At 48.1% G+C, this 72,089-nt stretch overlaps 1 protein-coding gene and 1 pseudogene across 1 annotated transcript; both read right to left on the bottom strand.

Moving 5' to 3' along the window:
* Nucleotides 1–10,247: 10,247 nt before the first annotated feature.
* Nucleotides 10,248–17,748, bottom strand: LOC144728150 (trace amine-associated receptor 365 pseudogene; annotated as a pseudogene).
* A 22,709-nt stretch (nt 17,749–40,457) lies between these two features.
* TMEM167A (transmembrane protein 167A) lies at nt 40,458–47,904 on the bottom strand. The gene is made up of 4 exons (XM_078607481.1): nt 47,794–47,904; nt 44,115–44,224; nt 43,314–43,348; nt 40,458–42,688 (listed from the first exon to the last, which is right to left on the bottom strand). Exons 1-4 carry the CDS (start codon nt 47,794–47,796, stop codon nt 42,618–42,620), a joined length of 219 nt encoding a protein of 72 aa, XP_078463607.1. The 5' UTR covers nt 47,797–47,904; the 3' UTR covers nt 40,458–42,617.
* Between the last annotated feature and the right edge of the window lie 24,185 nt (nt 47,905–72,089).

Here is a 72,089-nt window from a genome sequence, read left to right as displayed (position 1 = left end):
TTTGTTGAATCAGCACTTTAATATTGGTTGGATATTTGCATCTTGACAAAGCAACATAAAGTTGTCCATAGGAAAAAAAACAGTTTCGTTGAGATGAAGTCCAACGTACTCAAAAGTTTGTCCTTGTCACTTATTGACCGTGATAGCAAATGCAGGAATGATTGGAAACTGTCTTCGCTTCAAAATGAATGGTAAATTCACATCAAACGGTGCCAGATAAATTCTGGGAATGAAGACAATATCTCCACGATTGGATTCTGAATTGAGTTCAGCCACAACAAATTTACGGAATATTTCACGAATCACCAGGTGTATGCCATTACATAATCCCTTTTTAGGGGTTGAAAATGCGAATAAGCATTCAAATGGTTCCTTTTTTCAAAACCAATTTATAATGGTGTTAACGTGTGCAGAAATTCTACTAGATCATTTGTGATGTCGCACTTGGCTTTATTCAAAAGCGACACTGGTATATTTTGGGATAAAATTGATTATACTTACTTATTTTGAAGCTTTTGTGACTGCAGGAATTACTCTTTGGTTCTTTCGGTAAAGTCACTTGGAAAGAAACTATATTAAATAATAGAGTACGACGTTTCGATTGCAACACAAGCAACCATCATCAGGTAGAACTAAATTTGAGAGAGAGACAAAACACAGACACGGAGACACACAGACAGACACACAAGCAGAGAGAGACAACACAGACACACAGAGAGAGACACACGACATAGACACACAGAGACCCAATACCTCTATGTCGAGGCCTTAAATAGAGAGAGAGGGGGGGTTGGGCAGAGAGAGAGGTGGGTCTGCTGGGGCAGCTGCTGGAGCAGAGAAATTGGCACGTCAATTAATCCACCCCGAAGCGACCAAGGGAAAGAAGATCGAATGGCCCTATGAAAGCCTGGTAAATTTGATTATTCTTGTAACAAACTAATAATTAGTTACAATTTTAATAAGCCTTTCATGAAAAACTAAAAACATATTTGAAATTGCATGAAAATCCACGTAGCCCACATAGCATTACACACAGTGTACAGTGTCAGGCGTTAGGCACAGATTACCAAAACGATATGTAATATACTGGAGGAATCTGATGAGCTATAAAGCTTTTTTTCACAGATGTCCAGTAGGGACGGGTAAGAATGGTACAACCACAAACAGTTCAACAACATGATACTAGTGCAAAATACAAGAAAGGTAAAAAATCACCCAAACACATACAACTAAACCATCCCAATTCTACCAGGTAAATCTTGGTAAGAGGGGGTGTGTGGCCAGCACCACGCCTGGTCGCCTTTGCCTCCCCAGTGGCTATGTTTACACACGGCACCAGCTACTCATTTGAGACCGAGTCAACCCAGGGCCGGCTCAGATAATCACCACTGGTGTTGGCAGTGAGCAGGAATCGAACCCGCGTTACCGGGTTCGTCGTGGAGCGCGCTAACCGCTAGCACTACCGCTGCTCCCCATTCACCCATAACCGTAATCCCTGAAATACACACGGCAGGGCTCACAGTGCCAACACAAGGCAAGTTACAACTCTGCATGGACTGCAGAACGATAGGAAGAGACTCTCACCCAACTTCCTCTAAGCCCTCGGATCACTCGGGACCCAGGCCTCCTTCACCTCCAAGCCGAGACTCCCGGTTCTAAGAACCCCGGACACCATCTACAGCAACGCGTCTCCTGCTCGCCGTATTTAAACTTTTCGTCCTCATTTTTTCACTTGAGCAATGACGTGGTTGACTCGCCCCCTCTCACCCCCTCTTCCCTTGAGGGGGGCTGTCCATAAATAATTGAAGCAATTAAACAGAATTTAATTGCTCAGTTGTAATCACTGGCGATTTGGGAGAGGTCACAGGTGTGTGGACCCAGGTGTATTCGGTCTTCACCCCCCAAAGCTATTAGCCGATAGCGCCTCCTCTAATTGATCACCGAAGGTGTGACCCCCCCTGAGTAATTCCGCGTGGTCAATACGGGTAGAACAAGTTAGATATTTACGGGCTCATCTCATTCCAAATATATAACAGCCCCAACGACGAAGTCGGTCCGTGTGTTCGGTGTCCTCTGGCTACAGGGGAAGTGGATTTCGGATCTATTTTTGGGAGCTCAAAAGATTTGAGTTTTTGTTTGGTGTTTATGGTCTCAGGTATTTAACCAGCTTTAACTTGCAAATTAATCGGACTTGGATCTTATGTTTGTTTAGAAGATCTCCAAAATTCTAAACAAACATAAAATCCAAGTCCGATTCAGTACAGTACATAAAATCCGTGATCTAATTCCATCTGTGAAGGCTGTCATCCCTGACTTTCAATACCCTGGAGTCTATAAACTGAGTTGCAGCTGTGGTGATTGTTATGGGGAAACGAAACGTCATGTCTCTGATCGTGTCCGCGAGCACAAGTCAGATCTGAAACACGGCAAAATTGAGTCTTCCGCCGTTGCCGATCATTGCTACAACGCCGTGGGCTCTCATGATATTGTTTTTTTCCGAGACCAAGGTGCTCTGCAAATCCTCTGGCTACCATCAAAGGTTTGTACACGAAGCCATCCAGATATACAAATACAGACATAATTTCAACCGTGATGATGGAAAGATGTTATTAACTGTCTTGCCTCACGGCAGATGTAGAGCGTACGTTCACAGGAAGTTCCTGTTTTTGTTATGCTAATTTTGGTCACGTGACCAGGAAGTCACGATGTTAGATTTACAGTGAACCACGCGGACTGACGGCACGCATCGCATCTCAGTGAGACCACAGCCGCACTTGTCCATTGTGGGAGCTTAAGAAACATTGTCTGTAAGTTGTTTATATTCCTATAATATTGGCAATGCTGTTGTAATGTTGGAATGACCGTTATAGTGATGTAAATGCCTTTATGGTGCCGTTAAGTTGTTGTAGTAAATACGAGGCCTAGTTAGTAACGAAGCCTGCGACTTTCCTTATTGTGGATGTTACTTGTGATTTAGTAGAGTAAAGATAACGAAGTATCTCATCCATAGTTTAGTGTTATGTGTAATGCTGTACTTTTGGGGTGCAGTGGGATGAATACACGATGTGCCTGTATGCAACGCACCGGCTTGTGCTTTTGTCTAGTTGTTCAGTGGTAATGTAGGGGCCTGGTCCATCCAGGATCTATTGTTATCTAAGACAATGTTCTGATGCTGTGGTGTTCATTGTGTTGGTGTTTCCGGATTATAACAGATGCTGTATCTGTGATTTCTCACCAGTTTTACCTTGTTACAATCAATAAATGACGATTGGAGTTGGACGTTCATCCTGGCTCCGAGGGTTTATTGAACGCAAGGTTATCTACTCGACTAGCGATGCAACGCAGCGCACAGCGAGGCCGAGATATTAACCATGCAAAACAGATTTAACTACACATTTTTGGACCATCTTATTTGACAGGCACTATTTTACTTTACCGAGTGTTAACATCCCTAGCGTTTAAGAGTACTCTCCTTTTTGTATTTGATTGCCAACCAACACTGGGTAAAACAACATTGGCATTTTCGTTCTCTTCTAGCATGTGCACCAACAGGTGCACCAACAGGTGTACATGCACTCTCTTTTAGCCCCCCCCCCCTCCCAATATGTTCCATTCATTGGCTACCACATTCAGATAAGCCCCCCCCCTCCTCCCCCCTTAACTTGTGTTTAAGAACTTGTATCTTGGAATCTTTGCCTCACTTGATACAGTAAATCTAGCTGTGACGGTCCCAAATTATGACGGAGACTTGTGTTGCCTCCAAAACGTCGTGATTTATTATTTTATTTCTATTATTACTTTTATTAATTTTAATTTTTACCTACGTGACTTTACCGAAAAAACCTAAGAGTATGAATCCTTGCAGTCACGAAAGCTTCAAATCTAGAATCTCAACACGATCGTCGATAATGCTGCGTGTGTGAGGCCTTAAAAACGAACATAAATATAATTGGTGACATTTCGAGCAACGTACCTTCTTCATTGCACGTAATTATATGAAGTTTCATTTCCCAAAGTGTCACGCATTGTAATCGTTTCCTTTAAAGGCCACACAGTGTTGTTAATGAATGTGTTCGAGTTGTTTTTGTGCTTTGTGCACCACTGCCAACGTAGCAGCATCACCAAAAGATGATGTGCTATATATTAAAACTGGTCGGATTGTGACATCGCAGCACCATGAGAGATGGCTTAAGTCATTCCACCAGTGATGGATCGATAATGGCTGATGACAATGATCCAAACCCATATTTTTTTTATAAATTATCTTTATTGATCCAACCACGGTGGGGAGGGGGGGGGGTATCCAACTTCCGCGACAGGTGAGTGGTGTATAGTGGGACAGGTGGCTCGGACAGACAACCAACGCGGACGTGTAGGACCGTTGCATTATGTAGTACGTACATCATATCCCTTTTCTTCTGGGAAGGAAGGGGGAAGAGGGGATAGAGGGGGGCAGTCCATCAAATTTGAACTTCAATCAAGTAAACTCAGGGTCCCTGGAGTGGAATTCACGAGGGGGGCCCAGATCGGGGTGAACTCCCCTTCCATATTCCTCAGTTTCAGACTCAGGTGTTCTAAAGCTGCTAGGGCGAATAGGGAGTTATTCCAGAGAGTGAATGAGGGGTCCCATGATTCTTCAAAGAGCTCAGGATGGTATTTCTATCCGAAATGTTAAATGCTTAGAGAAGGGTGTGTTGGTAGCTGGTGATACCTTGGGGTTTAAGGACCAGGAGGAAGGATTCAATGCTAGGTAGTATCTCAGTGCCACACATCACGTTGTACAGATCGGTTATTTATCATAGAATGTCCTGATGGTGGGACAGTCCCAGAAGGCATGAATGTACATTTGGATGGTAACCGGGGGGCACCTAGGGCAGTCTGAGGATATGGCCGAGGAGAATTTACACCTGCGTTGGTTAGTGAGATAAGTTCCATGAAGGAACTTAAGTTTAATCATCCTGAGAGGGAGGGATCTTAGACCTTGCCCAGGGGTTGTGCCTAATTATTTTCCAGGACTCTGATAGGATCAGGCGGCCCAGCGCCCCCTCCAAAAGTATTCTGGTCTTTGGTCTCACCTCGGCAGGGCCCAGAAGTAGGATTTGGTATGCCTCAAATATTTTATAGTGAGCTCTCTCCTCCATCAGCCATACCCAGCTCGTGGAGGGGATCATTCGGAGGTCAACATCTCTTGCCTTGTTAATAGAGTCCCTGATCTGGAGAAATTTGAAAAGATCGCTATTAGGGACATCATTTCGCTTTCTACTATTTTGGAGAGTATCCACCCCCACTGAGTTAGATAAAAGATCACCCACTCTCCTGATTCCTCTCTGAGACACACCTATTAGAAGTAACTGTCACAGTCAGAAGAGCATAAAGGAGTCGGCACATTACGATGAACTGGGGGGGGTGGGAGGCTAGCCTCTGCATGGTGCCAAAAGGAATCCCCCACTCTTCCAGATCAAAAGCCTTCTCGTCGAGTGCAATGCGTACGCTTTCGTGCTAGACCTGGAGGCAATATTGACCACAGTTCGGATGTTATCTGAGGAATCCCTGTCTATGACGAACCCCATCTGGGCAGGGCCAATGACCTCTGGAAGGGCATTCTCAGGCACCATGCCAGGGTTGTAGCATACAACTTATAGTCTGCATTCAAGAGAGAGAGAGATGTACCTGTAGCACTTGGTCTGGTCTATGGGGCATCCTTTGTGGTCCATGCAGCAGATCCTGCATCTCCCTGCTACTCATCGCCTCTCTGGGGTTGGTGAAGTCTAGGTGCGGCCACAGACAGTCGCGCAAGTAACTGCGCGACGGCTGCAAGAAGGAGGTCATGGCAGCTCGCCACCTCTCGCCATCCCTCCTCGGCACGTGGCTGCCGTAGACCAGCACCTCTCTCCCCCGACTCCACAGCCGCAGGTCACGTGCCTGCGGGATCTCCGACTGAGATCGTGGATCCCGGGGCTGTCCGAGGGGTCCCGTCAACGTCGTCCTCCTCATCCAAAGATGCTACCAGTGGCTTCGTTTTACGTAGACTCTTAGACATGATGTCTAATCACTTCTAACACCACATGTAATGTAGGACTCCGCAGACAATAACTGTCGAGGCACCTTCTTTTATTTATATTACTCGTACTCACACTGCACGACTCACTGAGCACATAACGTAACGCTGACTGTCAAGCTCGACGGCGCTAACCGACTAAATAGTTGGCTGACTATCCAGCAGTGGCGACGTCAGGCGATGACAAGGACGGCAGCCACAACGGAGACAACGATGACGATTTCCATGGCGAGACGACCCTGATTCCCACAGACAGCCTCGAGCATCCTCTCTCGCTCCCTTTTATGCGTCCAGCAGGGCCCAGCCCTGCCCTGGCCATGCCCCCCTTCTCGAACCTTCAAGCTGGTTCTGGGAGCTCAAAGATGGATCCCTTCCATGACTTTTGGCCCAGTTCTTATCACTTCCATGACCCTTGCCTCAGTTCTTCCCCTTGTGGACTTTCCCGTGTATACTCTCTCCCCTTGGGTGGGTACACCCACAATTGCTATTTCTGGTCGCCAGTCGGCGCTGCTACACTACGTATGTATTCAGGTGTTATCGGTCAATTAATGAGTGCTTAAATGTGGGTGGAAACCAGAGTACCCGGAGAAAACACCATGCCTGCGAGGGGGAAACGCTCTATGCCCGTGTAGTGACATGTTGTGACATCTCAGATGTCACTGTGTGGTGCCGGCCCTAGAGAGGCATGGCATACGATGTACTCACATCACAGACATCACGTATGTAGCGACATCGTGAATGTCGCCACTTCGTTGAGCTGTCATTTGTGGCCAGGTCACGTCTGAAAAATAATTTAATAGCTCAGTGGTCTTTACCTGGTAAGGTTTAGTTTTATACATATATATATTTTAAAGTAATTTGTTTAGGGGCCATCCACTTAGTACGTACGCAAAAATCTGTCAAAACTTGACCCCTCGCTGTACGCAAGCATACTTTTTACACTCCCCCCCCCCACCTGCCTACGTACGCTTGACGCACCCCGCACCCCCGAATCCTATAGAACGGCCGATATTTAATCCACGCAGAAACGATCAAGGATGAATAATAATGTGGTCCCACAGCAACGGAGAAACTCCGCCGGCACTGGTATCCCCTCGCACCCCTCCACACGAACGCACGTACACCCACTAAACACACACATGCACAAACGTAGGGTCTCGTGGGGGGGGTCACCTGGTACCATGGGTTTTTACCCGAGGGCCCCTAGCGGGGATGTCCCACGGTTTCCCAGTGCCAGGAGATTGTCCGACCCCCCCCCCCCCCCAAGGCTGAATTTCATTGCGGCCCCGTAAATTATCTTTAAATTGTATGGGGACGACGAAGCTCACCGAGCGAACCGCAATGAGAACAAGTTTAAAGTTTTATTTATTAGGTATAGCCCTGTGAGCCATGCGGCTCTTAAGTCGGGTGCAACCGCAACAAATATGAACAGAGAACATCTTAAAGCGATGACGCACAACAGAAACATCCCGGATAAACCAGCAAATCTTCAAAAATAAACGTATTACAACGCTGTGTGCAAAAATCCCAGTGTGATGCAAGTCAAACAATAACAACCATAAGACAATTTAGATTAACAATATGTTTTCGAAATCACCAAAATCAAGCTATAAAAACAATGTAACAACAGTAATCATAGGAACTGTGATTGAAATTTAACAATAAACGACAAACATAACATGTACGACCAAACTTGTAGCCATAGCTGGCAGCATGACACTCCTAGTGTATGATGTGTGAGTGAGTCAGTGGTAGTGTGAGTGAGTGTATGATGTGTGAGTGAGTCAGCGTATGATGAGTGAGTGTATGATGAGTGAATTAGTGTATGATGAGTGAATTAGTGTATGAGTGAAATGGGTCAGTGGTTGTGTGAGTGAACACTCACAGCACAGAGAGATAGGGCCCCGGGGGGCCTCGGTGGCAAACACCCAGCGAGCAGCGCATAAGAGTAGGTGGGAAGGAAATTCCTGGACCGACTGAAGCTGTGTATCCGAGGGACGACCACCCCGATCAAACCGGTTGAGTCCGGGGTAGGGAGGACGGGCGCGTAGACAATGGATCAATGCGTAATGGAAAGCAACGCTCCAGGTAGGGGCGGGACATCGGTTTAAAATTAAAAGGTAGGCGCCCGATTGGCCGCGCAGGATAACACCACGTGACCCTGGATTTTTGGATTCCGAGGGCATGAGAGGAGGGAGGAGAAAACGTTGGGCAGTGCTCCTCCAGCCGTTGAGCTGCCTGGTCGGACTCCCAGCCGCTCGGAGCGTCTGAGGGACGCTGGCGAGTACTGCTATGACTCGACCCCAGACAGAGACCTCTCGTACCCTCATTTCTCTGACTCCCACCGCGTCCGTGCAACACCATGAGTATGTCCGTGAGGTGAGAAGTAGAGTACGGATACACCCAGGGATTGAATAGGGATAGGCTAGGCGCTGCTCACTGAGAATTTTGCTCCGGGCCACGCAGGGTTTTTTTTCTTCAAGCGCGCCATTAATAAACTTTAGCACAGAGGATCCATGTGGTGTGGTTTATGTGGGTGTGGGAGAGTGTTGGCGTGGGGCGTAATTCGAGCGGGTTTGTGGGAGGCACGCGGGCAGGAATTCATTAACGGTTCCCGTGTCTGTGCAGCGGCGCCGCGCAAATAATAGGGCGAGGGAGGGGTGAGTTAAAAGTCGTTTGCGTGCGTGTTTACACAGCGCGTGTATTCACGTAGCGACGATAGCATTTAGCAGTAGAGCGGGCGTATATTGCCATCAATACGGCCGTCGTTGTGCCCGTGTGCTTGCGTGCGTGTTTGTACAGCGGATTAAGGCCGACCCACAGGAGGGGGGGAGGGGTGCGTGCACATTCATACGGCTATTTTTAGCGCAAGCCGTGGTGAGCGAAGGTGCGCCTACGCGGGCACGCGCGTGCATGCAGCCACCTCTCCATTAGTGGTTGGTGCACGTGGGGAGTGTGTTGAATAACTCCAGGCGGTGGTGAGACAGACACTTAGCCATGTTCCTCAGGGAGGACGCTAGTGCGGGGGGGGCAGTCACCCGATCGGCGGCAGCCCGGCGAGAAGTGGCCGAGGAGGAGGAGGGAGAGGAGGAGGGGGGCGTCAGCCCCCACAATAACGTGTTTAAACAAACAGATAGTCCACCGCCGGACTACCTAACCCATTTGAAGGCCAATGTTGACAAATTTTTATCGAGGCTTTACCCCCCCCCCCCCCGTTTCCTATGCGTACGTACATTGTCAGTAGACCCCCCATACGCAAGCGTACGCATTTGGGTTAAACCCCCTCTCTCCCCTCCATGCGTACGTTCTAATGGATGGCCCCTTTCAATTTCCTAGACTTTGCACTCCGATCGTGTTTTTGTATTGTGTTGTAATGTTATCTGCCCCCTACTGGACATCTGTGAGAAAGAGCTCTATCGCTCATCAGATTCCTCGAGTAAGAATAAATATTCTAATTCTATACGGGGTCCCTTGCCATGTCCCGACAATCTCCACAACCATCACCATACCACGCACCACTATCACCCCACCATCACCACACCATGCACCTCCGATTAGCACGTTTAGCTACGTACGGTGTTAAATAAATCAACATACATGCACAGGTTTCAAATCGACAACATAACCGTTTTAATATAATATGTGTAATGCGAGCATAAGCGGGGTTTCGCTGCTCGGCTCTGGGCCAATCATACGGCCCAGGGTATTGGGGGCGGGGCCCAGTATGGGGGCGTATGTGAAGGTCCGCCGTTCACCTCGGGTCCAATCGGATGCGAGGAGAGCAGGTGCGGAACCTAAGGGCGGAGCCAGCAAGGCGCTATGCGGAGGTCGGGATCTGGAAGGTTCGGTGAAGGGCGTGGTGAGAGGGAGGAGACAGGATCACGTGGTGAAGGGAATATAGGTGGGATCCAGGAAGGGCTCCAGGTCAGTTGGTGGAGTCACGAAGCTGGACCACGTTGGGTGGCCGGAGGGTACCCGCACAATCAGCCACGTGGCTGGAGGAGCTTCGAGCACACCGTCGGCCAACGGTGTGCGGGAGCGGGGAGCGGTGCGACTGACGGAAGGGCGCGTGCGGGGCGCGCGCGAAGAGCAGCCGGTCCGCTGTCGGGACCAGCGGAGTGCGAGCCTCAACGAGAATAAAGAGATACAGAGACCCAGCAGTGTGTCGGCGAAGTCCTTTATTACATTGGGGTAACCTACGTGTTCAATTGAAAATTGCATTTTGTGTGTGTCAGCTCTCGCTAATGTTACAGCACTTTCACTCATTGAGAAAAAGTACGCACTGATACATTGACTAGGCTCAAGTTTATAATGCCTAGACCTTAAAATTTAAAATGAACAAATAATGTGGCTTATCTTCTTGGTTCTTTCGGTACCAAGAAGATGAATCCCTGCAGTCACGAAAGCTTTAAATCAAATTTAATGTGGCTTAGTTAAAACACATTAAGTGATTAATTCCCGTAAATATTACTGCATTCAGTGACAACTTACTAAAGGTACTCTATGTAATTGGGCCAATGCCTCGTTCCCAAAGCATGATGATTACAGGTCTGGTATTATAATGCCTTTACAATTTCACAAAGTGTCAAGACACAGACATGGGCTTTGGCTAAATATATTATTAGTGGATTTCTCCTCGAAATAGTCTTGAGACCGAGTGAGTGATTCCTGTATAAATTACTTCATCATACGACCACGGAGCTATTGAGAGATCCATAATAGAGGTTTTTTTGGGTTAGATCGCGTAAATATATAAATGTGTCGTTAAAACCCGCCACCACCCGACACAGCAAACTAGTAAGGGTTGTCACGTAAACAGAACATGCCAATTCGTCATTCGTACAAAACACCGGTGTGTTGGAGAGCCAAGCCACAACATTTACAATCTGAGTACGACGTTTCGCCAGTAATTACAACTTGCTTCATCAGGCGACAGCCAGATTTGAAAGATGTTTGTTGTTGCATTTATAGCTCCAGCAGCAAAATACAAGGATGAGCAACACATACAAAGTTAACATCTTCCCTATTTTTGAAGTGCTGGTTTATTTTGTTAAGAGAGCATGCATGACCGGGCCTCGAGAATGGGGAAAACATTGAATGGAGAATGATTACATGTTCGATATACCTATTTGATACACCATTAAATTACAATACTTCTTAAATAACCATTGTATTACTATTTAAATAAGTTATCATCATCTTTCAACAAAGTGACGTATTAAAATATATAAATATTTCTGCCTTTAAACTTAAGAAGCCCCGGTAAAGTGACCACAGTGACTGTTCATTCGTTTCTCAATCCGCTTCTCCTGGCAAGGGTCACAGCGGCAGCATGTTGAGTCCAGACCTCCCTTTCCCTGGCGACAAATTCTTGCTCTTCCTGGGGAATTCCCAGGCGTTCCCAGGCCAGTCGAGCGACATAATCCCGCCAGCATGTCCTCGGCCGGCTGCAGGATCTTCGTCCAGTGGGACGTGCCTGGTAGAGTTCCAGGGGGTAGTCTACCAGGGGAGCATCCTTACCAGATGCCCAAATCAACTCAACAGGTACTCTTGATTCGGCGTAGGAGTGGCTCGACTGAGGCTCTCCTGGATTACCGAGCTCCTCACCCGATCACAGAGAGTGAGCCCAGCAACCATGCAGAGAAACCTCATTTCGAACCCTTGTACCCACGATCTTATCTTTTCGGTCATTACCCAAAGCTCATTACCATAAGTGAGGATGGGAACGTATATCGACTTGTAAACCGAGACCTTTGTTCGAGAACTCAGCTCCTGCTTTACTACCACTGAAGGGTGCAGTGCCAGCAACACTGTGGATGCCACACCGATTCTCTGGCCGATCTCCTGCTCCCACGTACCATGACTCGCGAAAGAAACCCGAAGGTACTTAAACTCTCCACTAAAAGCAGCTGTCCCCCTGTCACCTGGAGAGCACGATCAACCATCTCCCGGGAGTGAACCATGACCTCAGATTTGGAGGTGCTGATGCTCATCCCAGCCGCTTCACACTCAGCATCAAACCATTCAAGTGCACTCTGGAGATCACAGTGTGACACGGCAAAGAGGACGTCACCTCCATGCCCCCGTACTGGATACTCTCCATAGCTTGGATGCGCCTTGATATCCTGTCCATAAAATTCACAAACAGGAGTGGAGACAAAATGCACCCTTGGCGGAGTCCAACATCCACGGTGAACGACTTTGATTTAACACCAAGAATATGGACACAGCTCTCACTCTGGGAATAGACGGACCGGATAGCAAACAAAAGCAGCAGTGGTGCATCATACTACTGCAGCTCCTCCCACAAGACATTGCGGGGAACATTGTAATAAGCCTTCTTCAAGTCTACAAAGCAGCGGTAGACTGGAGAAGCATACTCCCATGACCCCTCAAATATTTGTGAGAGGGAAAAGAGCTGGTCCATTGTTCCACGACCATGATGGAATCTGCATTGTTCCTCCTGAATCTGAGGCTCGACCACCGGGCAGAGCCTCCTCTCCAGTACTCTGACATAGGCTTTACCTTGGATGCTGAGGAGTATAATCCCTCTGTAGTTGAAGCACACCCTCTGGTTCCCTTTCTTAAAAGTGAGAACCATGACCCCAGTTTGCCAATCCAGAGGTACTGTACCCGCCTTTTATGCAACATTGAAGAGGTGTGTTAACCACGACACTCCTACACTGTCCAGCGCTTTGAACAACTCTGGGCGAATCTCGTCCACCCCAGTAGCTTTGCTGCTACGAAAGCCCTCGTCTGCCGCAGCGACTTCAGCAGCTGTTTCTAGGGCTGCCTCCTGAGAAGACGGCATGTCCACCGGGTTAATGAGCTCCTCAAAGTGTTCCTTCCACCTTTCCACTATCTCCTTATTTGAGTTCAATGTTATGCCAACCTTACTGAGAACAGCTTGGGCCACGTCCTGTCGACCCCTCCTAAGGTTTGCCAGAACATCTTTGAGGCTGCCCGGTAGTCCCTTTCTATGGCCTCTCCAAACTCCTCTCATGCCCAGGTTTTCATTGGTACCTCTCAATCGATTCGAGAGACCTTTTTCCGAGCATAGCTTGGAAAGCCTCCTTCTTCAACTTGACAGCTTCCCTCACCCCTGATGTCCACCAGCAGGTCTTAGGGTTGCCGCCATGACAGGCACCAACTGCCTTCAGGCCACAGCTTTTTGCAGCTGCATTGACAATCAAGGTCCTGAACATCGTCCACTCGGACTCAATGTCCATGACCACCCCTGGAGTATAGGATCAATTTTCCCGGAGGTGGAAGTTGAAATCTTTCTGCACTGGGTTTTCCGCCATATATTCTCAAAAAACCTCCATTATTCGTTTGAGCCAACCACGTCTATCTGGTTAATGCCCCTGGACTGTTTAGGAGAAAAATGTCAGGTTGGAAAATTACTCAACCCATACAAATATTCAAAGAGAGTAATTTTCATTCGTTTACAGCAAATAGTTTATTCCAAGTCTTTGTAAAAACGAATGAAGTTCCTCATCAACCATACTCTTATCACACCAAATTGATATTACCGGTGGACCCAATATACAGAAGACTCTTGATTATCTGACGAGGAGGATAGCCGTAGATCTTTCAAAATCGTGGGTAATCCAAAAATATCTATTTTCTGCGGATCTCTGTCAAAACCCACAAATATAGGGATGAATTAAAAACAAACAATAACAATCGAACGCTCAATGCGCATGCTCAATGATAACACTTGCCTGCTCCCGTGCAGAAGACTCCGCCCACTAAGTGGATAACAGAGCCACGCCAATCAACATCAATCAAACTCTGTCCACTGTTGTAATGGTATGCAACTACTGTACTGTAGAACAATAATGTGGATTTCGGATTAACTGGAGCACATTTCTTCGGTTTAAGCACGTGACTTGGAATACAAATTTCCAAGAATAACAATATAAAACTGTTTTTACATTATTGGGCCTAAGGGGAAATCCATGAGTCATTAATTCACGTAAAAATCTCAGGTGCGTGGTTAATCCACAAATCGGACAAACCACACGCGGATAATCGAGAATCTACTGTATATGAATAGCGCTTACCATCAGGGATGGTCAAATGGGCTTAAAAGGCAATGCCAACGAAACTCATAAAAACAAAAAAATATGCAATTGCAAGCACTATGGAAATGCAACCAATACAGGGTCGAAGTTGTAGAGGGAGACCAAGGATGAAATTGAATGATGCGGTGGAATTACATTTGAGGGCAGTTGGATGCTCCTTAAAGAAAGAAGAGGCACATAATAGAAGAAGCTTCTTGAAAAAGAAGGCAGTAAACCATCACAGCTCAGCACTGCGGATCCCAGGCTGCAGGAGCCTGCGACTGAAAATTATGCGGATGGCATTACGGAATGTGCGGTTGAAGCCGCCGTAGAGGAACGGGTTGATGGCCGAGTTGACGTGCCCGATCCAGTTGAGCATCTCCCACACCACGGGCTTGGTCGTGTAGTTCAAGTAAGGGTCGATGACGATGGTGCTAAAGAACGGCGCCCAGCATACCATGAAAATGCCCAAGATGATGGACACGGTCTTGGTGGCATTGTGCTCTCGCTTCATGGCTGCCCACTGCTGCTTGTTGAAGCCCAGCGCGGTCTGGCCCAGCATCCCATGCTGTTGGGCACCAATGGAGCGGGCCTGCTTGCGGGCGATACGGTAGATCTTTGCATACGTAACTGTCATGATGCCCATGGGCAACATGAAGCTGAAGAAGGCCCCGCAGCTCGAGAACACCTTGTTCATAAAGAAGATGCAGTTGTCGGGACAGGTGCGCTCGGCCACCATCTCCTCGATGCCGATGACGATCCAGTCCAGCATGATGGGCACCACGTAGAGCAGTGAGCCAAGCCACGTGGCTGCGAGCGCTATGGCTGCAGTTCTTCTCGTGAAGCGCTCTTGGTAGTGGAAGGGGTCACAGATGGCCAGGTAGCGGTCGTAGCCGATGCAGCAGAGGTGCATGGTGGAGGCAGTGGGCAGGAAGGCGTGTAGAAAGTGGTGCACCTTGCAGAACGCATGGCCGTAGAACCAGCAGTTGTAGACGCACTGGTTCATGTAGAAGGGCATCACCACCACGCCCACAAGGATGTCGGCCACTGACAGTGAGAAGGTGAAGGCGTTTGGTAGCACCTGCAGCTGCTTGAAGTAGAGGATGGCCGTGATGATGAGGGTATTGCCGAAGATGTTCAAAATGATGGAAATGATCATGGCAATGAGGATGACCTCTGCGTATTCAGGGGGGACGGTAGGCTGCCGGCACACCAGGTTGAACTGTGTCAGGACACAGTGCGACTGGAACGTCCCATTCTGAACCGACGAGTTCAAGGCAAGTGCCGGGCTTGCATATTTGCCCATGTACATTTGCTTTAAAATATTTTACCTCTACAGCTGTGATGTCCAACAACTTGAGGCGTGGTCACTCCCTCTGTTGAATACAAATATGACAACGTGTAAAATGCGCAAGACTTAAATGGCTGAAAACTCAGCCCATGGATAGTAAAATGTTCCTCGTGGCACTTGAGATAGCTAAAAAAAAACAGGACAAGAACTATTCCTCTACTTTAGGTATTGCGATTAAATCCCTCTGGATCAGTCACTTCATGAAACTTATCAAACTTCTTGAAGATTACAGAGGTCTAATTGATTTTCGGAGAATAAATCTCCATGTGCATTCCCTTGACAACACGGGTGAAACATGCTATTCCAAAAAAAACAGCACGGGCAAATTGTAAATTCTAAAGGCCTCGGAAAGTGTTATTTTCAGCTTGTTATAGCTTTCTTTGTTGACTGATGATCCAGCGCTTACAATTTTAGTCAAGTAACTCACTTTCCAGCGGTCAGTCGCCTCCTCATCACTCTTCTGTGGCTACTACCATGGTTACCTTAATGGTAAGCTTACCTCATTGATTCTGTCTCGCAGACTTTTTCGTGTCATCCATAGTGTGTCCAGCCACCACATTGGCGGTCACAAGAACTCACTCACACATCCACTAACCCAACCACTCACTCACCCACCCACTCATCGCACTGCAGGTCACAACATTTCCCTGTCTCTTGCCCCGCACTGCTCAAATTTGGAATACCCTCCTCCCATCACTGTCTCCTTTGCAAAGTTCTTACAATAACCTTTTGTCAATTCAATAAACCTATTTCAGATTTAATCGTGCTGTTTGTTACTGGCTACTTGTAAATGACGACACCGTCGATGGATTATATCCATGAAATGTTTCTCAAGGTTATTCATCCAGGGTATGGACTATAACAGTTAATTTACAACCTATATTAGAGCTGATCTATCCAATTGTTTTCGTAACCGAACCTCCGATTGGCACGATTGGCTACGTACGGTGCAAAATAAGTTCAACATATTCCAGGATTGCAGACTCCAGGATTAAATTTTCTACTCATCTAAAAAGCCTAAGCACTATACTCGACCAGAATATGCCATTTGCTCACCATATAGTTAGGTCCTGCAATTTTCATACCAGGGCTCTATAACACATTCGGCCAATACGGTGGCATGTAGCATCGTATTGGTAAGGCTCGATGATTGCAACTTACTACTGTACAGGATGTCTGGAAAAACATTACCAAGTTGCAACGTGCTCAACTAAACGGATAACACAAAACCGAATGAGATGGTTCAAACAAGACAGAACGAGACAGTCAAACAAGGCAAACATCGAATAGGCAGCCCCTAACGAGACGTGGCAACTATTCCCGAACACAACTAGATGAAAGTCAATGCAAACGAGACAGTCCACATGAGAAATAATTGAATGAGACAGTCGTATCTTGTGTCTGGCTCATGCAGTGGTAGGCAATTTCACTGACAAGAATCAAATCAAGATTCCACTGACAAGCCTTGAGGCGCTTCCAATAGCTCTGTGTACCGATTATAGGATTATAGGTAGAGGTGATTTGTGAAGCCGATGAACCGCATATAATGTCTGCAAGAGACACTTACCTGAGCAGCAGAATGGGGTGCCAACCCCAACTGGTGCTCGGCTTAACCTCGCCCCACATTCGGACAAGTTCAATCAAGGGTTCGGGTTACAATTAAGGTGAGGGCTAATGTGAGGGTTCGAGTGAGAGTGAGGATTAGAGTTATATTTAAGCTTGAACTTAAGCATAAAGTTAGGACTATGGCTCGGGTTATGGTTAGGGCTATGATCTAAATTTAAAGTTATAGTCAGGTTCGAACAGGCTAGAGTTTGGGCTATAACCAGATATGGCTAGAGTCAAAGCTACAGCGCTATGTGGTCACAGTGAGGGCAAGAGTGAGGCTTAGAATTAGGGTTAGTATGAGGATAGCGTTAGAGTCAGAGTCAAGAAGGCAGAGGTCTTGAGCTAAGAGTTATAGAGGTAAGGTAGAGTCATGCCTTAACCACAGATAGTGGGTGGATTATGCTGTGGTAGCATTAGGGCTCACAGGGCTCTGTACACATTTAACGCATGTAGGCAGCAGATGGGTGAATTGTGTGATATTAAATGTGTGATTTTAAATTCATGTACATGCTGTGAATGTAGGCTTTTTTTTTATCAAAATATAGATCTACCAGCTAGGTCAAGGCTTGCAGAGATTATTTATGAATAGATTGAAATTGATTTGTCCATATATAGTATGCGAATATATGTGCATGTACATAAGTATACAAAGACAAACAATCATTTAAGACGGTTAGGGAAAGTGCATTTATCAAGCACCTTTTGGGTCGGCAACGCACACTGCAAGATGCTGCAGTCAACACCACGTCCCAACCGCATTTGTCTCTATTGGTGATGTTAAGACATATAGACCAGGTAATCCATTTAAATTCCGGTTGACCTAGAGGCGGCCGGATATTGGTTCTGAAATCACTTGCCACTGGCCGGGAATTGAACTCGGGAGGTAGGTTTCAGGTCATGGTGCGCTGACCACAGTGTCACTGCTCCACCCTTAGTAAAGTAAAAAAGTAAAAGTTGCAAACTCGTGACTCTGCTGCACAGTATTTGTAGCTTCCTTGTCATGTAAAACCACAAAAAGAGCAAGGGGATATAGCGACCAGACCCAGCGCTACCAGCAATCCCCCACACTCTGTGACCCTATTCCATTTGTGGGAATCAAAACGGACACACCTGGAAAAAACCCATGCATGCGAAGGGGGAGAGGGGGGGGCAACACTATCTCACACAAATGGAACAGCTGGGAGTCCACACATGTGCTATACTGCCATCTTCTGGCGAGCCAGGGTATTGCAACTCATTGACGCCCTCGGATAAGGAAGTATTGTAACATCCGTGTGATCCCTGAACCCTAGCTGCCTCCACAGTGCTGGGTTACAGACGTCCATAGCCACTACCTTCCAGATAATTGGGCGGTGGTGTCAACACGCCAAGCATAGACCATACAGGAATACAGAGCGATCCATGTAGAGATACCCCACTGCTTTCTAATGCCCCCCATACTTTCTTCTCGGCAGCTGATTGAATGCAAAAGCGATGGCTCGATGTCGTACAGAGGAAAGTGTTAGAATATTTCATGATTTCTTCGAAATTGGGCTGGAAACATATAGAGGCTTTGAAAAAAAAGTAGCTTTCTCTGTAATTTCTCCAGTTTTATTTTAGTGGTATATATACAGGGTGCTTAAAAAATGTTTTACACTTCTGAGAATTTGCAACAATACCACAATAAATGTGCCTCCGGGCTCTGGAGACCACCTGGAAAAGATTCCAGGCATGTGTTGACAATGATGGCGAACAAGTGGAGATTCTGACTTTTGAAAGCTATTAACATACATTTGTCATCATGTTACAGTCTATTAAAAAAAATGTTTACTGTTACAGTTAAAAACATTTGAAGCACCCTGTATATACATGGATCGGCCTGTGTATTTAATTTGTTTTGAGCTAAGATGAATGCTCGCCACATTTATTCGGATGAGATCGAAGTGAGAGATGATAGGAGAGAGATGTAAGATACATAGGAAATGCATTGGTAAAAAATGGAGATTGAAGATATATGCTGCATTCAGGAGAAAGACTGGAGAATTATAACTATGAAACAGATGTACGGTATTAAAACAAGATACCTGTATATACAAGGTGAGCCATAAGTAACTACTTGATTTGTGTTTGCCTATAACTTTGGGACAATTAAATAAAACAAACTCTAAAGGATAGAACATTCTCTAATTCATCGTGACTCGATATAATTATGCATGAAAAGTAATATATTGTAAATGACCGCCTGCGTTGCGTAGGCAAATCCGTACTCTTCCAACTGCATTTTTCTACACTCTCCGTACCAATGAAAGCACGCTAGTCCTCTGTGATGGTCATTGGGCTGAAATTCTGGCACCAGCTGAATTTTATATGGAAAAAGATGCAAGTCCTGTACCAAGATTTTCCGCAGCGACCGTCGTGCAATTCCCAATTGAGCGGAGCATCTCCTCATCAACGTTTTGGGGTTCTAATTGACGCTTCCCCTTACTTGCTCAATAGAAGTCAGAGATTGATCGGTTCGAGGTCTGCCAACACACCGGTTGCATCCACCATTGTTCCAGATTCCCGAAATCGGGAAATCAATGCACGAATATAGTGTCGAGTTGGAGCCATTCGGGTCTTAAAATATCTGCGTGTGGAAATAATTGAACAATTGTTTCTGACAACTATTCTTGCATGCTGCTGAGGTGTATACCGGTTCATCATAAACTCACATGCTTTTACTTTATTCCTGCAATTTTTTTTTTTACAAAATAATTGAACACAAAATACCGCTATTTCAAATCAGATAGATACGTATTGCCCACCCCGTAGATAGTAGAGGCACGTACTGTATTCAGGCTAGGCGATCGATAGGATATGTATTTAAAAGAGATATAATGAAGACAGAAGAGATTTGTCTTCAGATGTGAGACACATCTGTGCATGGGTAACGTCAAATGTTGAGCACAGGTATGGTACTCACGACCCCTGATCAATGCCCAGACCCTGACCCCAACAATACTCACAACCCTTGCACATCACATGACTGCACGAGCAACGTGGTAGGCGAGACAAAGTTTGCTTACATCGCCATACATTAACGTGAAATAACTTCATCTTTGTAATTTTGGTTTCAAATTGTAAAAATTTGAATCGAACGTGTGATATTAATAGTACGTTTCGAATACACAAGTTTACCGTAGGCCACATTACTTGATCTTGCAACTCGTTTTTGGCTCTAACATTCCATCATTTTGACAGCACTTCTTGACAACGTAACACACACGCACACCAAGGGCTCGCAGTACCAACATAAGGCACGAGCAGCAGAACGATAGAAAGAGAGTCTCACCCCAAATTGCTCTCAGCCCTCGGAACACTCGGGACCCAGGCCTCCTTTACCTCCAAGCCGAGACTCCTAGTTCTAAGACCCCTCACACCATCTAGCGCAAAGCCTCTCCTCCTCGCTGTATTTAAACTTCTCGTCCACCTCATTATTCCAACTTGAGCAATGACGTGGTTGACTCGCCCCCCACCCCCCGCCTGGGAAGGTCGGGAAAGGGTGGGGGATGAGGATAAAATGGGTTTCTGACCGTAAATAATAGAACCAATTAAGCAGATCCTAATTGCTTAGTTGTAATCACTCGTACCTCTAGGGTAGAGGTGTGAAGTGACGCTTCTTTGCCTTTAGACCATTAGACAAGTAGCGCCTTGTCTAATTGATCTTCGGAGAATAAATCCCCATGTGCATTCCCTTGACAACATCCGATTCCAAATAAACAGCACGGGCAAAATGTAAATTCTAAAGGCCTCAGAAAGTGTTATTTTGAGCTTGTTATAGCTTTCTTTGTTGACTGATGCAAAGTAACTCACTTTAGTCAAGTAACTCACTTCCGGTGGTCAGTCACCTCCTCATCACTCTTCTGTGGCTACTACCATGGTTACTTTAATGGTGAGATTGCCTCATTGATTCCTCTACCCATGTTGAGTACTCGGTCTTTCAGACTTTTTCGTGTCATCCATAGTGTGTCCAGCCACCACATTGCTGGTTACAAGAACTCACTCACACATCCACTCACCCAACCACTCACTCACCCACCCACTCACCGCACTGCAGGTCACAACATTTCCCTGTCTCTTCCCCCGCACTGCTCCAATTTGGAATACCCTCCTCCCATCACTGTCTCCTTTTTAAAGATGTCAATTCAATAAACCTATTTCAGCTTTAATAGTGCTGTTTGTTACTGGCTACTTGTAAATGACGACACCATCGATGAATGATTTCCATAAAATGTTTCTCAAGGTTATTCATACAGTTCGTTTACAACCTATATTAGAACTGACCTATCCAATTGTTTTCGTAACCGAACCTTCGATTGGCACGGTTGGCTACGTATGGTGCAAAATAAATTAAACATATTCCAGGATTGCAGACTCCAGGATTCAGTTTTCTATTCATCTAAAAAGCCTAAACACCATACTCGACCAGAATATGCCATTTGCTCACCATATAGTTAGGTCCTGCAATTTTCATACCAGGGCTCTATGACACATTCGGCCAATACCGTGGCATGTAGCATAGTATTGGTAAGGCTCGCTGATTGCAACTTACTACTCTACAGGATGTCTGGAAAAACATTAGCAAGTTGCAACGTACTCAACTAAACGGATAACACAGAACCGGTGGAGAGGGGGGGGAGAGTCGCGCATCTCTGTGCACGTGTACCGCTAGATGAGAGGTAATGGGTGGGGCTTTGTGACGTCATCATGCTGATCCAAGTCAAGCTGGGTGTCTTTTTAAAGGGGGCCAAAGTAATTGACCACAAATATAATCAATTAGTATGATTTTGACTGACTTAACTGACGAATAGTCTCAGCTCTAGTTTGACAGTTATCGTGTGTATAGAAAGCCTTGCGCTGCCCTCGATGTAAGCCCCTCGACACAATGCGAAGGTGCAGATGTGAGAGGTGGAAAGGGTGTTACAGACACCGCCCTCTGCTGGCAAAATATGCAGCTGAAATAAAGTACAGTAGTCCCTTGATTAACAGGGACATCGGTGAACGGTTTTTTCATCTAATCTTTCGCTTCTCATAGGACCCCATAGTTTAGACTAATGTAACACATTTTGATTGATGGTACGTTTACGTTCTGCATGCGGGGGACAATTTCGGCCAATCCAAACGCTAGTAAGTGGTGCTGAGTCATGCCCTCAGCCAATCAGTGACGCCTGTTTATGAGCGTTTAGACCTCGTTTGGCTTTGCTTACAGAACAGGGACTCCTCTACTTACCAACGAGTTAGGTTCCACAGGTCTGTTCATAAGTCCAACTTTACTCCTGTCGATTTCAAACATGTTGTACGGCATGTACACTGAACACGGGGAATGGCTTTGAAAGTTGTAAAAATCTCCTGTAGATGTAGATGCCACTGGTTATTGATGTTCTGCAGATGTAGATGCCACCACCGCCATCTATTGCGCAGCAGATGAACTTACGACTCTCGGTCCGAACAGATACCTGGACATATGAACAGGTTTGTTCGTATCTCTGAAAGTTCGTAAGTCGAATGTTCGTAAGTAGAGGAGTCCAAGTACGTCTACTATTTTGGCAGTGTAAACAGCTATCTTGCAGACTCAGTGATTTTTACTTATATTTATACTTATAAATGAATTCGAGTAGCAGTTATTTCGGTGAAACTGTGGTTTTCGTGGAATGCGTTAAAACGGTAACCAGACTACTGTACTCAACGAATTGAATAACACACCAACTTAAACAGAAGACACTTTAGTCCAATAACATTTTCCCTCTGAATTCAGAGCATCATTACAAAGATAACCTTAACTTGGATCTTTCGGTAAAGTCACGTAGAAGGAAAATAATAAATTAATGAACATAAAACATAATAAAATTCTCACGACGTTTCGGCCACAACACAAGCAGCCGTCCTCAGGTGAAGAACAGAGCTGTCGGAAAGACAGCGTCCTAAAGAACACTGCTAAGCTTGGCAGCGTATTTTCAGCTGGGTGGGAGGAACAGTGCGCCTTGACAAAGGAGTTTACATATCAACAGCGGAATTTAGCACATTGACGCTAAAGAACTGCTTCTACCTAGTACCATACAATAAACCGATGTGAAACAACTAAGTATAAACTACATCAATATAATCAATGTACTCAATATACTCTCCAATAATCTGAGCTATTAACATTAAGTAACTGGGTATACACTACACTATATAATGACTACCTTATAGTGAACCGATTAAAAAAAGAAACTAAAATATAAACTACATCAATATAATCAATATACTCAATATATTCTTCAATAAGCTGAGCTACTAACAATAAGTCATTATACATTACACTTCTATGTCGCAAAAAATATAATATGCCTCCAACTAAACTTTTTTCAACATTAAACGACTATACCCCGTACTATACACTGCCATAGACAACCCCCAACATTGAATTATACACTGCGTTACTATACACTACCCTATACATTGTAATATTACACTATGTATTATGTATTATTCTACAAACCCTACTGTATACCACACTGCTGTATATTCACTATACCATTACGATACTATATATTACCTTACACATTATATTAAACATTACACTATTATACTATTTATTATGCAATCTGCTGTACACCATACCATTGACTGTCGCGTGAAAGGTACTAAGAGGAAGCAAATAAATATGTAATGGGAGAGTGGTAGCAGGAAATTTGCAGCGAATGGACTGTGGTCTGAAAGTCACCGTAAACGTGAACACAATCAATCAAGACCCAAAATGGTTTATCACGTCCTTCCAATGATTGCTGAGCCAGAATCCATGTTCTCGGTTGAAATTGTGTCTGTGTTTGTATATGTGGATGGCCTCATGAACGAATCTCTCATGGTAGCCGGATGGCTTGCAGAGAACCTCCGTCTTGGAGAAGTCAATGTCATGCGAGCTCACTGAATTATAACAATGGTCTGCCACGGCTGAGGTGTTCGTCCTACCGTGTTTCAGGTCTGCTTTATGTTCACGGATGCGGTCCGAGACAATGTAACTGCTACCACAGAGGCAACTTAGTTTGTAGGCGCCAGGGTAATGTATGTCTGGAACCACATATTTTACAGATGGGATCAGATCACGGATTTTATGTACTGTGTTGAATCGGACCTGGATCTTGTGTTTATTCAGGATTTTGGAGATCTTTTTTGTGACCCCCGCAATGTAGGGTAAGATGATGGTTGGAGTGATGGCTTTGCGGATTGTATAGTCAGAATAACCATTAGCCTTGAGAGCTTGGTGTACGTGCTTGAGTTCACTGGCAATTTTTTGACACGACGGTCAATGGTACAGTGTATAATAACAAATAGTATAACAATTATATGCTTAATACAATGTACAAAGTAATATAAAGTATCGTAATTGTATAGTAAACATATAGCAGTGTGATACACATTAGGGTGGGTAGAATAATACATAGTGTTACATTAAAATGTATAAGGAATAGGGTGGTTTACAGCAATACAGTATATAATTTAATGTTGGGTTTGTCTATGGCAGTATATAGTACGATGTATGCTCGTGTGATGTAAGAGAATAAAGTTTAGATGGAAGCATATTATATAATTTTTACGACGTAGAATTGTAATGTATTACTTGCTGTTAGTAACTCAGCTTATTGTAGAGTATAGTACGTATACTGATGGTGCTATGCAGTTTATACTTTAGTTTTTTATGTAGTTTATACTTTAGTTTTCTACGTGGTTGTTTAGTAACTGCAGCTACATACTATTAACATTCCTTTCCTTTGTTAATGCTACTCCCTGCACCCTCTCTTGGTGCTGCTGATCCTTCATAATGCATGGGCATAATATGACTTTGAAACCCCCCCGCCCACCTCCTACGCATTTTCCATGAATATGCTAAATTCCTCTTGATATGCACATTATTTTTGTTAAGGCGCTCTTCCACCTCCAACCCAGCTTATATATAAGCTCCTAGCTTGGCAGTGTCTCATTCTTCACCTGAAGACGGCTGCTTGCGTTGTAGCCAAAACGTCGTGACATTGTCATCCTCTCAGCCGACAAAGGCAATGCCACTGTCATCATGGACAAAACAGAATACAACAACAAAATCCAAGAACTACTCAACGATGGCAGCTATACAAAAATAAAAAGAGACCCCACCAACAGCCTCGTCTCAAAAACCAAGCAAATCATTTCCGATTCAACCGCATTAATTGATCAGACCAAACAGTTCTCGTTGAAACCTTCTGCAGCCAGGCCACCAAGATTATACGGCTTGCCAAAGATACGTAAAGAAGATACACCTCTTCGTCCCATTGTCTCTACTATCAACTCCCCCACCTATAAATTGGCTCGTTTTTTGTCTGAAATCCTACGGCCTTTCACTGGAAAAACCACCTCTGCGGTACTAAACTCTACTGACCTGGTATCGACAATCAAGGGGATTTCCCTGTCCCCAGACGACCTGCTTATCAGTTTAGATGTGGTTTCCTTATTCACCAAGGTTCCTGTACCTGACACCATCGCAATCATTGAAGACTTGGTTCATCAAGGACTGCATGCTGGGGTACCCCTCCTGGTGAGACACTGCTTAACCAATACATACTTCACCTGGAATGGAACTTTCTACAAGCAAACTGAGGGCACCCGAATGGGCTCCCCCCTATCTCCGGTTGTAGCCAACATCTTCATGGAGAAATTTGAGACTGACGCCATCCAGACTGCCACTCTACGCCCGACCTTATGGAAGAGGTACGTAGACGACACTTTTGTCATCTGGCCACATGGCCGGCCTGCTCTAGACCAATTTCTCGACCACATCAATTCCATACACCCAGCCATCAGATTCACCATGGAAGTCGAAAAAGATGGCAAGCTACCCTTTTTGGATGTCCTAATTAAAAGGAGACCTGATGGTTCAATGAGCCACTCTGTCTAAAGGAAAGCCACCCATACGGATGCTTACCTAAAACCGGATTCCCACCACCATCCATCCCAGAAGAATTCCCTCATCAAGACTCTATACCATAGAGCCCAATGCATCTCCGACCAAGAACACATTGCCAGTGAACTCAAACACGTACGCCAAGCTCTTAAGGCTAATGGTTACTCCGACTACACAATCCGCAAAGCCATCACTCCAACCATCAAGAAGGATCCTGTTGAGGAGCCTTTCAAGACCATCACCTTACCCTACATTGCTGGGGTCACAAAAAAGATCTCCAAAATCCTGATTAAACACAAGATCCAGGTCCGATTCAACACAGTACATAAAATCCGTGATCTGGTCCCGTCTGTAAAAGATGTGGTTCCAGACATACAGTACCCTGGCGTCTACAAACTAAGTTGCCTCTGTGGTAGCAGTTACATTGGGGAAACCAAACGACATGTCTCGGACCGCATCCGTGAACATAAAGCAGACCTGAAACACGGTAGGACAAACACCTCAGCCGTGGCAGATCACTGTTACAACTCAGTGGGCTCACATGACATTGACTTCTCCAAGACAGAGGTTCTCTGCAAGCCATCTGGCTATCATGAGAGATTCGTTCATGAGGCGATCCACATATACAAACACAGAGACAATTTTAACCGAGAAGATGGATTCTGGCTTAGCAATCATTGGAAGGACGTAATAAACCATTTCGGATCTTAACTGATTGTGTTCACGTTTACGGTGACTTTCAGACCGCGTTCCACTCACTGGCATTGTATTATCCGCAGGGAATGGATTCTTTGCTCCGCTGCAAGTTTTCCCCCCACGACTCACCCATTGACACGACGGTCAATGGTACAGTGTATAATAACAAATAGTATACCATTAATACAATGTACAAAGTAATATAAAGTATCGTAATTGTATAGTAAACATATAGCAGTGTGATACACATTAGGGTGGGTAGAATAATACATAGTGTGATATTAAAATGTATAAGGTATAGGGTGGTTTATAGCAATACAGTATATAATTTAATGTTGGGTTTATCTATGGCAGTATATAGTACGGTGTATGCTCGTGTGATGTAAGAGAATAAAGTTTAGATGGAAGCATATTATATAATTTTTACGACGTAGAATTGTAATGTATTACTTGCTGTTAGTAACTCAGCTTATTGTAGAGTATAGTACGTATACTGATGGTGCTATGCAGTTTATACTTTAGTTTTTTATGTAGTTTATACTTTAGTTTTCTACGTGGTTGTTTAGTAACTGCAGCTACATACTATTAACATTCCTTTCCTTTGTTAATGCTACTCCCTGCACCCTCCCTAGGTGCTGCTGATCCTGCATAATGCATGGGCATAATATGACTTTGAAACCCCCCCCGCCCACCTCCTACGCATTTCCCATGAATATGCTAAATTCCTCTTGATATGCACATTATTTTTGTTAAGGCGTTCTTCCACCTCCAACCCAGCTTATATATAAGCTCCTAGCTTGGCAGTGTCTCATTCTTCACCTGAAGACGGCTGCTTGCGTTGTAGCCAAAACGTCGTGAGAATTATTTTATTTTATTATGTTTTATTTTTATTATTTTATTACTTCCCTTCTACGTGACTTTACCGAAAGAAACAAGAAGATTAATTCACTGGCAATGTGTTCCTGGTCGGAGAAGCATTGGGCTCTATGGTTTAGAGCAGGGGTCCTCAAACTATGGGCCGCGGGCCACATGCGGCCCGCCGAGGACATTTATCCGGCTCGCCGGGTGTTTTTGCCGCCGCTGCCTGTCTGTTACTTTTTTTCTACATGAGAAGGACAGTCATTGGTGGAAGAGGGAGAGGGAGAGGGGGCGGCCGCCGCCGATTGGCTGGCCGGCTGAAGCGCTGGATTATGGGAATTGTAGTCCGGCCACAATCAAGCTTCAGGCGGTGGGAGGAACCGAACAGCGCAGCCGGACTACTACTCCCACCTCCCAGGACTCAGAGGAAGCCAGGGCATGTGGGAGGGGCCGGCTGCGCGGTGACTTGTGGGCAGTGAAAGCCGGAAGCTGGTTCGTGGGAAAGAGAGCGCGGGAGACGTGACAGACTGAGCATCACAGCACAGCCACAGTCTTTTAGAGCAGAGGCAGCTTGGAGGAATTTGGCAGCATCATTACCCCCCGAACCGAAGAGGTGAGACAGATGACACCCACATCCCATGGTCACTAATTGGGCTGCGCTTGTGAGCACTAATTGGGCTGCGCTGGTGAGCACTAATTGGGCTGCGCTGGTGAGCACTCATTGGGCTGCGGTGGCGAGCACTGATTTGGCTGCGCTGGTGAGCACTGATTGAGCTGCGGCGGTGGGCACTGATTGAGCTGCGGCGGTGGGCACTCATTGGGCTGCGCTGGTGAATGGTTCAATGGGCCAATTGACTGGACTTGCCCCCCAGGCCTAAGGCTGCCAGCCCTCCCCTGGCTGCACTTGACTGGCTCTCCCTCCCTCAGCTCCCTCACTTGCCCCTCGGCTCCACTCCCAATGATATTCCTGTGTGCTGGGGATGTAGATCCCCAGCACACGCACTGCTGAGTAAATGATAGAGGGGTAATAACAGAGTGATCCCTGATCTCTGGAGGGGCTGCCTGCTGTTTTCCCGTGCTGGTCAGTGACAGACAGCCGAGGAGTAGGAAACCCAATTTAAATGACAGTGAGTGCATTTATATTCTGATTGCTATTCAGTTGTATGAGGTTATATGTTGTATGTTGTGTAAGCCCCGGTTCATACTGTTGCGATCTCTGAGCAGTGCGAGTTCAGCCATATGCTTGTATGGCTGAACGCACTGCGATCTGTGAACAAAACTGCAGGTGTAATTAACTTTTTAATGGCACCCGCACCAGTGTGAGCCTGGGGAAAAAGCGGAGTTCCCCCAATCAGACTGCATTGATGGGCAGTGCAGTCTGTATGTCTCTGTGTGGGCAAAGTTATTGCTGGTATATTGTTTTTGTAGCGCTGTATATATATTGGTATTTTACTAATAGCAATTTTGACTCCCTAGGAAACAATGATGTCAAGAAAGAGAAAATTGACTCGGAGTGTAGGATATTCAAAGAACAGTGGACTTATGATTACTTTTTCATGCAGTACAAGGAAAGAGCTGTGTGTCTGATATGCCAGAATATAGTGTCTGTGTTCAAAGAATACAATTTACGTCGACACTATGAAACTCAACTTAAAGATAAATATGATTGTTTGGTCGGAGAAGTGAGAAAAGATAAAATATTTAAACTGAAAAATACATTAACAACTCAGCAAAATACTTTTGTGAAGCAGAAGCAGCTAAATATTTCATCACTGTGAGCAAGTTTTCAAGTTGCCAAGCTAATAGCGTGCACTGGCAGACCATTCGTGGAGGGAAAATTTGTTAAAGAATGACTTCTTTCTGTTGCCAAAAAGACGTGTCCAGAGAAGGCCGATTTATTTAGTACAGTGAGTCTTTCAGGACCTACAATTACACGGAGGATTGAAGAAATGGGAGACAATTTGCATCAGCATTTGCAAAACTCCACAAAAAAACTTTCCTATTTTTCCTTGGCACTCGACGAAAGCAATGATGTTCGTGATTCTGCACAACTTCTAATTTTTATTCGTGGGACGAATGACTATTTCGAAGTCACAGAAGAGCTTGCTGCACTGAATGGTTTGGAGCTGAACTGGGCTAAACTAGCCAGTGTGACAACTGATGGTGCTCCTAGCATGGTGGGGTCTAAGAAAGGAGTAATTGCTCGCATTAACCAAGAGATGGACAAACATAACCATTCTCATCCAATAGCCATACACTGCCTCATCCACCAACAAGCACTGTGTAGTAAATCACTGAAGTGGGACTCTGTTATGAAAATTGTGGTATCTTGTGTTAACTTCATTCGAGCTCATGCACTAAACCACAGACAATTTCAGGAATTTCTGTCTAAGCTAAATGTTGACTATGAAGATGTTCTGTACCACACAGAAGTCCGTTGGCTGAGTCGAGGGAGAGTTTTGAAACGTTTCTATGACTTACTTCCACAGATTACAGCTTTTCTGCTTTCAAAAAACAAAGAAGTACCAGAGCTCAATGATGCAGAATGGAAATGGCACCTTGCCTTTCTGACAGATGTAACAGAGCTACTCAACAGTTTCAATGTGCAACTTCAAGGAAAGGGGAAGCTCATCTGTGATATGCAATCACATGTCAAAGCATTTGAAGTAAAATTAGGCTTCCTCATCAAACAAGTGAAGGAGGAAAACTTCTGCCATCTCCCCACAACCCAAAATCTGTTAGCGGAAAAACCATTGGTTGCATTCCCAAACAAAACATGTGTGGATTCACTGGAAAAATTGCAAAAGGAGTTCCAATTTAGATTTAAAGAGCTTCATCTCCATGAACAGGACATACAGCTTTTCCGTAACCCATTTTCTATTGACATTGAAAATGTGGATACAATTTACCAAATGGAACTGGCTGAACTGCAGAATTGTGACTCTCTGAAAGACGCATTCAAGTCAAGCAGCCTTCATAATTTCTATGCATCTCTCCCCTCTGAGACATATCCTCATCTCAGGAACCATGCACTCAAAATGGCAACCATCTTTGGCAGCACTTATGTCTGTGAACAGACTTTTTCCAGAATGAAACATTTGAAATCTCCAACCAGATCTAGACTAACGGATGCACACTTGCATCACTTGTTACGACTAGCAGTGACAAATATGGAACCGGACATTGACCATCTCATTAGCCAAAAGCAGGCCCATAGTTCCCATTGAAATACTGGCAAGTTTGTTGATTTAACTTTACTTGTTCTTCATTTTAAATATTGTATTTGTTCCCGTTTTGTTTCTTCACTTCAAAATAAGATATATGCAGTGTGCATAGGAATTTGTTCATAGTTTTTTTAACTATAGTCCAGCCCTCCAACGGTCTGAGGGACAGTGAACTAGCCCCCTGTTTAAAAAGTTTGAGGACCCCTGGTTTAGAGTCTTGATGAGGGAATTCTTCTGGGATGGATGGTGGTGGGAATCCGGTTTTAGGTAACCATCTGTATGAGTGGATTTCCTGTAGACAGAGTGGCTCATTGAACCATCAGGTCTCTTTTTTATTAGGACATCCAAAAAGGGTAGCTTGCCATCTTTTTCGACTTCCATGGTAAATCTGATGGCTGGGTGTATGGAATTGATGTGGTCGAGGAATTGGTCTAGAGCAGGCCGTCCATGTGGCCAGATGACAAAAGTGTCGTCTACATACCTCTTCCATAAGGTCAGGCGTAGAGTGGCAGTCTGGATGGCGTCAGTCTCAAATTTCTCCATGAAAACGTTGGCTACAACCGGAGATAGGGGGGAGCCCATTGGGGTGCACTCAGTTTGTTTGTAGAAAGTTACATTTCAGGTGAAGTATGTATTGGTTAAGCAGTGTCTCACCAGGGGGGTACCTCAATGTTCAGTCCTTGATGAACCAAGTCTTCAATTATTGCGATGGTGTCAAGTACAGGAAATTTGGTGAATAAGGAAACCACATCAAAACTGACAAGCAGGTCGTCTGGGGACAGGGAAATACCCTTGTTTGTCGATACCAGGTGAGTAGAGTTTAGCACCGCAGAGGTGGTTTTTCCCGTGAAAGGCCGCAGGATTTCAGACACAAAACGAGCCAGTTTGTAGGTGGGGGAGTTGATAGTAGAGACGATGGGACGAAGGGGTGTATCTTATTTATGTATCTTTGGTAAGCCATATAATCTTCGTGGCCTGGCAGCAGAAGATTTCAACGAGAACTGTTTGGTTTGATCAATTAATGCGGTTGAATCAGAAATTATTTTGTTGGTTTTTGTGACGAGGCTATTGGTGGGGTCTCTTTTTAAATCCTTTATATTAAGTTCGCTTGCTTGCTTGCTTGCGTGCGTGCTTGCTTGCTTGCGTGCGTGCTTGCTTGCTTGCTTACGACCGTGCAAATCTTTCGGTCGTTTTTTAACCCACTTCCCGTGATCCAATCGAGCTGACATTTTCCACACAGACTCGTTGTGCTAGACAATTAATGTTCGTGAAAAAAAATTCCCAAAATTTTACACTTTTTAGGCACAATTTTTTTATTTTGCATATATTCAAATAGAACTCATTCATGGCTTTGGCTGAACGTCACAGTATAAGAGCCCAGAGCGTAACCCCTCCACAGGCCGTGGCGGAGTAGCGCAGTTGGTAACGCCTTCGCTTCCCATGCCAAAGGTCGCGGGGTCGATCCCCGCGTCCTCCACAGGCGAATATATTTTTAAATCCTTTATATTAAGTTCGCTGCCACGCATATAAAGGATTTATAGTGAAAAACTTTGTTTTTACGGGTTATACTTATTAAATCCTTTATATTAAGTTCGCTTGCTTACTTGCTTGCGTGCTTGCGTGCTTGCGTGCTTGCTTAAGACCGTGCAAATCTTTCGGTCGTTTTTTAACCCACTTCCCGTGATCCAATCGAGCTGACATTTTCCACACAGACTCGTTGTGCTTGACAATAAATTTTCGTGAAATTTTTTTTCCAAAATTTTACACTGTTTAGGGAAAAAAATTTAAATATTTAATTACCAATTGCTTAATGCTGGCAGACAATCATCTGACCCATAGGTGGCAGCCATCTCAAGCCAGAGGACGAGAGGACTCTAGCCGCCACGCATATAAAGGATTTAGAGTGAAAAACTTTGTTTTTACGGGTTAATTTTTTAAATCCTTTATATTAAGTTCACTTGCTTGCTTGCTTGCGCGCTTACGACCGTGCAAATCTTTCGGTCGTTTTTTAACCCACTTCCCGTGATCCAATCGAGCTGACATTTTGCACACAGACTCGTTGTGCGTGACAATTTATTTTCGTGAAAAAAAATTCCTAAATTTTACACTTTTTAGAAAAAATAAATTATATTTAATTACCAATTGCTTAATGGTGGCAGGAAATCATCTGACCCATAGGTGGCAGCCATCTCAAGCCAGAGGACGAGAGGACTCTAGCCGCCACGCATATAAAGGATTTATAGTGAAAAACTTTGTTTTTACGGGTTAATTTTTTATTTTTCTATAGCTGCCATCGTTGAGTAGTTCTTGAATTTGGTTGTTATATTATATTTTATCTATGATGACAGTGGCATTGCCCTTGTCAGCTGAGAGGATGACAATGTCATCTCTCTTTAGTAATTAAGATAATTCAAAACGCGTTTTTGAGGGTTGCAGCGATTTCAGATCTTGCTACGTCTGCGGCGATGTGACCCAGACCCTTGAGAGCCACGTCTACTTGGGCAATGATATCATTAACTGGTATGTGTCTAGGTGACTGCAAAGTATAGCCCTTTAGCTAAAACGGATTTCAGGTCATCAAAAATAGAACTGTTACTGCGATTAATTACGACTTTGTTAACGTCTAGCTTTGTGGTGTGTGGGTCCGATCTCTTGTTGGAGAGGAGGTTAAATTTGGAAATCAAGTTGTCCTTACATTTGGTCGACATAGTGGCAGCTGAAGAGGCAGTCATATTGTCTACATGTTCCCAATCCGATGTGGACATTGTTGCCGTCAATGATAAGTGTGATTTGTAGAGTGTCTTGTTTAACTGATCTAGTTCGGTGCGCATAAGTCTGATTTTCTCTGAGATAAGTGCTAAGCTACTTCTAGACAGAATTCGTTTCGCATTAGAAGAAGTTACAGCAGCAGAAGTTAGTGTAAATACAGTCGCGGCATCTCTTCAGAAAGGTGAGAGACTCTATTAGTCGAGACTTCTTATCCCGGAGATTGTTGAAGGATCTCAAAGTTATGTGGAAACCCTCCCCGTAGAGGCGGTTACATTTCGATTTAAAGCTTTCGTGACTGCAGAGATTCATATTATTGGATCTTTCGGTAAAGTCACGTAGAAGGGAAATAATAAAATAATAAAAATAAAAAATAAAATTCTCATGAGGCCATCCACATAAACAAACACAGACACAATTTCAACCGAGAACATGGATTCTGGCTCAGCAATCATTGGAAGGACGTGATAAACCATTTCGGGTCTTGATTGATTGTGTTCACGTTTACGGTGACTTTTAGACCGCAGTCCATTCGCTGCAAGTTTCCTGCTACCACTCTCCCATTACATATTTCTTAGCTTCCTCTTAGTACCTTTCACGCGACGGTCAATCGTATGGTGTACAGCAGACTGTATAATAATAAATAGTATACTAGTGTAATGTTTAATATAATGTATAAGGTAATATATAGTATCGTAATGGTATAGTTAATATACAGCAGTGTGGTATACAGTAGGGTTTGTAGAATAATACATAGTGTAATATTACAATTCCTCTGTTGATATGTAAACTGAGCATATTGGAGAGTATATTGAGTATATTGATTATATTGATGTAGTTTATATTTTAGTTTATCGGTTCACTAAATGGTAGTCATTATATAGTGTAGTGCATACCCAGTTACTTAATGTTGATAGCTCAGCTTATTGGAGAGTATATTGAGTACATTGATTATATTGATGTAGTTTATAGTTAGTTTTTTCACATCGGTTTATTGTATGGTAGTAGGGTACAAGCAGTTCTTTAGCGTCAATATGCTAAATTCCTCTGTTGATATGTAAACTGAGCATATTGGAGAGTATATTGATTATATTGATGTAGTTTATACTTAGTTTTTTCACATCGGTTTATTGTATGGTAGTAGGGTAACAAGCAGTTCTTTAGCGTCAATATGCTAAATTCCTCTGTTGATATGTAAACTGAGCATATTGGAGAATATATTGATTATATTGATTATATTGATGTAGTTTATATATTAGTTTATCGGTTCACTATATGGTAGTCATTATATAGTGTAGTGTATACCCAGTGACTTAATGTTAATAGCTCAGCTTATTTGAGAGTATATTGAGTACATTGATTATATTGATGTAGTTTATACTTAGTTTTTTCACATCGGTTTATTGTATGGTAGTAGGGTACAAGCAGTTATTTAGCGTCAATATGCTAAATTCCTCTGTTGATATGTAAACTGAACATATTGGAGAGTATATTGAGTATATTGATTATATTGATGTAGTTTATATTTTAGTTTATCGGTTCACTATATGGTAGTCATTATATAGTGTAGTGTATACCTAGTTACTTAATGTTAATAGCTCAGCTTATTTGAGAGTATATTGAGTACATTGATTATATTGATGTAATAATTGTTTTTTTACCCTTCTATCTGGCAACAAAACTGACACCTTTTTACAAGGAGTCATGTTTGCATAGACCACAATACCTGCAGTCATAATGCAAACAAAAAACATAACTCTGATAATGTGCACTGCCCTTGAAGTTGATTGGTCCACACCCGAGACAGCTTACCTTAGAGCCTAGTCTCACATGGGTTGGACCAGATGACGCCAAAAGGCGCACAACTCAAAGAACAATGCACCATCAGAGTATGAGAGCTCGGGGCAAGCATCTACACTATGGGAACCTCATTTGCCAGTAAAAATATGATAATAGATTTTTTACCCTTCTATCTGGCAACAAAACTGACACTTTTTTACAAGGAGTCATGTTTGCATAGACCGCAATACCTGCAGTCATAAATACAAACAAAAGACATAACTCTGATAATGTGCACTGCCCTTGAAGTTGATTGGTCCACACCCGAGACAGCTTTCCTTAGAGCCTAGTCTCACATGGGTTGGACCAGATGACGCCAAAAGGCGCACAACTCAAAGACAATGCACCATCAGAGTATGAGAGCTCGGGGTAAGCATTTACACCATTGTGCGCCTTTTGGCGTCATCTGGTCCAACCCATGTGAGACTAGGCTCTAAGGAAAGCTGTCTCGGGTGTGGACCAATCAACTTCAAGGACAGTGCGCATTATCAGAGTTATGTTTTTGTTTGCATTATGACTGCTGGTATTGTGGTCTATGCAAACATGACTCCTTACACACTTCCCAATGTGCTATCGACTGCAAACTTCGTATAGGTATGTCATACTGATGACAACACGATATTCTATCATAAAAAATCAAAAAGATATATTTTAAAACTTTTTACACGCTTTTATTTAACTTACTGCATGTGTTGTCGTATTCAAAAATCTTGTAACTCAATTTCAAACGTATTCCCAATGTCGTATATGTATGTCATACTGATGACAATACTATATTCTATCATTGAAAATTAAAAATAAATATTTTTAAACAATCTTTTTTACGGCTCTAATTGTCCACGCTCAACTCACGTTGGCTGTAAATCACCACGGTCCCTTACGTCACGGCAAGCTAGGCCTCGGCAAGGTAAGGTAAAAGTTAAAAGGTAAAAACGAGCCTACCTTTACCCTACCTTTTACCTTACCACAATACAATCACTCTACCCTTACCTTTTACCCTTAAGCAGGTAAGGTAAAAGGTAAAAAGCAACGAGCCTACCTTTTACCCTACCTTTTACCCTTACCCCATACAAATTACCCGATTACAGGGTAATTACTGGGGTACTACGACATGAAAAATGTTTATAACGGGAAATGCTAGGTAGAGCGCTTTATTCATATAGAATACTCTCGATGATTCCAATTTTACACGCTTTCTTTGAACTCACTGTCTGTTGTTGTCGTTGTTGTTGTCGTCGTCGCTGTCGTATCCTCAAATCTTGTAACTCAATTTTAACCCACTTCCTAATGTGGTATCGACTGCAAACTTGGTATACGTATGTCATAATGGTGACAATACTATATTATATCACTAAAAAATACATATTTTTAAACGATCTTTTGTATACGTTATGTTTCCGCTTGGGTCTAATTGTCCATGCTCAACTGACGTTGGCTGTAAATCACCACGGCCCCTTACGATGTGGCAAGCTTCGGGGCCACTTCCTGGAGTTGTGGAGTTCTGCCATTACGAGTACATTTAATACAAGCGTGTTTTTTTTAAAGTTATTTTTTAAATATTACTTATTAAATGGAGGCCACGGACTGCGCCACGGAGCTTCTAGCGGTAAACAAGGTACTGTATTTACCGGGTAATACTTCGCGCTATCTTTACCCTATCGGGTAATTCTTCCGAGCTACCTTTACCCTACCTTTTACCTTACCCCTTGGCATGTCGACACCTTTACCTTTATCCTTTACCCTTTTACCCGGTAAAAAGGGTAATTTAACTTACCTTGCCGAGGCCTACGGCAAGCCTCGGGGAGCCACGCCGAGGGGCGAGGGGCGAGGGATGTGGAAGGAGGGGAGGGGCGATGGGGGAAGGGGGCAGGGGGAGGGGCAGCTCGGACAGTACATTTCATTAAAGCATGTTTTTCTTTAAAGTATTTTTTAATATTGTATTTCCCATTGACTCACTCACATGTTAAAAGCTGAGCCTACTTTTCAGCCCCAATTTTTTCAATCTTTAACAACCTTTTCTATGGCAGAAATACCAATGATATTTTTGAAATAAAGTAATAAGCTTTCGATTTAAAGCTTTCGTGACTGCAGGGATTCATCTTCTTGGTTCTTTCGGTAAAGTCACGTAGAGTGGAAATAATAAAATAATAATAAATTAAACATAATAAAATAATTCTCACGACGTTTCAGCCACACCGCAAGCAGCCGTCCTCAGGTGAAGAACAGGTCTGTCGAGAAGACAGAGTCTGAATGACACACCCCAGGCTTGGAGCGTCTATTTAAGCTGGGTTGGAGGGGGGGAGAGCGCCTTGACAAAATAATTTGCATATCAAGAGGAATTTAGCATATTTATGGGAAATGCAGATATGTGATTAGTACTACTATGTGATATGCGTAGGAGGTGGGCGGGGGGTTTAAAGTCATATTATGCCCGTGCATTATGCAGGATTAGCAGCATCAAAGGGAGGGGATAGGGGTAGCATTAATAAAGGGAAGGAATGTTAATAGTAGTAGCTCAGCTTATTGAAGAGTATATTTAGTATACTGATGATACTATGTAGTTTATATTTTAGTTGTTTACGTGGTGGTTTAGTTACTGCAGCTACATACTATTAACATTCCTTCCCTTTATTAATGTCATATTATGCCCGTGCATAATGCACGGGCATAATATGACTTTAAACTCCCCGCCCACCTCCTACGCATTTCACTAGTACTAATCGCATATCTGCATATCCCATAAATATGCTAAATTCCTCTTGATATGCAAATTATTTTGTCAAGGCGCTCTCCCCCCTCCAACCCAGCTTAAATAGACGCTCCAAGCCTGGGGTGTGTCATTCAAACTCTGTCTTCTCGACAGACCTGTTCTTCACCTGAGGACGGCTGCTTGCGTTGTGGCCGAAACGTCGTGAGAATTATTTTATTGGTTTATTTTTATTATTTTATTATTTCCATTCTACGTGACTTTACCGAAAGAACCAAGAAGAAGAAAAAAAGTTATAAGACTTCAAATGTAACACTTACCACACATGAAGAACCACAGTGAAAGATCCCCCATAGTAGCCTTAACAGACTGTAGGGGCAAGTGCTGTTAGCGAGCAGCACGTTTTAAGGCCAGTAACAGCACACAAGGGGTGGGTTGCCACTTCCCAGCACCACACCCAGACGCCTTTGTCTCCCTAGTGGCGTTGTTTACACACCGCACCAGGTACTAATCTGAGGCTGAGTCGACCTAGGGGATGCCCAGGACCGGTTCAAATAATCGTCACTGGTGTTGGCCGTGAGTGGGATTCGAATTCAGATCGTCGGGTTCGTAGTGCTGCGTGCTTACCCCTGCGCCACCGCTCCCACCACCACCCGCGTCACATGCACATGCACTCCAGTCCCGTGTTGTCAATCCAACTGCTGGATGAGGGCCACTCCAGGCCGTAGAGCTTGTGGGTCACTTGATTGGCCACACTTCACACTCGGGTTGCCACCTTGTTCCAGGTTTTCCCAGGAACGTTCCTCTCTTTCCCATCTGAGAAATCTGTAGGTCTTCCCGGGACATTCACCGGCATTGTCGGTTACTTCGCAAACAACAGACCGACTTCAGAGACAAAGCATGTGCATATAGTTCCCTCCTCTTCCGGTATTGAAATATTCCGCCTGCAACAGCTTCACAATCAACTTCTGCTTTCGGTTTGCGTTTACGGTTGCCACATACCTTTTGTCGTGCGCAGAACCTCAACTCTGAGCGATCTCGTTTGCCCACAGATTCACATCAGCCTCTACCGGGGTGTGCCGAACTCCAGTCCGAGCGAACCCACGATTTATGCTACATCTTTCCGCGATTACTAATTTACCCCCACTCAAATATAAACTCACGCCGCAAGTGCCCTATGAGTCGAGTAAATTACACATTACAAACGCGTGCTGATCACACGTAGTAATCTTTGTATTGAGAACGTTTTACATCTGTCGCAAAACTGGCTTAGACTCGACGATGGATCTCGAACATCTGCCAGTAAACTAGTTACAGGTCTTCGGGCCGGAGACCCCGACACTGCGCTGGTCGTATCGCGCGAGGTTTGCGCGCGCGTGCAGCAGTAGCTGATTGCACACCGTGGGCTGTGGATTGCAAACGGTGTCGATTGGGGTCCATTCAGGCTGCTACATGCACTGCTCTGTGAGATAGGACAGAGTGGACTGGTGCAGACCCTTGTAAAGAAGTAGGCGTTTGTATGTAATCTTGTGTTTGATCGGCAGCCAATGTAATTCGTCAATGTCGTGATCAGATCGATGTCGTGATGAGATAAAACTTCCACTTGCGAACTATCAGGCGATCCGCAGCATTTAACACAGACTCCGACTTCAGCAGACGCAGATTCAGAGCCGAAGATGCCGTTTGCGATAGCCCACGCGCGACTGGTAACGACCGCATCTTCGGTCTCCACGGTCAATGCACGACGGACGGTGCGCAATTATCGAAACGAATAAAAGCAGTCTGGTCAAGCGTCTGATGTGAGCAGGTGAACGTCAGCTCAACGCCAAGGACACCGAGACATAACTGTACTGCATTCGACACTGGGGTGCTAACAGCCATTTAGGTGAATGGATTACAGCTAACCCGAGCGAGCTGAGGGCGAGTCCAGTGTGGTACAATGACCGTGTTAGAGACTGATCCAGCACCGCACGCATTTCACGTGGAGGAACCACAATCATTTATACACATGCTTATACGCACATATATAACAAAGACTTCCCCACGTATATACTTAGAAATTGGATGTTAAAGATCCGGTAAAATCATCAATCGATGGGGTTTGACACCTCTTCCACAGATCAAACGTGGACATATCTTCCAGTCAGCCCATGTATATCTGCACTCTATAGTTCACTGTACTGAAAATACAATTCAACCACAACACAACACAGATCTTGGTACAAATCAACCTCTGCGCCAAAACATGGATGCCAATTATTGGACTGTACCGGGTCAAACCGGAATAGGTGTCACTCAGATTGTTATCGGTCTTTGTTGAGACTTAAGTCAACTGGTAAACACGACAGCAAATGTTATTCAAAAAAAGCTTTACTGGACAAAGATGGAATACAGGAGTGGGTTCTGTAAACAGGCCTATGGCCAACTTCTATGGAATGTCAACAGTGCTATCTTTGAACACTACCAGGGGCAGTTAATGGTAATCGTTGCCTTGAGTGGCTTGTCGAGGGACCATTTCACATTTCTGCCCCGATAGAGAGCAAATGGGAGTGTCCACTCGCGATTCGAGATGTCATCACATGACAAGGATGGCAACTTACAATCAGATCATGTAAAAGTCTACCCAGGAGGCAGTGTGCTCAACAGATCGATCATTGTTAATCAAATTCACTTTTTAATTTAAAAAAAACCTCAAACACGTGCATCAATAACTCTTTCAAAAAGTATATTCGGTGACGTATTGGGCAATAGCCCTTATTCACAGCACATGTATGCAATGGCCCTTCTTCATTGCACGTGTTGAGTGTTTTTTTTTGTTGTGATTGTGCACCACAGCCAACGTAGGGTCACCAAATAATTGTTAGCGTTACCAATTTTTGTTTCGATTGATCAGACAACTTCTGCCGTGCCAAGCCATTTATGTATAATGTTTTTGTTCGTAGGTGTTCAGCGTAGACGCACCGATGGCGACGATTACCTTCAAATTGCCCCAGTCAATTGGGACACAAATCCTGGACATGCAGTGGTCAACGTCGAAAGGAGTTTCCCCTTAGAGCGATTTCTTATAATCTAAACGATATGCAAGCATTCTCAACCGAGAAGCGACGATCACCGATCCTTTAACGATCCCATCACTGAGTCACGTGGCTCTTCTTCTGCACCAGCAGGGGAGAGTCCCAGACGGCAGGCACCTTGAACCTCGAGAACATTTGCAAACCCACGTGGACGAGGGAAAAATATATCGAAAGGGAGAAAGAAAAAACGCACCTTAAATTGCCGCTGTGGTGCAAAACCGAAACCCTTAATAACTGCAAAATATCACCGTCTTGTGAAAAAATTAGTGTCTCACAAAGGAGGTTAAAATTTTTAATCCGATGCATTCTTTGTGGCTGCCAGCACAATACGCGAGGGTGCCCTCCTCTGCGTTTGGGCAAGGCCCTTGTTGAATTGTTGTACAGTTTTTGGTCAAACACTGCTGCACTGAAATACAATGCTGGAGTCAAACTCGATGCCATAATCCAAACTCTACCTGCCCCATTTTGACCAGACATGACTTTCGTGCATCCACTAACATACCCTGCGAGTAGCACAGCTTGTGCCGATTGGTGGAAGTGGTGCCTCTGCGTAAGTTTTAGCGGTTGTATGGCGCAGCTCTCCGACTTGTATTTGGGTTGTCTTGTTCTGTCAGTTAAAACTTCAGTTTCTTCAGTTGAGGAACTTCAATTCCTGAAGAAACTCCTCCAGCACGTCAGAGTGAAATGTCAGACATTGGGCCGAACCATGCGCGGTACGACCCCGGAAACGCATCGCGGAGGTGGGAGCTGTGTTCGTCATGGCGCACAGAGAGAGTGTTTCTAACTCCAGCGACATCACAACTCGTGTTACACTCACTCAGGACTACGACTACCGCAGCAATGACGATGGAATGTGTGTACGAATGACGCCGTTTCCCGTCGCAGTGTTCCCATCCATGCCACACTTCTCAACAGCTAGAGAACCAAAGGCGCAGTTGAAAAAGCCGCGCGCATTGACATTGGGGGCATGTGATGTTTGCGAATATGATGTTATTGTAAAGAGATGATAGAATGTGGCACCGAAGTTGCAAAAATGCGTAAAGTGATAACGATGCGGAGCTACGGACGTCAGCAGGAGGCAGCAGGGCAATATGCTTTGCTGTGCTGTAAAACCGCAGCGTTGACCAGTGTGCACGGCATGGGGAAGGCTCTCATCTAGCAGCTAATGGAAATGTACCTAATCATAAAAGTGATAATACAACATTTATTATGCCAATGAGGCAATGGTGATTATATCAGTACTCCTGTTGATGTAGTGGTGACGATGGTGAGATGATGATGGCAATAGTGATGATAATTTGGAGTCTCCTAGGAGTGCAAACTTAGAGTGAAACTCGGCTCCCGACTGCCCGGTGCATGCACCTCATCCCCCTTCTCTCTTCCCCCCTACCTCCACTCCCCCTCCCCTCAGCCGTAGTGACTGGCCCTTTGCCCTGTGCTACTGGAGGAAGAGGATGCTGAATGCCATGGCAATGCACGCCACTCCCACATACGCGCTCTTCCGTTCACCTGCACACACCCACACAAACGCACGCACGTACGTGTACACATACACACACACGTGCGTGCCAGAACACATGCACAGGCACGTGCTTGAATGCACAGAAGCAAAGAACACACAATAACAACAAAAACAAAGATCCCCCGTATAGCTGTAATATACTGTTGGGGCAAGTGGAGTTAGCAAGTACCTATGAAGGCCAGGACGGTACAGGAGGGAGTGGGTGGCCAGCACCATGCCCGACTGCCAGTCTCCCGAGTGGTAATATTTTCTCACAGCAGTAGGTATTCATTTGAGGTTGAGTCGTCCAAGGGGAGGCCCCGTGAGCGGGAATTGAACTCGAGACACCGGGTTCATAATGCAGGGTGCTAACAACTACACTACCACTCCCCACAAGTACAAACACACACACGTGCAAGCACACACAGGCACGCAAACATACGTGTAGTCAGACTTGCATGTAGAACACTACGCATGCACGCACTTAAATAAATGCACGTACACGCACACATGCACGCACGCAGGCACACACATACACGCGTGCATTAATTAATACAGCACAATGCAAAGGAGTGCAACGGCATGACAGCAACAGGAGCATGCCCGTGGGCACCCAAACCCTTCATAACGCACCTATCCTGGCACACTTCCAAAAAATGCCGAGAATTCTGTGAACAGAAGAAAATAAATGAAAATTACAAAAAAATTTGCAATAGTCCATTCTCTGGTCAATATTATTTAAGAAGAGGCAATTTACAATGCATTCGTTTAGAAAAAATAATAATAAAATAGAATACAATTTAAAATAATAAAAGCAAAAAACCCACGACGTTTTGATCGCAATACAAGCGGTCTTCATCAGGCGGAGAGAAAAGAGGGCAGGCAGGAAAGTGCTGCCCCCTACAGTGTGGTACAGAGGTCAGAGGTAGTTCTGGGATATCTGGTGCTGCAGGCTGTTCTCTAGACACAAAGGGTTGCACTGCTCTAGGACAAATTTACGAATTGGATTCTTCGTCTCATGGCATGATGCCGATAGCCCAGTCGGGATAGAATTGAAGATAAAGATTACAAAGAACTAATTGGCCTGTGGCCTGCTTGCTCCACGTATTTGATTTTATGCTTTTACCTTAAAACAGGAATGTTCAACCTTTGTAGGCCCCACCTCCTTATTCCTCCATCTCCACCCCCTTCCTCGTTAGGAAGGGGGTGGAGCCTCTTTTGGCTCCGCACCTTTCCTTTTTAGGACACGCCCCCTTCTTCTTTAGACCCCACCTATTTCTGTTTAGGCCCAATTCCCTCCTCCGGACACACGGTTGGGCTTGTTTGGGTAGTGGTGGGCGGGGGACAGTGGGGAGGGGGTAGGAACGGCTTCAAGACAACCAAAATCCCCCTTGGAGCAATGTAATAATAGATTTATATCCCCCTGCCGCTCACCCGGTCTTGTTGTGGTCCAGCATGGAGGGGAAGAGCGCCCGCACATACGCGCACGTGCACACCAGCAGCAGCAGCACCGTCAGCAGCGCCTGGAAGTTAAATATTGCCGACTGGAGGGAAGGAGGCAGATGGGAGAGACACGAGGCATTTAACTTGTTAAATCGGGTAGTGGGAAAACGGCCAGACAGAAACAGTTGGAATCTGGCAGGCCACCCTGATTAACGCTGCAGACATATTAATCGTTAACTACTACGCGCTGTTTGCATTATAATGGGTGTTTCAGATCCTATTTACATAATTTTAAATGAGGCCATTGTATGATGGCATCATAGTGAAAATTTTACCAATTAGAAAACTTACTTCGAACGTAACACAAAATTGCCCCCTACTGTGAAACTACTGGAGACTGTATGGATGACAACAGCACCTACCTTTGTGTTGCTAGCCTTGCGCTGTGAAAGCACCAATACAAAATGTACTGAATTATTATGAATCGCAACACTCAAACAATGACCAAGAGTATTTGTTTGGTGACTATGAGGGTTTTACTAAAAAAAAGTGATACATCCATAAAGTAGAGACTTGTGCTGATAGGAGATGGATTCTAAACGGTGGATTGCAAGTTCACCGTTTACAGTAGATTAAGTGGTTAAAAAAAATAATACAGTTCGCAATTTTTTAAATCAATCAAATCTTCATTTCTATAGCACAATTTCATGCAAAGGATGCCATTCAAAGTTCTGTACAGATAAAAACACATTAATAGACTAATTCACAAGAAGAACAAAAGCAAATTCCATATAAAACAAACTTGCATTATAATAAATTACTATCGAAGGAATATAAATAAATAACACTATAAAATAATCTTAAGTAAAAGCAAGTCTAAAAAGGTGAGTTTTTAGATTCAACGTAAAACTGCTTCATGATTGTGAAGCCCTCAGATCCCCTGGCAAGCTGTTCCACAGGTGAGGACCATACACACTGAAGGCCACTTCTCCGTGAGTTTTGGTCCTGGCCCTTGGGTCGACAAAAAGACCAGAACCGGAGGATCTGAGGAATTTTGTTGGTTCATATCTACAAAGCATAGAAGACATGTATGCTGGTGCCAAACCATTCAACGATTTAAAAACCAATATATTTTTTAAATTAATCCTTTGACTGACCGGCAGCCAGTGCAAGGACCGTAACATAGGTGTTACGTGGGAGTTCTTTCTGGTTTTCATGACCACCCATGCTGCGGCATTCTGAATAAGTTGTAGGTGACATTGACTTTTCCAGAAGACCGAAAAAGAAAGCATTGCAGTAGTCAAGTCTGCTGGTAATAAAAGCATGAATCAGTTTCTCAGTAGTTAACCGAGAGAGAAAAGGCTGCACCTTAACCATATTTCTAAGATGATAGAAAGCTGTTTTGGTGATATATCTGTGGGCTTCAAAGTTCAAATCCTAATCAATCAAAACACCTACGTTTTAACCTGCTGTTTGGCGTTTTCTGTCGGCGAGCATACATTTGTGAGCAGTTAATCTCTATGGGCTTTTGCTCCAATTACCAGGACCTCTGTTTGGTCTTTGTTAAGTGCCAGGAAATTCAGTGCCATCTACATTTTAATATCATCAATGCACTTCATAAGGGTATCGATGGGGCTTACATCATTCGGAGAAACCGAAATGTATAGTTGCGTATCGTCAGCGTAGCAATGAAAATCAATCTCATGTTTCCTGATGATATCACCTCGTGGTAGCATATAGATGCTAAATGAAACAGGTCCCAGAATGGAGCCTTGTGGAACACCACACGTAATTTCTGTCTTTGAGGACGACAGATCACCTAAAAATACGAATTGCTCTCTGCCGGTCAAATAGCTCTTAAACAAATTTGCAACTGTACCGGAGAGGTCGACCCATCTCTGCAATCTCTCAAAAAGAATATTGTAATCAACCATGTCAAACTCTGCACTAATGTCCAAAAGCACAAGGACGGATCATTTTTTGTCATCAGTGTTCAATCTTAAATCATTAACAACCTTACCAAATGCAGTTTCAGTGTAGGCTTTCATGACCAATATGGTTCGTAATAAATGTTTGGATCAGATCGCGTAAGTAAAATATGTGTTATACACATTAGTACACTCCAGCACAGCGGCTACTTCCTCTCTGTTGTTTATTGTTGTTCCTCGCAGCAGCTTTTTGCTAAACCATTTGAACAAAGACAGTCCCTGCATCGCGAGCTTTCAGATGAGCTTCTGCGGCCGACTGGAACGCTCTTCCTTCCGATGTTAAGAAGCCACTGGAGCTATGCACTTTTAAGTCGAGATTGAAAACTAATATCTTTAGAACTACTTTTTGTGTTTAGTTTGTTGTCTTTCCCCCACATCTCCGATTAGCACGGTTGGCTACATATGGTACGAAATACGAGTTGAAGGTACCAAAAAAAAACCAATGACATTAAATGTATGCGTTCTGCACTTCATTTGCCAAAATTTCAACTGAGAATAATAAAATGTCGACTTGACTGTCATGCAATGAACATTTATCTGGGTGCGAAAGTGCTGCCCCCTAGTTTGTGGATAAAAATAGGTCACTTGAAGGGAACTTAAGGGAGTTGTGCACAATACGGTACTTGGTATTACACAAGGAGTAAAAGCAATTCTGCGAGGATTCATCCCAGGGCATGCTGCCGAAAGCACAATGACAATAAAGTTTTGGGGATGACGACAAAAAAAAGGAAAAATGACTAAATATAGCAAAGCGATTAACTTCAGCCACTGTAGACGATTAACAAACCAAATCTAAAAATCTCTCCATGTTTATCAAAAAGCTGACGTTTCGGGCAATGAAACTGCTTATTAGCAGCAGGTCCATTGCCCAAAAGTCCACATCATCAAGAATGCATGCTCTAACCACTGCTGGATGAAGGCCTCATTAAGTCATGACGCCTAAACAAACATAACATGTTTATGCACTCGCAATAGTCAAACCGATTAAGTCATGTATGCAAGCATTTGCCGCACCAATTATAGTTTCAGCTCACTCAATCGTAAAGTCGAAGAACAATTGTCACAGCCAAAAGTAGCAATTGTACACAAGTCCACGTTAAGCCTTAACTCAAGACACCGGCCCATGTCGCAATAACCCAGAGTTCGACTTCGCAACAGCGACCGTAGCTAATGACTGGCAAAATTCTCACGCACTGACCATCTGTGTGTAGTCTAATAACCAAAATTAAACATCAACATCACCACCTGCCGCGAGCAATAACACTGCTGAACGTCTCACACCCATCCCCAAAGCCGTCACCACCGCGATGTCACAATCCACACACTTCCCTGCACGCGAGCTGATTTTACTGAACTCATTACAAACAAATAAAGCATTCAACTAAACGATAACAAACAAAATACAAAGTAAAAGCTGCCACGTATGCAGGCCCGAGACGGCGAGGGCGACCTCGACTAGCGGTTTTGGCCGCGCGAGCTGAAAGGCAACGCGGCCACCGCGACAGTACCAATAGCAGGCCTCGATATCTGCCAGGCCGCAGACATCGATCTGTGTTTTAAGCTAAATTAAATTAACTTAAAACTAAGTTTACATGCTAATAGAGGCGGCGACAGTTGCACTCGAGTGATTAAACTGTTAAAGGGTTTAAAATAAGCGTGGGTATGCGGGTAAGGCCGTGTACCATAGCGGCTGGTTGTGGTGAGGCAGGAGACAGCAGTCAAAGCCACTAGAGGGCGAAATGGCGAAGTTGAGGACTTCCGAAAAAAAATATTAAATAAGTTTCACTCGACAGTAGCAGCACAGCCCTCTCATCTCACTCTGCCTCCTCTCGGTTTACTGTACCTCTCTCCTCTCAGCTCCCTCTCCTACCTCTCCCCTCTCAGCTCACTCTCCTACCTCTACCCTCTCAGCTCACTCTCCTACCTATCCCCTCTCTGCTCAATCTCCTACCTCTCCTCTCTAATCTCACTCTCCTACGTCTCCCCTCTCAGCTCACTCTCCTACCACTCCCCTCTCAGCTCACTCTCCTACCTCTCCCCTCTCATCTCACTCTCCTACCTCTCCCCTCTCATCTCACTCTCCTACCTCTCCCCTCTCAGCTCACTCTCCTACCTCTCCCCTCAGCTCACTCTCCTACCTCTCCCCTCTCAGCTCACTTTCCTACCTCTCCCCTCTCAGCTGACTCTCATACCTCTCCCCTCTCAGCTCACTCTCCTACCTCTCCCCTCTCAGCTCACGCTCCTACCTTTCCCCTCTCATCTCACTCTCCGACCTCTCCCCTCTCATCTCACTCTCCTGCACTCTCCCCTCTCAGCTCACTCTCCTACCTCTCCCCTCTCATCTCCCTCTCCTACCTCTCCCCTCTCATCGCACTCTACCTCTCCCCTCTCATCTCACTCTCCTACCTCTCCCCTTTCAGCTCACTTTCCTACCTCTCCCCTCTCAGCTCACTCTCTTGCCTCTCCCCTCTCAGCTCACTCTCCTACGTCTCCCCTCTCATCTCACTGTCATACCTCTCTCCTCTCATCTCACTCACCTGCACTCATCAACATCTCCCCTCTCATCTCACTCTACCTCCCCCATCTCATCTCACTCGCCTGCACTCTCCGACCTCTCCCCTCTCAGCTCACTCTCATACCTCTCCCCTCTCAGCTGACTCTCATACCTCTCCCCTCTCAGCTCACTCTCCTACTTCTCCCCTCTCAGCTCACTATCCTACCTCTCCCCTCTCATCTCACTCTCCTTCCTCTCCCCTCTCAGCTCACTCTCCTTCCTCTCCCCTCTCAACTCACTCTCCTACCTCTCCCCTCTCAGCTTACTCTCCTACCTCTCCCCTCTCATCTCACTCACCTACATCTCCCTTCTAATCTCACTCTCCTACCTCTCCCCTCTCAGTTCACTCTCCTACCTCTCCCCTCTCAGCTCACTCTCCTACCTCTCCCCTCTCAGCTCACTCTACCTCTCCCCTCTAATCTCACTCTCCTACCTCTCAGCTCACTCTCCTACCTCTCCCCTCTCAGCTCACTCTCCTACCTCTCCCCTCTCAGCTCACTCTCCTACCTCTCCCCTCTCACTACCTCTCCCCTCTCATCTCACTCTACCTCTCCCATCTCACTCGCATGCACTCTCCTACATCTCCCCTCTCATCTCACTCTACTCCCCTCCCCTAATCTCACTCTCCTGCACTCACCTACATCTCGCCTCTCATCTCACTCTACCTCTCCCATCTCATCTCACTCTCCTGCACTCACCTACATCTCCCCTCTCATCTCACTCTACCTCTCCCATCTCATCACACTCGCCTGCACTCACCTACATCTCCCCTCTCATCTCACTCTACTCCCCTCTCCCCTCTCAGTTCACTTTCCAACCTCTCCCCTCTCAGCTCACTCTCCTACCTCTCCCCTCTCATCTCACTATCCTTCCTCTCCCCTCTCAGCTCACTCTCCTTCCTCTCCCCTCTCAACTCACTCTCCTACCTCTCCCCTCTCATCTCACTCACCTACATCTCCCCTCTAATCTCACTCTCCTACCTCTCCCCTCTCAGCTCACTCTCCTACCTCTCCCCTCTCAGCTCACTCTCCTACCTCTGCCCTCTAATCTCACTCTCCTACCTCTCCCCTCTAATCTCCCTCTCCTACCTCTCTCCTCTCATCGCACTCTACCTCTCCCCTCTCATCTCACTCTCCTACCTCTCCCCTCTCAGCTCACTTTCCTACTTCTCCCCTCTCAGCTCACTCTCCTACCTCTCCCCTCTCAGCTCACTCTCCTACCTCCCCCCTCTAATCTCACTCTCCTACCTCTCCCCTCTCATCTCCCTCTCCTACCTCTCCCCTCTCATCGCACTCTACCTCTCCCCTCTCATCTCACTCTCCTACCTCTCCCCTCTCAGCTCACTTTCCTACTTCTCCCCTCTCAGCTCACTCTCCTACCTCTCCCCTCTCAACTCACTCTCCTACGTCTCCCCTCTCATCTCACTGTCATACCTCTCTCCTCTCATCTCACTCGCCTGCACTCACCAACATCTTCCCTCTCATCTCACTTTACCTCTCCCATCTCATCTCACTCGCCTGCACTCTCCTACCTCTCCCCTCTCAGCTCACTCTCATACCTCTCTCCTCTCAGCTGACTCTCATACCTCTCCCCTCTCAACTCACTCTCCTACGTCTCCCCTCTCATCTCACTGTCATACCTCTCTCCTCTCATCTCACTCGCCTGCACTCACCAACATCTCCCCTCTCATCTCACTCTACCTCTCCCATCTCATCTCACTCGCCTGCACTCTCCTACCTCTCCCCTCTCAGCTCACTCTCATATCTCTCCCCTCTCAGCTGAATCTCATACCTCTCCCCTCTCAGCTCACTCTCCTACCTCTCCCCTCTCAGCTCACTCTCCTACCTCTCCCCTCTCAGCTCACTCTCCTACCTCTCCCCTCTCAGCTTACTCTCCTACCTCTTCCCTCTCAGCTCACTATCCTACCTCTCCCCTCTCAGCTCACTCTCCTACCTCTCCCCTCTCAGCTCACTCTCCTACCTATCTCCTCTCATCTCACTCTCATACCTCTACCATCTCAGCTCTCCTACCTCTCTCCTCTCAGCTCACTCTCCTACCTCTCCTCACTCAGCTCACTCTCCTACCTCTCTCCTCTCAGCTCACTCTCCTACCTCTCCTCTCTCAGCTCACTCTCCTACCTCTCCCCTCTCAACTCACTCTCCTACCTCTCCACTCTCAGCTCACTCTCCTACCTCTCCCCTCTCAGCTCACTCTCCTACCTCTCCACTCCCAGCTCACTCTCCTACCTCTCCCCTCTCAGCTTACTCTCCTACCTCTTCCATCTCAGCTCACTCTACTACCTCTCCCCTCTCAGCTCACTCTCCTTCCTCTCCCCTCTCAACTCACTCTCCTACCTCTCCACTCTCATCTCACTCTCCTACCTCTCCCGTCTCAGCTCACTCTCCTACCTCTCCCCTCTCAGCTCACTCTCCTACCTCTCCCCTCTCAGCTTACTCTCCTACCTCTTCCCTCTCAGCTCACTCTCCTACCTCTCCCCTCTCAGCTCACTCTCCTACCTCTCCCCTCTCAGCTCACTCTCCAACCTCTCCCCTCTCACCTCACTCTCCTACCTCTCCCCTCTCATCTCACTCTCCTTCCCCTCCCCTCTCAGTTCACTCTCCTTCATCTCCCCTCTCAACTCACTCTCCTACCTCTCCCCTCTCATCTCCCTCTCCTTCCTCTCCCCTCTCAGGTCACTCTCCTTCCTCTCCCATCTCAGCTCACTCTCCTACCTCTCCCCTCTCAGCTCACTCTCCTACCTCTCCCCTCTCAGCTTACTCTCCTACCTCTCCCCTCTCAGCTCACTCTCATACCTCTCAGCTGACTCTCATACCTCTCCCCTCTCAGCTCACTCTCCTACCTCTCCCCTCTCAGCTCATTAACCTACCTCTCCCCTCTCATCTCACTATCCTACCTCTCCCCTCTCAGCTCACGCTCCTACCTCTCCCCTCTCATCTCACTCTCTGACCTCTCCCCTCTCATCTCACTCTCCTACCTCTCCCCTCTCAGCTCACTCTCCTACCTCTCCCCTCTCAGCTCACTCTCCTACCTCTCCCCTCTCAGCTTACTCTCCTACCTCTTCCCTCTCAGCTCACTATCCTACCTCTCCCCTCTCAGCTCACTCTCCTACCTCTCCCCTCTCAGCTCACTTTCCTACCTCTCTCCTCTCATCTCACTCTCATACCTCTACCATCTCAGCTCTCCTACCTCTCTCCTCTCAGCTCACTCTCCTACCTCTCCTCACTCAGCTCACTCTCCTACCTCTCTCCTCTCAGCTCACTCTCCTACCTCTCCCCTCTCAGCTCACTCTTCTACCTCTCCACTCCCAGCTCACTCTCCTACCTCTCCCCTCTCAGCTTACTCTCCTACCTCTTCCATCTCAGCTCACTCTACTACCTCTCCCCTCTCAGCTCACTCTCCTACCTCTCCCCTCTCAATTCACTCTCCTACCTCTCCACTCTCATCTCACTCTCCTACCTCTCCCGTCTCAGCTCACTCTCCTACCTCTCCCCTCTCAGCTCACTCTCCTACCTCTCCCCTCTCAGCTTACTCTCCTACCTCTTCCGTCTCAGCTCACTCTCCTACCTCTCCCCTCTCAGCTCACTCTCCTACCTCTCCCCTCTCAGCTCACTCTCCAACCTCTCCCCTCTCACCTCACTCTCCTACCTCTCCCCTCTCATCTCCCTCTCCTTCCTCTCCCCTCTCAGCTCACTCTCCTTCCTCTCCCCTCTCAACTCACTCTCCTACCTCTCCCCTCTCATCTCACTCACCTACATCTCCCCTCTAATCTCCCTCTCCTACCTCTCCCCTCTCATCGCACTCTACCTCTCCCCTCTCATCTCACTCTCCTACCTCTCCCCTCTCAGCTCACTTTCCTACTTCTCCCCTCTCAGCTCACTCTCCTACCTCTCCCCTCTCAACTCACTCTCCTACGTCTCCCCTCTCATCTCACTGTCATACCTCTCTCCTCTCATCTCACTCGCCTGCACTCACCAACATCTTCCCTCTCATCTCACTCTACCTCTCCCATCTCATCTCACTCGCCTGCACTCTCCTACCTCTCCCCTCTCAGCTCACTCTCATACCTCTCTCCTCTCAGCTGACTCTCATACCTCTCCCCTCTCAACTCACTCTCCTACGTCTCCCCTCTCATCTCACTGTCATACCTCTCTCCTCTCATCTCACTCGCCTGCACTCACCAACATCTCCCCTCACATCTCACTCTACCTCTCCCATCTCATCTCACTCGCCTGCACTCTCCTACCTCTCCCCTCTCAGCTCACTCTCATACCTCTCCCCTCTCAGCTGACTCTCATACCTCTCCCCTCTCAGCTCACTCTCCTACCTCTCCCCTCTCAGCTCACTAACCTACCTCTCCCCTCTCATCTCACTATCCTACCTCTCCCCTCTCAGCTCACGCTCCTACCTCTCCCCTCTCATCTCACTCTCCGACCTCTCCCCTCTCATCTCACTCTCCTACCTCTCCCCTCTCAGCTCACTCTCCTACCTCTCCCCTCTCAGCTCACTCTCCTACCTCTCCCCTCTCAGCTTACTCTCCTACCTCTTCTCTCTCAGCTCACTATCCTACCTCTCCCCTCTCAGCTCACTCTCCTACCTCTCCCCTCTCAGCTCACTCTCCTACCTCTCTCCTCTCATCTCACTCTCATACCTCTACCATCTCAGCTCTCCTACCTCTTTCCTCTCAGCTCACTCTCCTACCTCTCCTCACTCAGGTCACTCTCCTACCTCTCTCCTTTCTCAGCTCACTCTCCTACCTCTCCCCTCTCAACTCACTCTCCTACCTCTCCACTCTCAGCTCACTCTCCTACCTCTCCCCTCTCAGCTCACTCTCCTACCTTTCCACTCCTAGCTCACTCTCCTACCTCTCCCCTCTCAGCTTACTCTCCTACCTCTTCCATCTCAGCTCACTCTACTACCTCTCCCCTCTCAGCTCACTCTCCTACCTCTCCCCTCTCAACTCACTCTCCTACCTCTCCACTCTCATCTCACTCTCCTACCTCTCCCGTCTCAGCTCACTCTCCTACCTCTCCCCTCTCAGCTCACTCTCCTACCTCTCCCCTCTCAGCTTACTCTCCTACCTCTTCCCTCTCAGCTCACTCTCCTACCTCTCCCCTCTCAGCGAACTCTCCTACCTCTCCCCTCTCAGCTCACTCTCCAACCTCTCCCCTCTCACCTCACTCTCCTACCTCTCCCCTCTCATCTCACTCTCCTTCCCCTCCCCTCTCAGTTCACTCTCCTTCCTCTTTCCTCTCAACTCACTCTCCTACCTCTCCCCTCTCATCTCCCTCTCCTTCCTCTCCCCTCTCAGCTCACTCTCCTTCCTCTCCCCTCTCAACTCACTCTCCTACCTCTCCCCTCTCATCTCACTCACCTACATCTCCCCTCTAATCTCACTCTCCTACCTCTCCCCTCTCAGCTCACTCTCCTACCTCTCCCCTCTCAGCTCACTCTCCTACCTCTCCCATCTCAGCTCACTCTCCTACCTCTCCCTTCTAATCTCACTTTCCTACCTCTCCCCTCTCATCTCCCTCTCCTACCTCTCCCCTCTCATCGCACTCTACCTCTCCCCTCTCATCTCACTCTCCAACCTCTCCTTTCTCAGCTCACTTTCCTACTTCTCCCCTCTCAGCTCACTCTCCTACCTCTCCCCTCTCAACTCACTCTCCTACGTCTCCCCTCTCATCTCACTGTCATACCTCTCTCCTCTCATCTCACTCGCCTGCACTCACCAACATCTCCCCTCTCATCTCACTCTACCTCTCCCATCTCATCTCACTCGCCTGCACTCTCCTACCTCTCCCCTCTCAGCTCACTCTCATACCTGTCCCCTCTCAGCTGACTCTCATACCTCTCCCCTCTCAACTCACTCTCCTACGTCTCCCCTCTCATCTCACTGTCATACCTCTCTCCTCTCATCTCACTCGCCTGCACTCACCAACATCTCCCCTCTCATCTCACTCTACCTCTCCCATCTCATCTCACTCGCCTGCACTCTCGTACCTCTCCCTTCTCAGCTCACTCTCATACCTCTCCCCTCTCAGCTGACTCTCATACCTCTCCCCTCTCAGCTCACTCTCCTACCTCTCCCCTCTCAGCTCACTATCCTACCTCTCCCCTCTCAGCTCACACTCCTACCTCTCCCCTCTCATCTCACTCTCCGACCTCTCCCCTCTCATCTCACTCTCCTACCTCTCCCCTCTCAGCTCACTCTCCTACCTCTCCCCTCTCATCTCACTCTCCTACCTCTCCCCTCTCAGCTTACTCTCCCACTTCTTCCCTCTCAGCTCACTCTCCTACCTCTCTCCTCTCATCTCACTCTCATTCCTCTGCCATCTCAGCTCTCCTACCTCTCTCCTCTCAGCTCACTCTCCTACCTCTCCCCTCTCAGCTTACTCTCCTACCTCTTCCCTCTCAGCTCACTCTCCTACCTCTCCCCTCTCAGCTAACTCTCCTACCTCTCCCCTCTCAGCTTACTCTCCTACCTCTTCCCTCTCAGCTCACTCTCCTACCTCTCCCCTCTCAGCTAACTCTCCTACCTCTCCCCTCTCAGCTCACTCTCCAACCTCTCCCTTCTCACCTCACTCTCCTACCTCTCCCCTCTCATCTCACTCTCCTTCCCCTCCCCTCTCAGTTCACTCTCCTTCCTCTCCCCTCTCAACTCACTCTCCTACCTCTCCCCTCTCATCTCCCTCTCCTTCCTCTCCCCTCTCAGCTCACTCTCCTTCCTCTCCCCTCTCAACTCACTCTCCTACCTCTCCCCTCTCATCTCACTCACCTACATTTCCCTCTAATCTCACTCTCCTACCTCTCCCCTCTCAGCTCACTCTCCTACCTCTCCCCTCTCAGCTCACTCTCCTACCTCTCCCCTCTCAGCTCACTCTCCTACCTCTCCCCTCTAATCTCACTCTCCTACCTCTCCCCTCTCATCTCCCTCTCCTACCTCTCCCCTCTCATCGCACTCTACCTCTCCCCTCTCATCTCACTCTCCTACCTCTCCCCTCTCAGCTCAATTTCCTACTTCTCCCCTCTCAGCTCACTCTCCTACCTCTCCCCTCTCAACTCACTCTCCTACGTCTCCCCTCTCATCTCACTGTCATACCTCTCTCCTCTCATCTCACTCGCCTGCACTCACCAACATCTCCCCTCTCATCTCACTCTACCTCTCCCATCTCATCTCACTCGCCTGCACTCTCCTACCTCTCCCCTCTCAGCTCACTCTCATACCTCTCCCCTCTCAGCTGACTCTCATACCTCTCCCCTCTCAACTCACTCTCCTACGTCTCCCCTCTCATCTCACTGTCATACCTCTCTCCTCTCATCTCACTCGCCTGCACTCACCAACATCTCCCCTCTCATCTCACTCTACCTCTCCCATCTCATCTCACTCGCCTGCACTCTCGTACCTCTCCCTTCTCAGCTCACTCTCATACCTCTCCCCTCTCAGCTGACTCTCATACCTCTCCCCTCTCAGCTCACTCTCCTACCTCTCCCCTCTCAGCTCACTATCTTACCTCTCCCCTCTCAGCTCACGCTCCTACCTCTCCCCTCTCATCTCACTCTCCGACCTCTCCCCTCTCATCTCACTCTCCTACCTCTCCCCTCTCAGCTCACTCTCCTACCTCTCCCCTCTCAGCTTACTCTCCTACCTCTTCCCTCTCAGCTCACTCTCCTACCTCTCTCCTCTCAGCTCACTCTCATACCTCTCCCCTCTCAGCTGACTCTCATACCTCTCCCCTCTCAACTCACTCTCCTACGTCTCCCCTCTCATCTCACTGTCATACCTCTCTCCTCTCATCTCACTCGCCTGCACTCACCAACATCTCCCCTCTCATCTCACTCTACCTCTCCCATCTCATCTCACTCGCCTGCACTCTCGTACCTCTCCCTTCTCAGCTCACTCTCATACCTCTCCCCTCTCAGCTGACTCTCATACCTCTCCCCTCTCAGCTCACTCTCCTATCTCTCCCCTCTCAGCTCACTATCCTACCTCTCCCCTCTCAGCTCACGCTCCTACCTCTCCCCTCTCATCTCACTCTCCGACCTCTCCCCTCTCATCTCACTCTCCTACCTCTCCCCTCTCAGCTCACTCTCCTACCTCTCCCCTCTCAGCTTACTCTCCTACCTCTTCCCTCTCAGCTCACTCTCCTACCTCTCTCCTCTCAGCTCACTCTCATACCTCTCCCCTCTCAGCTGACTCTCATACCTCTCCCCTCTCAACTCACTCTCCTACGTCTCCCCTCTCATCTCACTGTCATACCTCTCTCCTCTCATCTCACTCGCCTGCACTCACCAACATCTCCCCTCACATCTCACTCTACCTCTCCCATCTCATCTCACTCGCCTGCACTCTCCTACCTCTCCCCTCTCAGCTCACTCTCATACCTCTCCCCTCTCAGCTCACTCTTCTACCTCTCTCCTCTCAGCTCACTCTCCTACCTCTGCCATCTCAGCTCTCCTACCTCTCTCCTCTCAGCTCACTCTCCTACCTCTCCTCACTCAGCTCACTCTTCTACCTCTCTCCTCTCAGCTCACTCTCCTACCTCTCCTCTCTCAGCTCACTCTCCTACCTCTCCCCTCTCAACTCACTCTCCTACCTCTCCACTCTCAGCTCACTCTCCTACCTCTCCCCTCTCAGCTCACTCTCCTACCTCTCCACTCCCAGCTCACTCTCCTACCTCTCCCCTCTCAGCTTACTCTCCTACCTCTCCCCTCTCAGCTCACTCTCCTACCTCTCCCCTCTCAGCTTACTCTCCTACCTCTTCCCTCTCAGCTCACTCTCCTACCTCTCCCCTCTCAGTTCACTCTCCTACCTCTCCCCTCTCAGCTCACTCTCCAACCTCTCCCCTCTCATCTCACTCTCCTACCTCTCAACTCACTCTCCTACCTCTTCCCTCTCAGCTCACTCTACCTCTCCCCTCTCAGCTCACTCTACTTCTCCCCTCTCAGCTCACTCTCCTACCTCTCCCCTCTCAGCTCACTCTCCTACCTCTCCCCTTACGCGACCTCTCCCCTCTCAGCTCACTCTCCTACCTCTCCCCTCTCATCTCACTCTCCTACCTCTCCCCTCTCATCTCACTCTCCTACCTCTCCCCTCTCAGCTGACTCTCATACCTCTCCCCTCTCAGCTCACTCTCCTACCTCTCCCCTCTCAGCTCACGCTCCTACCTCTCCCCTCTCATCTCACTCTCTGACCTCTCCCCTCTCATCTCACTCTCCTGCACTCTCCCCTCTCAGCTCACTCTCCTACCTCTCCCCTCTCATCTCCCTCTCCTACCTCTCCCCTCTCATCGCACTCTACCTCTCCCCTCTCATCTCACTCTCCTACCTCTCCCCTCTCAGCTCACTTTCCTACCTCTCCCCTCTCAGGTCACTCTCCTACCTCTCCCCTCTCAGCTCACTATCCTACCTCTCCCCTCTCATCTCACTATCCTACTTCTCCCCTCTCAGCTCATGCTCCTACCTCTCCCCTCTCATCTCACTCTCCGACCTCTCCCCTCTCATCTCACTCTCCTACCTCTCCCCTCTCATCGCACTCTCCTTCCTCTCCCCTCTCAACTCACTCTCCTACCTCTCCCCTCTCATCTCACTCTCCTTCCTCTCCCCTCTCAGCTCACTCTCCTTCCTCTCCCCTCTCAACTCACTCTCCTACCTCTCCCCACTCAGCTTACTCTCCTACCTCTCCCCTCTCATATCACTCACCTACATCTCCCTTCTAATCTCACTCTCCTACCTCTCCCCTCTCAGTTCACTCTCCTACCTCTCCCCTCTCAGCTCACTCTACCTCTCCCCTCTAATCTCACTCTCCTACCTCTCAGCTCACTCTCCTACCTCTCCCCTCTCAGCTCACTCTCCTACCTCTCCCCTCAGCTCACTCTCCTACCTCTCCCCTCTCAGCTCACTTTCCTACCTCTCCCCTCTCATCTCACTCTCCTGCACTCTCCCCTCTCAGCTCACTCTCCTACCTCTCCCCTCTCATCTCCCTCTCCTACCTCTCCCCTCTCATCACACTCTACCTCTCCCCTCTCATCTCACTCTCCTACCTCTCCCCTCTCAGCTCACGCTCCTACCTCTCCCCTCTCATCTCACTCTCCGACCTCTCCCCTCTCATCTCACTCTCCTGCACTCTCCCCTCTCAGCTCACTCTCCTACCTCTCCCCTCTCATCTCCCTCTCCTACCTCTCCCCTCTCATCGCACTCTACCTCTCCCCTCTCATCTCACTCTCCTACCTCTACCCTCTCAGCTCACTTTCCTACCTCTCCCCTCTCAGCTCACTCTCCTACCTCTCAGCTCACTCTCCTATGTCTCCCCTCTCATCTCACTGTCATACCTCCCCCATCTCATCTCACTCGCCTGCACTCTCCTACCTCTCCCCTCTCAGCTCACTCTCATACCTCTCCCCTCTCAGCTGACTCGCATACCTCTCCCCTCTCAGCTCACTCTCCTACCTCTCCCCTCTCAGCTCACTATCCTACCTCTCCCCTCTCATCTCACTATCCTACTTCTCCCCTCTCAGCTCACGCTCCTACCTCTCCCCTCTCATCTCACTCTCCGACCTCTCCCCTCTCATCTCACTCTCCTGCACTCTCCCCTCTCAGCTCACTCTCCTACCTCTCCACTCTCATCTCACTCTCCTACCTCTCCCCTCTCATCGCACTCTACCTCTCCCCTCTCATCTCACTCTCCTACATCTCCCCTCTCAGCTCACTTTCCTACCTCTCCCCTCTCAGCTCACTCTCCTACCTCTCCCCTCTCAGCTCACTCTCCCACCTCTCCCCTCTCATCTCACTCTCATACCTCTCTCCTCTCAGCTCACTTTCCTACCTCTCCCCTCTCAGCTCACTCTCCTTCCTCTCCCCTCTCAACTCACTCTCCTACCTCTCCCCTCTCATCTCACTCTCCTTCCTCTCCCCTCTCAGCTCACTCTCCTTCCTCTCCCCTCTCAACTCACTCTCCTACCTCTCCCCTCTCAGCTCACTCTACCTCTGCCCTCTAATCTCACTCTCCTACCTCTCAGCTCACTCTCCTACCTCTCCCCTCTCAGCTCACTCTCTTACCTCTCCCCTCTCAGCTCACTCTCCTACCTCTCCCCTCTCGCTACCTCTCCCCTCTCATCTCACTCTACCTCTCCCATCTCACTCGCATGCACTCTCCTACATCTCCCCTCTCATCTCACTCTACTCCCCTCTCCTCTCATATCACTCGCCTGCACTCTCCTACATCTTCCCTCTCATCTCACTCTCCTTCCCCTCCCCTCTCAGTTCACTCTCCTTCCTCTCCCCTCTCAACTCACTCTCCTACCTCTCCCCTCTCATCTCACTCTCCTTCCTCTCCCCTCTCAGCTCACTCTCCTTCCTCTCCCCTCTCAACTCACTCTCCTACCTCTCCCCTCTCATCTCACTGACCTACATCTCCCCTCTAATCTCACTCTCCTACCTCTCCCCTCTCAGCTCACTCTCCTACCTCTCCCCTCTCAGCTCACTCTCCTACCTCTCCCCTCTCAGCTCACTCTCCTACCTCTCCCCTCTAATCTCACTCTCCTACCTCTCCCCTCTCATCTCCCTCTGCTACCTCTCATCGCACTTTACCTCTCCCCTCTCATCTCACTCTCCTACCTCTCCCCTCCCAGCTCACTTTCCTACTTCTCCCCTCTCAGCTCACTCTCCTACCTCTCCCCTCTCAACTCACTCTTCTACGTCTCCCCTCTCATCTCACTGTCATACCTCTCTCCTCTCATCTCACTTGCCTGCACTCACCAACATCTCCCCTCTCATCTCACTCTACCTCTCCCATCTCATCTCACTCGCCTGCACTCTCCTACCTCTCCCCTCTCAGCTCACTCTCATACCTCTCCCCTCTCAGCTGACTCTCATACCTCTCCCCTCTCAACTCACTCTCCTACGTCTCCCCTCTCATCTCACTGTCATACCTCTCTCGTCTCATCTCACTCGCCTGCACTCACCAACATCTCCCCTCTCATCTCACTCTACCTCTCCCATCTCATCTCACTCGCCTGCACTCTCCTACCTCTCCCCTCTCAGCTGACTCTCATACCTCTCTCCTCTCAGCTCACTCTCCTACCTCTCCCCTCTCAGCTCATTATCCTACCTCTCCCCTCTCATCTCACTATCCTACCTCTCCCCTCTCAGCTCACGCTCCTACCTCTCCCCTCTCATCTCACTCTCCAACCTCTCCCCTCTCATCTCACTCTCCTACCTCTCCCCTCTCAGCTCACTCTCCTACCTCTCCCCTCTCAGCTCAATCTCCTACCTCTCCCCTCTCAGCTTACTCTCCTACCTCTTCCCTCTCAGCTCACTCTCCTACCTCTCCCCTCTCAGCTCACTCTCCTACCTCTCCCCTCTCAGCTCACTCTCCTACCTCTCCCCTCTCAGCTCACTCTTTTACCTCTCTCCTCTCATCTCACTCTCATACCTCTACCATCTCAGCTCTCCTACCTCTCTCCTCTCAGCTCACTCTCCTACCTCTCCTCACTCAGCTCACTCTCCTACCTCTCTCCTCTCAGCTCACTCTCCTACCTCTCCTCTCTCAGCTCACTCTCCTACCTCTCCCCTCTCAGCTTACTCTCCTACCTCTCCCCTCTCAGCTCACTCTCCAACCTCTCCCCTCTCACCTCACTCTCCTACCTCTCCCCTCTCATCTCACTCTCCTTCCCCTCCCCTCTCAGTTCACTCTCCTTCCTCTCCCCTCTCAACTCACTCTCCTACCTCTCCCCTCTCATCTCACTCTCCTTCCTCTCCCCTCTCAGCTCACTCTCCTACCTCTCCCCTCTCATCTCACTCACCTACATCTCCCCTCTAATCTCACTCTCCTACCTCTCCCCTCTCAGCTCACTCTCCAACGTCTCCCCTCTCAGCTCACTCTCCTACCTCTCCCCTCTCAGCTCACTCTCCTACCTCTCCCCTCTAATCTCACTCTCCTACCTCTCCCCTCTCATCTCCCTCTCCTACCTCTCCCCTCTCATCTCACTCTACCTCTCCCCTCTCATCTCACTCTCCTACCTCTCCCCTCTCAGCTCACTTCCCTTCTTCTCCCCTCTCAGCTCACTCTCCTACCTCTCCCCTCTCAACTCACTCTCCTACGTCTCCCCTCTCATCTCACTGTCATACCTCTCTCCTCTCATCTCACTCGCCTGCACTCACCAACATCTCCCCTCTCATCTCACTCTACCTCTCCCATCTCATCTCACTCGCCTGCACTCTCCTACCTCTCCCCTCTCAGCTCACTCTCATACCTCTCCCCTCTCAGCTGACTCTCATACCTCTCCCCTCTCAACTCACTCTCCTACGTCTCCCCTCTCATCTCACTGTCATACCTCTCTCCTCTCATCTCACTCGCCTGCACTCACCAACATCTCCCCTCTCATCTCACTCTCCTACCTCTCCCCTCTCAGCTCACTCTCCTACCTCTCCCCTCTCAGCTCAATCTCCTACCTCTCCCCTCTCAGCTTACTCTCCTACCTCTTCCCTCTCAGCTCACTCTCCTACCTCTCCCCTCTCAGCTCACTCTCTTACCTCTCCCCTCTCAGCTCACTCTCCTACCTCTCCCCTCTCAGCTCACTCTTTTACCTCTCTCCTCTCATCTCACTCTCATACCTCTACCATCTCAGCTCTCCTACCTCTCTCCTCTCAGCTCACTCTCCTACCTCTCCTCACTCAGCTCACTCTCCTACCTCTCTCCTCTCAGCTCACTCTCCTACCCCTCCTCTCTCAGCTCACTCTCCTACCTCTCCCCTCTCAGCTTACTCTCCTACCTCTCCCCTCTCAGCTCACTCTCCAACCTCTCCCCTCTCACCTCACTCTCCTACCTCTCCCCTCTCATCTCACTCTCCTTCCCCTCCCCTCTCAGTTCACTCTCCTTCCTCTCCCCTCTCAACTCACTCTCCTACCTCTCCCCTCTCAAATCACTCTCCTACCTCTCCCCTCTCATCTCACTCACCTACATCTCCCCTCTAATCTCACTCTCCTACCTCTCCCCTCTCAGCTCACTCTCCAACGTCTCCCCTCTCAGCTCACTCTCCTACCTCTCCCCTCTCAGCTCACTCTCGTACCTCTCCCCTCTAATCTCACTCTCCTACCTCTCCCCTCTCATCTCCCTCTCCTACCTCTCCCCTCTCATCTCACTCTACCTCTCCCCTCTCATCTCACTCTCCTACCTCTCCCCTCTCAGCTCACTTCCCTACTTCTCCCCTCTCAGCTCACTCTCCTACCTCTCCCCTCTCAACTCACTCTCCTACGTCTCCCCTCTCATCTCACTGTCATACCTCTCTCCTCTCATCTCACTCGCCTGCACTCACCAACATCTCCCCTCTCATCTCACTCTACCTCTCCCATCTCATCTCACTCGCCTGCACTCTCCTACCTCTCCCCTCTCAGCTCACTCTCATACCTCTCCCCTCTCAGCTGACTCTCATACCTCTCCCCTCTCAACTCACTCTCCTACGTCTCCCCTCTCATCTCACTGTCATACCTCTCTCCTCTCATCTCACTCGCCTGCACTCACCAACATCTCCCCTCTCATCTCACTCTACCTCTCCCATCTCATCTCACTCGCCTGCACTCTCCTACCTCTCCCCTTTCAGCTCACTCTCATACCTCTCCCCTCTCAGCTGACTCTAATACCTCTCCCCTCTCAGCTCACTCTCCTACCTCTCCCCTCTCATCTCACTATCCTACCTCTCCCCTCTCAGCTCATGCTCCTACCTCTCCCCTCTCATCTCACTCTCCAACCTCTCCCCTCTCATCTCACTCTCCTACCTCTCCCCTCTCAGCTCACTCTCCTACCTCTCCCCTCTCAGCTCACTCTCCTACCTCTCCCCTCTAATCTCACTCTCCTACCTCTCCCCTCTCATCTCCCTCTCCTACCTCTCCCCTCTCATCTCACTCTACCTCTCCCCTCTCATCTCACTCTCCTACCTCTCCCCTCTCAGCTCACTTCCCTAATTCTCCCCTCTCAGCTCACTCTCCTACCTCTCCCCTCTCAACTCACTCTCCTACGTCTCCCCTCTCATCTCACTGTCATACCTCTCTCCTCTCATCTCACTCGCCTGCACTCACCAACATCTCCCCTCTCATCTCACTCTACCTCTCCCATCTCATCTCACTCGTCTGCACTCTCCTACCTCTCCCCTCTCAGCTCACTCTCATACCTCTCCACTCTCAGCTGACTCTCATACCTCTCCCCTCTCAACTCACTCTCCTACGTCTCCCCTCTCATCTCACTGTCATACCTCTCTCCTCTCATCTCACTCGCCTGCACTCAGCAACATCTCCCCTCTCATCTCACTCTACCTCTCCCATCTCATCTCACTCGCCTGCACTCTCCTACCTCTCCCCTCTCAGCTCACTCTCATACCTCTCCCCTCTCAGCTGACTCTCATACCTCTCCCCTCTCAACTCACTCTCCTACGTCTCCCCTCTCATCTCACTGTCATACCTCTCTCCTCTCATCTCACTCGCCTGCACTCACCAACATCTCCCCTCTCATCTCACTCTGCCTCTCCCATCTCATCTCACTCGTCTGCACTCTCCTACCTCTCCTCTCTCAGCTCACTCTCATACCTCTCCCCTCTCAGCTGACTCTCATACCTCTCCCCTCTCAGCTCACTCTCCTACCTCTCCCCTCTCAGCTCACTATCCTACCTCTCCCCTCTCATCTCACTATCCTACCTCTCCCCTCTCAGCTCACGCTCCTACCTCTCCCCTCTCATCTCACTCTACGACCTCTCCCCTCTCATCTCACTCTACCTCTCCCCTCTAAGCTCACTCTCCTACCTCTCCCCCCTCAGCTCACTCTCCTACCTCTCCCCTCTCAGCTTACTCTCCTACCTCTTCCCTCTCAGCTCACTCTCCTACCTCTCTCCTCTCATCTCACTCTCATACCTCTACCATCTCAGCTCTCCTACCTCTCTCCTCTCAGCTCACTCTCCTTCCTCTCCCCTCTCAGCTCACTCTCCTACCTCTCTCCTCTCATCTCACTCTCATACCTCTACCATCTCAGCTCTCCTACCTCTCTCCTCTCAGCTCAATCTCCTACCTCTCCCCTCTCAGCTCACTCTCCTACCTCTCCCCTCTCAGCTCACTATCCTACCTCTCCCCTCTCATCTCACTATCCTACTTCTCCCCTCTCAGCTCACGCTCCTACCTCTCCCCTCTCATCTCACTCTCCGACCTCTCCCCTCTCATCTCACTCTCCTGCACTCTCCCCTCTCAGCTCACTCTCCTACCTCTCCACTCTCATCTCACTCTCCTACCTCTCCCCTCTCATCGCACTCTACCTCTCCCCTCTCATCTCACTCTCCTACATCTCCCCTCTCAGCTCACTTTCCTACCTCTCCCCTCTCAGCTCACTCTCCTACCTCTCCCCTCTCAGCTCACTCTCCCACCTCTCCCCTCTCATCTCACTCTCATACCTCTCTCCTCTCAGCTCACTTTCCTACCTCTCCCCTCTCAGCTCACTCTCCTTCCTCTCCCCTCTCAACTCACTCTCCTACCTCTCCCCTCTCATCTCACTCTCCTTCCTCTCCCCTCTCAGCTCACTCTCCTTCCTCTCCCCTCTCAACTCACTCTCCTACCTCTCCCCTCTCAGCTCACTCTACCTCTGCCCTCTAATCTCACTCTCCTACCTCTCAGCTCACTCTCCTACCTCTCCCCTCTCAGCTCACTCTCTTACCTCTCCCCTCTCAGCTCACTCTCCTACCTCTCCCCTCTCGCTACCTCTCCCCTCTCATCTCACTCTACCTCTCCCATCTCACTCGCATGCACTCTCCTACATCTCCCCTCTCATCTCACTCTACTCCCCTCTCCTCTCATATCACTCGCCTGCACTCTCCTACATCTTCCCTCTCATCTCACTCTCCTTCCCCTCCCCTCTCAGTTCACTCTCCTTCCTCTCCCCTCTCAACTCACTCTCCTACCTCTCCCCTCTCATCTCACTCTCCTTCCTCTCCCCTCTCAGCTCACTCTCCTTCCTCTCCCCTCTCAACTCACTCTCCTACCTCTCCCCTCTCATCTCACTGACCTACATCTCCCCTCTAATCTCACTCTCCTACCTCTCCCCTCTCAGCTCACTCTCCTACCTCTCCCCTCTCAGCTCACTCTCCTACCTCTCCCCTCTCAGCTCACTCTCCTACCTCTCCCCTCTAATCTCACTCTCCTACCTCTCCCCTCTCATCTCCCTCTGCTACCTCTCATCGCACTTTACCTCTCCCCTCTCATCTCACTCTCCTACCTCTCCCCTCCCAGCTCACTTTCCTACTTCTCCCCTCTCAGCTCACTCTCCTACCTCTCCCCTCTCAACTCACTCTTCTACGTCTCCCCTCTCATCTCACTGTCATACCTCTCTCCTCTCATCTCACATGCCTGCACTCACCAACATCTCCCCTCTCATCTCACTCTACCTCTCCCATCTCATCTCACTCGCCTGCACTCTCCTACCTCTCCCCTCTCAGCTCACTCTCATACCTCTCCCCTCTCAGCTGACTCTCATACCTCTCCCCTCTCAACTCACTCTCCTACGTCTCCCCTCTCATCTCACTGTCATACCTCTCTCGTCTCATCTCACTCGCCTGCACTCACCAACATCTCCCCTCTCATCTCACTCTACCTCTCCCATCTCATCTCACTCGCCTGCACTCTCCTACCTCTCCCCTCTCAGCTGACTCTCATACCTCTCTCCTCTCAGCTCACTCTCCTACCTCTCCCCTCTCAGCTCACTATCCTACCTCTCCCCTCTCATCTCACTATCCTACCTCTCCCCTCTCAGCTCACGCTCCTACCTCTCCCCTCTCATCTCACTCTCCAACCTCTCCCCTCTCATCTCACTCTCCTACCTCTCCCCTCTCAGCTCACTCTCCTACCTCTCCCCTCTCAGCTCAATCTCCTACCTCTCCCCTCTCAGCTTACTCTCCTACCTCTTCCCTCTCAGCTCACTCTCCTACCTCTCCCCTCTCAGCTCACTCTCCTACCTCTCCCCTCTCAGCTCAATCTCCTACCTCTCCCCTCTCAGCTCACTCTTTTACCTCTCTCCTCTCATCTCACTCTCATACCTCTACCATCTCAGCTCTCCTACCTCTCTCCTCTCAGCTCACTCTCCTACCTCTCCTCACTCAGCTCACTCTCCTACCTCTCTCCTCTCAGCTCACTCTCCTACCTCTCCTCTCTCAGCTCACTCTCCTACCTCTCCCCTCTCAGCTTACTCTCCTACCTCTCCCCTCTCAGCTCACTCTCCAACCTCTCCCCTCTCACCTCACTCTCCTACCTCTCCCCTCTCATCTCACTCTCCTTCCCCTCCCCTCTCAGTTCACTCTCCTTCCTCTCCCCTCTCAACTCACTCTCCTACCTCTCCCCTCTCATCTCACTCTCCTTCCTCTCCCCTCTCAGCTCACTCTCCTACCTCTCCCCTCTCATCTCACTCACCTACATCTCCCCTCTAATCTCACTCTCCTACCTCTCCCCTCTCAGCTCACTCTCCAACGTCTCCCCTCTCAGCTCACTCTCCTACCTCTCCCCTCTCAGCTCACTCTCCTACCTCTCCCCTCTAATCTCACTCTCCTACCTCTCCCCTCTCATCTCCCTCTCCTACCTCTCCCCTCTCATCTCACTCTACCTCTCCCCTCTCATCTCACTCTCCTACCTCTCCCCTCTCAGCTCACTTCCCTTCTTCTCCCCTCTCAGCTCACTCTCCTACCTCTCCCCTCTCAACTCACTCTCCTACGTCTCCCCTCTCATCTCACTGTCATATCTCTCTCCTCTCATCTCACTCGCCTGCACTCACCAACATCTCCCCTCTCATCTCACTCTACCTCTCCCATCTCATCTCACTCGCCTGCACTCTCCTACCTCTCCCCTCTCAGCTCACTCTCATACCTCTCCCCTCTCAGCTGACTCTCATACCTCTCCCCTCTCAACTCACTCTCCTACGTCTCCCCTCTCATCTCACTGTCATACCTCTCTCCTCTCATCTCACTCGCCTGCACTCACCAACATCTCCCCTCTCATCTCACTCTCCTACCTCTCCCCTCTCAGCTCACTCTCCTACCTCTCCCCTCTCAGCTCAATCTCCTACCTCTCCCCTCTCAGCTTACTCTCCTACCTCTTCCCTCTCAGCTCACTCTCCTACCTCTCCCCTCTCAGCTCACTCTCTTACCTCTCCCCTCTCAGCTCACTCTCCTACCTCTCCCCTCTCAGCTCACTCTTTTACCTCTCTCCTCTCATCTCACTCTCATACCTCTACCATCTCAGCTCTCCTACCTCTCTCCTCTCAGCTCACTCTCCTACCTCTCCTCACTCAGCTCACTCTCCTACCTCTCTCCTCTCAGCTCACTCTCCTACCCCTCCTCTCTCAGCTCACTCTCCTACCTCTCCCCTCTCAGCTTACTCTCCTACCTCTCCCCTCTCAGCTCACTCTCCAACCTCTCCCCTCTCACCTCACTCTCCTACCTCTCCCCTCTCATCTCACTCTCCTTCCCCTCCCCTCTCAGTTCACTCTCCTTCCTCTCCCCTCTCAACTCACTCTCCTACCTCTCCCCTCTCATCTCACTCTCCTTCCTCTCCCCTCTCAGCTCACTCTCCTACCTCTCCCCTCTCAAATCACTCTCCTACCTCTCCCCTCTCATCTCACTCACCTACATCTCCCCTCTAATCTCACTCTCCTACCTCTCCCCTCTCAGCTCACTCTCCAACGTCTCCCCTCTCAGCTCACTCTCCTACCTCTCCCCTCTCAGCTCACTCTCCTACCTCTCCCCTCTAATCTCACTCTCCTACCTCTCCCCTCTCATCTCCCTCTCCTACCTCTCCCCTCTCATCTCACTCTACCTCTCCCCTCTCATCTCACTCTCCTACCTCTCCCCTCTCAGCTCACTTCCCTACTTCTCCCCTCTCAGCTCACTCTCCTACCTCTCCCCTCTCAACTCACTCTCCTACGTCTCCCCTCTCATCTCACTGTCATACCTCTCTCCTCTCATCTCACTCGCCTGCACTCACCAACATCTCCCCTCTCATCTCACTCTACCTCTCCCATCTCATCTCACTCGCCTGCACTCTCCTACCTCTCCCCTCTCAGCTCACTCTCATACCTCTCCCCTCTCAGCTGACTCTCATACCTCTCCCCTCTCAACTCACTCTCCTACGTCTCCCCTCTCATCTCACTGTCATACCTCTCTCCTCTCATCTCACTCGCCTGCACTCACCAACATCTCCCCTCTCATCTCACTCTACCTCTCCCATCTCATCTCACTCGCCTGCACTCTCCTACCTCTCCCCTTTCAGCTCACTCTCATACCTCTCCCCTCTCAGCTGACTCTAATACCTCTCCCCTCTCAGCTCACTCTCCTACCTCTCCCCTCTCATCTCACTATCCTACCTCTCCCCTCTCAGCTCATGCTCCTACCTCTCCCCTCTCATCTCACTCTCCAACCTCTCCCCTCTCATCTCACTCTCCTACCTCTCCCCTCTCAGCTCACTCTCCTACCTCTCCCCTCTCAGCTCACTCTCCTACCTCTCCCCTCTAATCTCACTCTCCTACCTCTCCCCTCTCATCTCCCTCTCCTACCTCTCCCCTCTCATCTCACTCTACCTCTCCCCTCTCATCTCACTCTCCTACCTCTCCCCTCTCAGCTCACTCTCATACCTCTCCACTCTCAGCTGACTCTCATACCTCTCCCCTCTCAACTCACTCTCCTACGTCTCCCCTCTCATCTCACTGTCATACCTCTCTCCTCTCATCTCACTCGCCTGCACTCAGCAACATCTCCCCTCTCATCTCACTCTACCTCTCCCATCTCATCTCACTCGCCTGCACTCTCCTACCTCTCCCCTCTCAGCTCACTCTCATACCTCTCCCCTCTCAGCTGACTCTCATACCTCTCCCCTCTCAACTCACTCTCCTACGTCTCCCCTCTCATCTCACTGTCATACCTCTCTCCTCTCATCTCACTCGCCTGCACTCACCAACATCTCCCCTCTCATCTCACTCTGCCTCTCCCATCTCATCTCACTCGCCTGCACTCTCCTACCTCTCCTCTCTCAGCTCACTCTCATACCTCTCCCCTCTCAGCTGACTCTCATACCTCTCCCCTCTCAGCTCACTCTCCTACCTCTCCCCTCTCAGCTCACTATCCTACCTCTCCCCTCTCATCTCACTATCCTACCTCTCCCCTCTCAGCTCACGCTCCTACCTCTCCCCTCTCATCTCACTCTACGACCTCTCCCCTCTCATCTCACTCTACCTCTCCCCTCTAAGCTCACTCTCCTACCTCTCCCCCCTCAGCTCACTCTCCTACCTCTCCCCTCTCAGCTTACTCTCCTACCTCTTCCCTCTCAGCTCACTCTCCTACCTCTCTCCTCTCATCTCACTCTCATACCTCTACCATCTCAGCTCTCCTACCTCTCTCCTCTCAGCTCACTCTCCTTCCTCTCCCCTCTCAACTCACTCTCCTACCTCTCCCCTCTCATCTCACTCACCTACATCTCCCCTCTAATCTCACTCTCCTACCTCTCCCCTCTCAGCTCACTCTCCAACCTCTCCCCTCTCAGCTCACTCTCCTACCTCTCCCCTCTCAGCTCACTCTCCTACCTCTCCCCTCTCAGCTTACTCTCCTACCTCTTCCCTCTCAGCTCACTCTCCTACCTCTCTCCTCTCATCTCACTCTCATACCTCTACCATCTCAGCTCTCCTACATCTCTCCTCTCAGCTCACTCTCCTTCCTCTCCCCTCTCAACTCACTCTCCTACCTCTCCCCTCTCATCTCACTCACCTACATCTCCCCTCTAATCTCACTCTCCTACCTCTCCCCTCTCAGCTCACTCTCCAACCTCTCCCCTCTCAGCTCACTCTCCTACCTCTCCCCTCTCAGCTCACTCTCCTACCTCTCCCCTCTAATCTCACTCTCCTACCTCTCCCCTCTCATCTCCCTCTCCTACTTCTCCCCTCTCATCACACTCTACCTCTCCCCTCTCATCTCACTCTCCTACCTCTCCCCTCTCAGCTCACTTCCCTACTTCTCCCCTCTCAGCTCACTCTCCTACCTCTCCCCTCTCAACTCACTCTCCTACGTCTCCCCTCTCATCTCACTGTCATACCTCTCTCCTCTCATCTCACTCGCCTGCACTCACCAACATCTTTCCTCTCATCTCACTCTACCTCTCCCATCTCATCTCACTCGCCTGCACTCTCCTACCTCTCCACTCTCAGCTCACTCTCATACCTCTCCCCTCTCAGCTGACTCTCATACCTCTCCCCTCTCAACTCACTCTCCTACGTCTCCCCTCTCATCTCACTGTCATACCTCTCTCCTCTCATCTCACTCGCCTGCACTCACCAACATCTCCCCTCTCATCTCACTCTACATCTCCCATCTCATCTCACTCGCCTGCACTCTCCTACCTCTCCCCTCTCAGCTCACTCTCATACCTCTCCCCTCTCAGCTGACTCTCATACCTCTCCCCTCTCAGCTCACTCTCCTACCTCTCCCCTCTCAGCTCACTATCCTACCTCTCCCCTCTCATCTCACTATCCTACCTCTCCCCTCTCAGCTCACGCTCCTACCTCTCCCCTCTCATCTCACTCTCCGACCTCTCCCCTCTCATCTCACTCTTCTACCTCTCCCCTCTCAGCTCACTCTCCTACCTCTCCTCTCTCAGCTTACTCTCCTACCTCTTCCCTCTCAGCTCACTCTCCTACCTCTCTCCTCTCATCTCACTCTCATACCTCTACCATCTCAGCTCTCCTACCTCTCTCCTCTCAGCTCACTCTCCTACCTCTCCTCACTCAGCTCATTCTCCTACCTCTCTCCTCTCAGCTCACTCTCCTACCTCTCCTCTCTCAGCTCAATCTCCTACCTCTCAACTCACTCTCCTACCTCTCCACTCTCAGCTCACTCTCCTAACTCTCCCCTCTCAGCTCACTCTCCTACCTCTCCACTCGCAGCTCACTCTCTTACCTCTCCCCTCTCAGCTTACTCTCCTACCTCTTCCCTCTCAGCTCACTCTCCTACTTCTCCCCTCTCAGCTCACTCTCCTACCTCTCCCCTCTCAACTCACTCTCCTACCTCTCCACTCTCATCTTACTCTCCTACCTCTTCCCTCTCAGCTCACTCTCCTACCTCTCCCCTCTCATCTCACTCTCCTACCTTTCACCTCTCAACTCACTCTCCTACCTCTCCCCTCTCAGCTCACTCTACCTCTCCCCTCTCAGCTCACTCTACCTCTCCCCTCTCAGCTCACTCTCCTACCTCTCCCCTCTCAGCTCACTCTCCTACCTCTCCCCTCTCATCTCACTCTCCTACCTCTCCCCTCTCATCTCACTCTCCTACCTCTCCCCTCTCAGCTGACTCTCATACCTCTCCCCTCTCAGCTCACTCTCCTACCTCTCCCCTCTCAGCTCACGCT

The sequence above is a fragment of the Lampetra planeri genome, chromosome 27, assembly GCF_965212315.1.
Source record: "Lampetra planeri chromosome 27, kcLamPlan1.2.h2, whole genome shotgun sequence".
Classification (NCBI taxonomy): Eukaryota; Metazoa; Chordata; class Hyperoartia; order Petromyzontiformes; family Petromyzontidae; genus Lampetra; species Lampetra planeri.
The sequence above is the reverse complement of the archived record's forward strand: the minus strand, read 5'-3'. Positions and strand labels throughout refer to the sequence as shown.

Excerpts from the sequence above, each read along its gene's own strand:
- TMEM167A (XM_078607481.1), bottom strand. Across the intron at positions 43,349-44,114 it reads CTGGACCACAACAAGACCGG|AATTCTCGGCATTTTTTGGA; the intron begins GTGAGCGGCAGG and ends TTCTGTTCACAG. Across the intron at positions 42,689-43,313 it reads TTGGAAGTGTGCCAGGATAG|GTGAACGGAAGAGCGCGTAT; the intron begins GTGCGTTATGAA and ends GGGTGTGTGCAG.